The following is a 71,741-nucleotide window of genomic DNA, read 5'->3' as shown; positions in this document are numbered from 1 at the left end:
CCTTGGTTGCTGATTTATTATCAACCCCTGTCACCTGAATTTTCCCTTCTTGTCTCTTGCATCCTCCTCTAAAAGAAATCAGTAAATAAACTGAGAGAAAAATCAAAAACCAAAAAATAAAAAAGAAACAATCAGATATTACATATTCCTGACCACATGGAGAAGCTTGAAGTACCTGGGTCACTTAGGGGGCTGTTACACATTCACAGTTCAGCTCATATTACTGCCATCTAAACATGCAGGTCAGCCACGACAGTGCCCCGTGTTTAGAAGCAACACAGGTAGACTGAAGCATCCTTGTGTTTTTCTTAATGACTTGTCTGTCAGTAGGGGACAGGTGTTTTGGAACATTCTTTGGACAGAAAGTGGAATCTCGAGGAAAATTCAAATGATCTTAATTCTTTAGAAATGCATAAAATTATCCATTGCTTAATCAATTATTCACACACACATGCCTTCTCCCACCGAAGAGGCTGGATCAGACATCTACATTATTTGATGTAATTAAGTTGATTGTAAAAGAAATTGCAATTGATACGGAGTATCTCTGGGATTATTTGCCATATGTGGCACGCAGAAAAACAAACAGTACGTTATCTCTGAATTTTTATTTCAAGTATGTTACACACATTTACATGTAAAAATTGATTATAAGAAAGCAAATGTGATGTCAATTTACCATGGCCCAAGTAAATTCCATACCCCTTGCAACCATTCTTCTGGTCAGAAGCCCCTCAGATTTCATCAGTGTAGACATCTACCCCACTCAAGAGACACCGCTGAGTGATGCACGGTGCTTTCCTCCCATCATCACTTCAAAATTAGTCAAAGGATTATAGAAAGAGCCTCCTTGTCACTGCCTAAAATTCCAAACTGCATTGAATAATCCTAATGCTGCAGTGTTTAGCTTTCAAAGGGTTTTTGTTTGCTTGGCTGGCTTCTTTTTTAGGAGGTACTGATTGTATTCTCATGTGTTTGCAAATTCTCATTTCATGGCACAAATCTTCATATGGTGGCATAAACATCCACAGTCACTCTAGACTCTACTTGCTTCACCAGCAGCGCTGTAAAGGTAGTCACTTAATTTCAACCTCCAAAGTAATTCTTGCCTTCTTCAGCCCAAAATGACAGGTCTTCTCACCCTTGCATCATGAGCCTGAATTCGGCTTCTCTCAAAGCCTTGTTTCACATAAACTACACGCTGTAAAGCTGGTGTTTGTTTGCTTCATCTTCTGTTCCTGCTTCTCCACGACTGACTCAATACATCTGAAAGATGTAGATGGTCTGTTTCTCCCTTGGCCATTACTGCTGTAATTTGATCGATAGAGGCTTCATTTCGTATAGTTGGGTTTGTGTATTATAAACCACTAACAAAGTCATCTTTGCAAGTCCTTAAAATTGCATGCTGCTTCCCTCTTATTTTGCATGTGGCTGGGGGGTTGGAGATTCATGATCCTTGAGGTCCCTTCCAACCCTGGCCATTCTGTGATTCTGTGATTTTTCCTTCTTTAAAGTTAACAGTTGTATAGAAGCCTCTTATGGATGAACCTCTAGAAAATGTCTGATGGACCCACTATGCAAGTGCATCCCTACTTCTCTTGCAGAGATAGGATTCTTCTCAGTCCAGAAAGATTTTCAAAGTATTTTCTTCCTTCCTACACTTCAGCTTATCTGTCAGTCTAATATTTAAAAACGAATGTTGATGTGATTCATCCAGGACAACAGCAGGAAGCTGGCTCTTCATCATACTGGTTAGTTCACTGACAAGCCTAACCTCCAGCCTTTGCACTGCCATGGTGCCCCTACTACCCGATCTACACATCACAAGAATACTCTGTCTGAACAAGAGGGCTGCATGGCGGAGTGAAAAATGTTGATACCAGCTTAACAGCATTGTAACACAGTTGTGTAGCTGCAGCGGCATTTGTTAGCGACCTAGCACCAAGAAGTTACTGTTGTGCATAATGGTGCTTTTTGAAGGCTTGTCCAGAACAAGCACATCACTGACAGATTACCCATAAAGTCGGGCAGTCCTGAAGCAACCATATATCACCATTTCACCCTTCTTCATATCACTCCGCTATGTATCTCATGGCATGTGTTCACTGATGAGCCTACGGTGCCGTCAACAGTGCCAATTTAGACAGAACTTGAAGTAAGTCCACTTTTACACGTGCTGCCACCATTTAAAACCCGGAATGTTGTCATTTCACGTGTGCTGATGAGAGTGAGAGCGTGCTTTGAATCTCTTCTGTTTTTATCACTGGGAGACATGCTCTCTTTTCTTAGACACGTCTAGAATAGAAAGAAGAAAAGAAAAGAAGACTTAAAATTGGGAGTTTTAGTGAACAGAACATTTTTGAAGTTCAAAAGTTTTGCTTTTTCTCCTTAACTCGTTGAATCTTTTGCATTTATTTGTCAACAGAACCATCCAGTATAAAAGAAAGGTATTGTTTCTTGCCCAGTCAATGAGCATTGTAGGTCAAAAAGCCACAAAGAGAAATCTCTATTTGGTTCATATTTTCACGCAAGGATGTTTTGCATCAAATGCATTTGTACCTGTCCTCAACACAGGCCAGTCTACAAAATATTTTCATCATGTTGTCAAGGTGAAGCCCCAGAACTGCCACCAATCTTAAACCTAATGTCACTTTTGAATTTAGTGGAGATTAGGCACAGAGAGGACAAGGCAACCTGTTAGAACTTAACAGACGTTTTAAATAACAAAGCTCCTTTGTGAAAACGGGGCAATATTAAACGTTGATGAAAGCTATCTTGATACCTGAAACTGGACTCTCACCCAGGAATAAGATATGGGTTATCCCATCAAAATGGTTATCTTCTGATGTGGCTCTGCATTTTTTAACAGCACCAATAAAACTGGATTTTTTTTTTTATCTCTGGGAATAGGAAGTTTCTTTAGAGATCTGAAATTCTTTCAGGACACTGAGCAGAACAGAGGCATCTGTCTTTTCTGAGTGATATCCTTGCTTTCATACTTTCATGCTAACAAATTCCTACAAGATTTATCTTGTCAAACTTTAGTCTGAACAGCACAAATTACTGGCAAGATTGTCAATCTAAGAAAGAGACAGGCATAAATTTAATTGCTCCCTGAAGGTACATGAAAAGCTGCATTTAGCTGCAGCTAATTAGATATTCTCCAATCAACAGTTACGATTCATCTGCTGATGAACAAAACAATAAGGCAGATATGGAAATAGACAGCAAAAAGTTCGATTTGTCCTCCCAAAATGTTGGGGTTGTTTTCTCTTTGTTTTTAACAATGTTATCTGTAACTCTATCTCAAAGCATTCCCACAGGAAGGGGGAGGGAGGAACAAGCCCATTGTTTAGAGATGCTGCTGATCGAGGCTCACAATGACTCTTTAAGTCGAGAACGGCGAGTCGCCTGGGTTTTGTGCTTGGTTCACCACTATCACAAACGGGTAGTGAGTTTGCTTCTGTGAACGTGCTCTCTCCACTTTGTCCAGAGCTACCAGTCAGAATTGAGGGTAGAGATAAAACCTCTAGGAGAAGGAGTGGGTATTTGTGTTGCACTGCATTCTTGTAGTGTTTCTACACTGACTTTTCAGTACATTTGCCAAGCTGAGGCATTGCTGAACAATTAATGGTTGCCTTTGCTTATAACATTACTGTTTCAATTTCACATTAATTCTTTTCCAGAGATCTTAAACAGAAGTTTAAGAGCAAAGAGCTTGACAAAAATGCCCCTCAGGCATATGGCTATCACCACTTTTTTATGTTTTAGTGGCTTGTGGTAGCAAGGGTAATGGGAGGACGGTTGGACTAGATGATCTTGTAGGTCCTTTCCAACCTTGTGATTCTATGATTCTATGTTTCACTTTACAGGTATGAAAAATGAAGCAAAAAACAGGTAGACTTGAATTCACCTGTTGTTCTGTCCTGCAAAACAATGCCATAGGAGGGATCTGGAACCCAGAAGCCTGTGCCTCTCTGTCTGAGCACATTCTGCTTCCAACTACCAGACAAGGAGTACTGTTGCACTCTTAAATCTCAAACCAAAGAGCACTTGCACTTGGAGTAACTGGAAGCAGAAATGAGCAGCAGGGTGCAGGAAAATAACCGTCTGCTTTGAGTTAGCTCAGGATGGAGTGAAATGTTTTATCTCTTTGGGATTCCATCTGGTGTTCCTTGTGCACCTGAGTTTATGCCTGGCTTTGAAAAACACTATGTGGGTATTTAAAAGATTTGGTCATAAATTAAGTATATTGGCCAACTTCTGAACAGCTCTGTTAAGGTGGTGCAAGCAGAGAAAATGAACGGGGTATTTCTGGTAGTTTGGGTTGGTTGATTTCTTTATGACAAAGAGAATTACTCACACAAGTAAAGAAGATGAGCAACAAGTAAAAAATCCCAAGGCAAGTCAGCATGAAAAGCTCAGTTTTGTATTTTTTCAGTTTTTCATCTTCTATTCCAGGGCAACCTAAAATGTAAAATAAGGTGTTATGCTTTTCTGGTGCCCGTAAAATATTTTTAAACTGTTATCTTCATGAAATGCTAACAGAACATGATACCTGTTACTTTTAATGTGATGATGCCACTCAGGTTGTGGTCTCCCCTCTGTTCCCCCAAGGTGCACTTGTACGTGCCACTATCTTGGCTGGTGGCATTTCTGATCCTCAGCTGAAAGGTGTTGTTGGAGAGCTCCAGGGAGCCTCCCAGTCCTTTTGGATAATGAGATTCCACATCAAGGAATTTCCATGCTATTCTGTCACCAACTCCGGCCATCTGGAAAACACAAATACAAGCGTCATCCTAAATTCTAGAGGAGAGAGTTTGAAAGCTGGCTTATGGCTGAAAATAGAGGCTGAAAAGAGATGAGAAAGAAAAAAGCTCAAGGGTGAATAGTACATTCATGCTCACAATCAAAAAGGTTTTGACTATTTGTCTAAACAGACACAATATTGAAGAAAGTATAGCCTGCCCCTAGAAAGCACAGTGCCTCTCCGGGGGAGCAGCAGACCCCCCCCAACCTCCCCTCAACTCTCTGTTGAAAACAAAGAACACAAATTGCTTCGACTCATTTGGATTCACTTGCGTGAAGGTCACAAGCAGGTTTTTGGTGTGCTTTGGGAGCATTTGTATGTTGAATTTCTTAATTGTAACCAGAAGAGCTACATTCCTTGGCATTGCTGAGAGGCTACGGGAGGAATAAAGCGTATTCCCAGAACAGCTTGTATGGTGGAGCGATAAGATGCACTGAAAATGACAATTGGCTAGGAACCACAAAGAACAGAGGAACCCCTAACCTGATTTGAAAGATGGGAGAAGGGTTTGAATTAGTACATGTCCATTCCTATTCGTCGCTGTCTCCCTAGGATTCCAGGCACCGTGCCCTCTGTGAAGGTTTCCTGAGCAATCAAGGAATTTGGGCTTTCTGTGGACCAGCAGAGCCAGAGCTGGCACACACAGTCCAGGGCTTAATTTTTCAGCCAAATCTATCACTGATATAAGCCAAAGCTTTTTTAGTGTTATTTTATTCTAATAGACATATTTTTGGGCCGCGTGTCAGTGCTTACATTCTATCAGCATAGCTACTGCATCAGAATGCAATGGTTACGCTGGAAGTTATTAAAATTAACACAGCTGAGGATAGGAGAATCTGGTTTCTCTTTCCTGTGTTTGCATGAAGAAAGGATCTGGAGAGAAATACAGGCCTGACGCTCTGTTGTACTTCTGTGTAAAATGGTGTAAAATAAGCTGCAAGTTGGGGAACTTTTCAGGAACTGGGGAAAAGCACAACATTTTCATTATTGTTATTATCCTTTCTCAGAAAGTGGTTTTTTGCTTTTTTTTTTTTTTTTTAGGGGGGTTCTCTAAGCACATAACTAAAACACAGAGCAGTAATTCCCTGGGACTTTCCACACTTTACCCAGTAAGAGAGAACAAAATACCATCTTCCTCTTAATCCCCCCCGTAAATTTATCCTGGCTCCTCTTCCTTATTCCTAAGCAGTTCAGGGACAAGCAGTGCCTATGGTGGCTTTTAGGCTGTTGGGACTCACTTTATTACAGGGACGGTGATATCTACAGGCCCTGCATGCTGCCAGGACTGCAGCCAGAGCAATCTGAGTACATGGGATGGGTTCAGCTCTGGTTACACGTGGGTCAATAGCAGTTAAGTGGATAGAGTTGACCTCCCTCAAATCTCATTTTCACCACTTTCTCTTCCTTTGCCACCCCCTTTCTCAGTGAAATGCAAAACTACCCATAAGGCAATAAAGAGAATGAGCCTGTGTGCCCTATTTCATTTGTTTGTTGGCTGGGATTTGTTTGTTTGTTTGTTTGTTTTGTTTTCTTTGTTGTTGTTGTTGTTGTTTGCTTAAGAAAATAATAATTATCAATGATAGCATGAATAATTGTTGGCCAGGGTGGTAAATGGTACAGTGATACTTGTAGCTGTGGTCACACTTTGATCACTCTGTACGCGATTGTAATCACGGGAGAAGTCAACTAAGTCCATGTACCCTATGATTCAACTTTCTTATTTTAGAGGGGTCACTGAGCTTTCTTATTGCCTCCAGAGCTTATTGAGGTGCACAGTTTAAAGACAAATACTGTGACAGCATCCTGGGGACAGGCTGGCCAGAGGGACTCCTATGTAAAGCCAAGTAGAGCAAAGCCTGCAGAGCTGTATGAACTATGCCTTTGGTGCAGAATAAAAGACAGTTACGTGATGGCCTCATCAATTACCCGTGGACTCCCTCGCCAGGGCAGAAATCAGGAGAGCCCTGGATGAGGGGTCGCGACCCTTTGCCTTTGGGAAGGAGGAGAACGGTTCACGCGTGCGGCTGCAATTGTAAGATTGCGTGCTGCTCCTTCTCCGTCAAATCTCTCCTTCCCTTGGAGCAGAGGCAGGCGAGAGTGGTGCTGCTCAGCGCTCGCAGCCTCCCTGCATTTCTGAGGCTACAGAGACACCTGGTGGCATTTCCCCAGCCCCTACAAGCATCCCTGTTCAGAGGTCACTGCAAGCCCGCCGATACCTGAACCAATGCAATCTCGGCTCCTGCCATCTCATCAAAACACACCAAGCCCTCCCCGAGCAGTGAGGAAACACTTGAGCAAGTTACCACGGGAAAGCCCTATGCTCCATCATTTGAAAGGAAGCCCAAGAAGTGTTGTTCAACCTCTCACCAGATAGATAAGCGCACAGCTCAGGCACCTACAATCACCCAGCAGTAACCCATGCTGGCTCTCCTTCAGGTGATAGCACACCACAAGGTAAATGCCAGGGCTGCCACCTAATTAATTCCACACTAACGCTGTTAGTGTCAGCAATCCACTTGTGTAGGGTCTGTCTTTTTGAATCCATGACAAAATGCTTTCTGCATGTATTTCTCTTCCCTTCCAACTTGCTGGCTCCCCCTGCTTACACCTCTGGCAGGAGGAGAGGGAGTTGATCTTTTCCTGCTCCTATATTTGCTGTCAGTGCCTTTGCCAAAATGCAAGAGGGAAATCAAGAGTCATGCAGGGACCAATAGGAATGCTACTGATGGGCATTGAAAGGATCTCATCACCACGTTGGCTGCTAGAGACTACTGAAGTGCAGGTTTTGCTGGGAAGTGAGAACCTGCAGGCAGGCAGCATCACTCTGCTGCATAAAACCCCCCATCAAGAAAATTAAGCAGCAAAAGAAATGTAAGCCTGCTTGTTTGTTCTGTCAAGTGCATCATAGGCAGTGGCCACGTTTTCAGAAGTCAGCTAGGGAAGTTAAATCCGTTGTTCCTCATCACCTCCAAAGCAATGAGAAGAAATAGAGTGGATGTGGAGTCTTCATCCTTTGAGATGTTTAAAACCCTAACTGGGCACAACCCTGAGCAACTTTCTCTAGTCACCTTACTATGGTGAGTTTCAGTGAAAGTTATGCCAGTTCTCAAAAGCTTGGATACATTTGATGGAAAGAGGATATGATTTCCTCACATGTATTCTGTGGCTGATGCCCCATCCCTGGAGACTCTCAAGGTGAGGCTGGGCAACCTGATCTAACTGTCCCTGTAAATTGCAGAGGAGTTGGACTGGATGGCCTTCAAAGGTCCCATCCAAATGTAAGGATTCTCTGGTCAGTTGACTGATTGTTGTAAATTTCTCCTAGCCTGGAACTTACTGATAAGAGTAGTGAAAGTATAGATATTATGGGATATAAATATTTTCAGATTTGATTGAAAGTAATACTGAGCTGATAAATTTCTGGTTTCTGACTGGATGAACTACGACAAATAGGTAGAATAGCACCTCCAAAATTTCAGAGCTCTTTAGCAAATATTTCTTCTTCAGGGAGCTTAAAAATAAGGTGGGAGAGGGAGGAAGAGCCCTTCTCCTGTTCTGAGCAGGCTGTCTCTTAGCTGTAGTTTTGAAAACTGCTATAGCATTACACAGTTGTGTCACTAAACAGAAGCAGTTCACCCGTGCTGTAGTGCTTGCACCTAACTAATCAATTAAAGCTTAATTTTATCACGTATATGTGAGAGAAACCTGGTTTCAAGTCAACTCATATTCTCTGCTCTCATTAAATACCTTTTCTCATCACACCCTTCCCAGACTAAGGCGATACTTTGGCTCTTAGGTAAATCAAACTGCCAATACAATCCACTTTTCCCATAAAAGCGAATTTTTATTTGAAACAAAATGGTTCAGGTCCAAAACTGATGCCAGCTTAAAGGCGGAATGCGTTAACATAAATCTATTTTCTTTTTCTGAGGGTGGGATGATTGTAAAAATAGTTTTGTGTAAAATTTTACCACGAATGAAGACCGAGCTTAAACGTTTGACTGCTAAAGAAATCTAAATACTCTATATCCAGCCAGAAGGAATTTATTTTCTGAAGTAAAATATCTAGAATCCTGGCAATGCCTGACAGCCAGCATATAATGAATCACAACTGAGCTGAAACCACTTAATAGGTGCATTTTGCAGCACTAAAGCACTTTCACATTTGATTAGTGCTGAAGGTGCATTCATATGGTTCCTATATGGTGTTATATGGAGATACCACTGTTAAATTTGAGGAATAACACACACACACAAAAACCCTTACATAAATTGTGAGCAAATGTGACTGAACTCTGAGTGTGCTTTAGAAGAAAAACAAGCACCAAAGAAAAAAACAACACAAACCACCAAGAACCCAAAGCAACAGCAAAGGAATCACACGTGTCACGTCACATTATCTGGGCCTGGTCAGAAAATTCCCTGACTCAGCCACAGAGCCTTTCTATATGTTAAGCTAAGGGCACAAAGCAGTAGCTCATGTCAAGCAAAATAATTGTTTTGGTCATGATCACAGCTCCCTTTCCATCTCAGTCATGAATGCGTTGGAGCCACTTGGAGCTAGATAGATGTCTGAGCTTGACTGTGTTTCTTTGGGTATGTTACCAATCGGGCCGGAGTAATGTAGAAAATATTTCTGTATCTATGCTAATAGATAATAACTATGCACATTTAGCAGAAGCTATTTCCTTTGAAAGAAGGTGAAATTAATGTGATATATCTATATGATCTACTTTTATTTTACAATACAACTTCCTCCTCTAATTTTGCCACAGTTTTATATTTTTCGGGGAAGTGTTATGAAGTGTTATTTCTCCACTGAGGTGCAGCCTTCCCTCTTCTTCCTCAAAATCTGTTTTAAATTAAGACTGTTCTGCTTGTCACTTGAACAACATAACTAAATAACCACTGGGACTTCATCTGGGTATGTTTTAACTTGATTTTCAGGCCGGATATAAAGTGATAGTTATGTGTTTTTAAGAAGTGGTTCTCATTTTCAGTGTACAAAGACAAACTGTTCAGTATTCAGTAGCAGTGTGAGGCAGAAAGGTAAGTGAAGTTTCATTACCCAGATTCTTATTTCATAGATGGGCCACAGAAACTCAAACCAGTCTTTCCATGGGCAATTGCCAGTGCCTGTGTGCTTATGCCCTGGTTATCAGTCTTCAGTTGGAAAGCATCTGCGTTGCCCATGGTTTTATAGCACATGAGTTGCCCTGTGTCCCTAGGAGGGACCACCCTTAATGGGTACCATTGTTATGAATGCACAGAATTATTCCCGCACTCGATCCCATGTCTGCAAACAATCCAGAAGGAGATAAGGATACTTCTGGGCGTTGGACAGATGAAACACACATGCCTATTTGCAATCTGAGACATTAGCAAAAGCGTAGAAACTGATGAGTGCAGTGCTTCCTTTTTACTTTCAGTTGCACTTTGACACCAGAATATTAACTCCTTCAAGCTATTACTGCTTCACACACTACTGTAAAAGCAGGTACTTTTAAATAGCATAGCACTTCTTTTTTAAGCAGGTCATAGAAAACTACATAAAAGTATCCCTCATTTGGTCGAAGCATGCAGAAATGCCAGTGGGAAGAGGGGGGTTTTCACCATGAGTTCACCCTGTGCAAGCAGCTGCACGTGCAGCACTGTAACGCTGTCGCCATAATTTTTGAAAGCAGCAGAAGCAAAGGTTAATTGCTTGCATTTATTGCACAGTTCAAAGTGACCTCGCACAAAAGATCTAGCCTAACAGCTGCTTAAACTTTACAGTCTGAAATTTCATACCATTGGTCGGAATTACCTTTTAATTAGCCCTTTGAGGGTATATGTGGTGTTTATTGATTAATCCTTCAGCAGTTGTTTTTTAAATAACAGCTTAATTCTGCATTGGGCAGCCTAGTTACACCCCGCTGTTCCCCTGAGATCCTGAAGTTTAGGGTGGGGACTGCTGCACACAGACAGTGAAGGGACACAAGCAGAGAGGACTGCAGAGCAGAGGGGCCCGGGAGGCACATTCCAAGGCTGGGTTTTGCCAGCTGGTAACTCTCCTTCTCTTCAAGATGAGACCCACTCAGCTAGCTCCAAAAGTGGAATAAGCATCATTTCCCCAGCACAAAATGGAGAGCAAATCACTTTCTCCTGTTGAGAGGCTTTTTTAGATTTGATGCTGTGCTTTCCTATTATGGCTAGGGCTGTGGCTTGGGTTAGCATCTCCAGGAGTGGCATTAAATTCCCATTCCTACTTTCCATCTCACTCCTGGGTGAATAACCAGAAGGACATAATAACGGTTGTATCAACCCCTATGGATGGCAGCCATTGCTGATTATTTGATTTTAACACTTGTAGTTCTTATGCCAGTGCCAGCAGAGCAAAAAAGCATGAGGTCCTATCATGTTTGACACTGAAAGGACTGCACTTCCTGAGCAAAACAGTTGAAACAAGATGAGGAGACCATAAGGGAGAGGAGATTGGTGGGGCAGGGCAGTGCCAGTGCCAGAGTGCTGCAAAGAGGTGGAACGCAGGTAAGGGCTGCCAAGAAGGAGGTATACACAGCAGGCATCATCAAATATCACCCCCCCTTGAACGTGCAATCTGTTTGTGCCCAGGTGGAGCTAAAAAAGCTATGTGACAACACAGAATTGGGCTTACAGGGTTTCACAGTGCTTTTGGCTTTTAGCTTCTGTTTGCTGTCTGTCCCTTCTAGCTGCCACTGGGCCCTGAAGGATGTGCTCAGTGTTGTGCTGCAATTCAGACATGTTGGCAGGTTCAGCTGCAGAAGTCTGATTACACGATTTATTCATTTACTGTGGGGGAATAATTTTAAAACTATATCTGACCAAACTGCTGGGGAAGCCAAGGCTGTGGCTTTATGTTCTGGCAGAGATAAACAAACAGTTCTTGTCCATCAAAAACAGGGGCACAGCATGACAAAACCCTCCTTTTGCCTGTTAAGCAGCACACAATATGAACTCAGTCTGTGTGCTAATATGTGAATACACAGCCCCTATAGAGCAAGTCAGTGGACACTTCTTCAAACAGAGGACAACTCTGTCTCTTTTTCTATGAGAAATAAAATTCACCACTGAAAGTGGTGAATAGTACCTTCTGCTCTTTAGCCAATGGATTCTTGTAGCGCTGCCACAGACAGGCAACAAGCAGGGTACTCCTGCTTTGGAGATGGCAAGTAAGTCAGGGCAGCCAAGATGTGACTTAGTTTTCCTCTACAAACAGATGACTCAGAATTTCTTGCTGTCTGTCTGTATTCTGCATATCCTTCCCTTATGTTCACCTTAACTAGACAAGCCTTTCAAAGTAGTTGTGTCTGTTTGTTTAGCTCTTCTATTGCAAACTAAAAATCAGCTCCTTTCTGAGGAGAATTAACCAAGAGACAGCATCATGATGTTGTAAGGTTTTCTAAAGAAAATCCTGGAAAGTCTCCTCTTTGAAATGGTGTTTTGCAGCCTGCACAATCCCTAAATTCTGGTCCCTGCAGGCTAGGAATGGTTACATAGAAAAGCAGGCCAAGAGCAATGCAAGGGTCACGTTCAAACAGTCTGTCTACAATGACACAGAAACCATCTGTTCCCCATGATCAGCTCAAATGCTGCCTTATCTCTGCTGCACTGACAGAAGGATGCCTTGTCACAAAAAAGCCCATTCTGTTCAAGAGAAGCCAGCATCAAGTAAGAAGGCAAAGCAGACTACTCAAGTTACTTAGGCTTTTTTTTCTTACTTTGTACCAAGACACTGCCTGGTAGGTGATCAAGGAATCTTGAAGAACTTTACAGGGCAGCAGAGCTTCTTCAGAGCATGTCACAGCAACATCTGGGACAGCCACAGCAGCTCCATCGATCAAGCTCCAAACTGCAAAGCACAGATATAAATTGCTTTTACAAGTGATCACCTACGTAATCCTTTCTGTTTTCCCAAAACACATCCCCACAAAATAAGTATTAAAAATAAATCAATTAATAAATAAATAAAATAAAAATAAAATAAAACAAAATAATGAAAAATGTAAGGCTCTCTACATACCATTGCACAGGGTGATGAGCAGAGTACAGGCTGCTGAAGCCATGAGTATTGCTGCTTGAAATCACAGAGCAGCAGCACAGTGCCTCTTTGCTGGATGGACTGTGAGAGCAAAGTGAAACTGCTTCTGCTTCTAGAGTGATATTTCTGGACACAGACTGGGGAAACCCCCGGAGGTCTTACCTTGTGGTGCCCCACGTCACAGCGAAAATTCCTGCGTGTAGGAGCCTGTGCTCCTCCCATCAGATAGTTAGGTCACTCCCATTTCTCAACTGCCTGCACTGGTAGTGTCTCTCCTCCTTTATTCTTCTCCCCCTCTGCATCGATCTGAATAGAAATAAGGTTGACTGTGGGGTGCTGGGGTCAGCGAGAAGGGCATCAAGAATTGGCACTAAAAGAACCTCCTTTGTGACTGATGAAAGGATGGGGAAAAGGGTTTTCCAGCCTCCTGAAATCCCCTCTCAACATTTTTTCTGCAAATTTAAAAGAGCAGTGGCTGTGTAAAGGCTGACCACAGGCGGTGGCATTTCCAAAACCACACCTGACATCTCAAGTCACAGCACTTGTAGAGCTCTGTGCCTCAGCTCAGCTAACCAGGAGCTTACAACACAGCTGAGCCTTACAAACAATACGCATGTATCTCCTCCCAGCATAGACACTCATGTTTTAGAAGCAGCATCACTTCCAGTGCATTCTGTCATCTTCAAAACAAGCAGGGGACAGCTCAAGTGACAGAATTCTACCAAATTACATACTGGAAAATTTCCTTATGAAAACAAATCAAGTCAACTCTCCTAGCAGAGGAACTGTTTGGACATCCCCTTTAGATAGCTGGAAAAAAAAAAAAAAAGGAAAAAAAAAAACCGAAGTCCTCTCCTCATGATCTGCAAGAGCTCTTTCCCCTTGGAGAATTTTTGAGGAAGTCTGAGGTTGATCACAGAAGCACTTACAAATCATGAAACTCTGAAAGCTGATGACACATTATTTTTGGAAACAAGTTCTGGCTGCTCTCTTTAGGCTACTGAGACCCAGATGGTGAGAAGTCGTTTAGGAGGCTTTTGGTTAAATTTCTTGGGTGGAGAGAGTATGGTCAGCCCTTTTTGAAGCCAGGTTCCAGGGAACCCTAAAGCCAAATCCCCTATAGAAAGCTTCATGAGGACAAGTCTGTTTGAAAAGTCCTCAGCCTGATAAAAGTCCATCTTATGCCAGTAAGCTCTGTGGGTGAGTAATGCTTTCAGAAACTCCAACATGATCTAAGACTGAAGTTAAGACAGCAGCTTCACAGGGGCCTCATTGTTGAAATAGCCTACTTATTTTTAAAGCTTCTGTCTTCATTGACCAACATGATAAATGTAACAGGCTCTGAGCTTTATTCTTCTGTGAGTGTTTTCCTGTTTGAAGGACTTCAATCCATTTCTTAGAAGACAAGTGAAAGTGAAATTTAAATTCCAGTGGGACTCTGTGGAGGGAGAGAAAATCCTGACCTGCCACTGCTTTCTCCTTCTTGAAGTAATGGAGTCGTTGAGAAGAAGACAGAAGTGAGGGTTGGGATGGTTTTGCTGAAGGAAATCTTAGAGAGAAAAGAGTTCCAGTTAATATGTTTCCCATCTGTTCTTCATGAGAATGATGGCTCTCCTGTCCACACGAGCCATTCACATCAACCTACCTCCAAGCAGGGCACTCAGCTTTCACCCAAGTGCCTCATTCCACGAGTCCTTCAGAGCTACGTATTCACCCTTCATAAATCAGTCAAAAGGCAAAAACTTTCTCTACCTTTCCTCCTATCACAGGAAAACCCATTCTGAGTAAACTAGAGCAAGCTGCCACACCTGCTGTAGATCAGCCCACAGTAATCCTTCCCGAAATGACCTGACCAGATGCAGTTTAGAGGGGCTGTGGCATGCTTAAAGTCTGAGGTCATGGGTTTGCCCACACAGAAGTGCAGTAACAGGTAAGCATAAAAGGACAAGCTTTAGTTTGGTCTGGGAAATGTACATGCCATGCACATTTGCCAAGGGGAAGTTAAATTACATTCTTCCTGTTATTTAAAATATAGGAGTAAGATCTCTTAAAACACTGTTTTTCACTCCAGGACAGGCACAGCTTCAAGTGAAACAGCCCTTTTCCTCCAAAAGTATTTGCATGCTCAGCTGCCATTCCACAGAAAAGTATGCGAAGCTTGAGAGCGACACATGGAAAACAAAAACTGAAACTCCCTTTGCAGGGAGGAAGAGAAATCATTTAGATTCTAAACTTTCCCTGACTGGGATTTTTCTTTAGGGAAATTTTGAACTGGGCTGTACTTTCCATTCTAACTTTTAATAACTCACATGCTTTCAAAGAGCAAGCCCATGCTCTCCAGAGCCCTGGAAGAGCTCTGAGTTTCTGTCTTCTTGTGCTCAGTGGAAATGATGGGAGCTCAGCAGGACTGGTCTGGTTGCAGGAGTGAGGAGCAAAGTTTGTCCGTAGGGCTACTCTGTGAGAAACAAACACACATCTTTGCAGGGCCCCGAGGAGCAGCATGGTTGTGTAAGTGGAAGCTTACCGTAAAATATGTTCTCCTGGGGAACTAATGAGATCTGCATTCCTACAGAGGTGCCCTATTGCTTCTTTCTCTCCTTCCCATGCCATGTCACCTGCTACACCAACAGTAAACCCTCAGCCTCACCGAGCAAGGAGCACCATTCACTTTGGTGAGCCCAGAGCCATGCACGTGATGACTGACATTAGCAAGCAGCATGAAAAGAGGCTGCATCCTGCCTACCTTTCCTTCAGCAGGGGCACTCCTCTGGGTCTCTGACCCAGCTGCTGATTTTCATGATTTTCATAGGCACTTAGTTCTCTTTGAGCCCTGATCCCTCTGTCAGTTTGATAGAAAGCAGGTTCAGAACATACTGGCTGACAGACAGCCAGATGGCATGATCACAGAGATTTCATTCTCTGCGGGAAATGAGGCTAGAAGCTCAAGGATGTGGGATGGATTCGTGGGATAAGGTTAAAAAGTTAAGATTCAATATTTTTTTCAGTTTTGAGTCTTGGGAGTGCTGTTTGCAGAATCAGATCCCTTTTCCTCAAATCAGATAGGCACTGGCACCCTCGGATAATTGGTCATGGGTTGATGTTATTTTTTATTCCAGTGTGTGGCTACAAAAGATATCTCAGATTCTTTCATATTTCATGCATTTACCCTTCAGTGCTAGTGTTTACCAGGAAGAGTGAAAGTTAAGTACGCTGGATATTCCCTTCCTTCTTAAAGAAACAGTTTAAGTCTCCTCAAGGTGCCCAGAGTGCCATAATGAAGCACCAGAGGTTGAGATCCAGGTGTCAAAACAGCATTTAGCATTTCTGGCAAGGCACAGGTTGATCTGTATAAGATTTGATAATCAAAAACCCGTTGTTCCTCTGCATTTAGGTTCCCATTTTGAATACTTTTCGTCCATGTGCCTCACCTCTGTTTGCATAGCTACCGAATGAGGGGGGCAATTTATTTTATTATTATTGATCTACAGGACAGAAATTTAAAAAATGTTGTTATCAATTCAACAGACAAAAACAGGAAGGCTTTGATTTTATGTTTCAGCAGACAACTGTTTATTTTAATAATACAGTGCATGTAATGTGAGATCCTAGGCACTGTCAGTCACAGGAACAATGACAGAAGAATCCAGAGCAACAAGTAAAGAACAGCAATGAACTCCGAGGGGCCCAGCAGAGCTGCAGTCACAGCGTTTACTTTTCTGTCATCCTGGGATCTTGACGCTCACCATGCCAACAATTAAAAGCAACTGAGGGTTTCCAGATTGAAGTTAATGAGAGGTACATAAATTACTCATAAACTGGAGTCAGAAAGGTTTAAGGACAAAGTTCTCTTCTCTGCCCGTTCATGGCAGGTGTTGATTCAGGCTTCGCTTTGCTGTTTAAAATTGGCAGTCCAACAATACTGAGAAACTAAACATTGAACCTGTGACCTGCTGTGTGTCTCAGGGCTTTGCACTGCAGGCTGTCCTCTGCTGCCAGTTGAATAAATAAGCCCAAATTAGTTATAAACAAATGGTCTGTCTTCTGAAATGCCCGGGCTTCGGAGTGCACAGTTTGAGGTATGTCAGCCTTGTTCATCAAAGAAGTGATTAAGCATACTCAGGTAGAAATTGAAATGTGCTACAGAATGCAGACACAAAATTGAAATATTCAAAATCAGAAGCCTCTTCAGAAGCTATTAGCCTAAGAGTTTAGGAATTGCCTTTAACAAAATGAGGGCAAAAACTTACCCTGTGTCTATATATGGAGCAAGGCTGTACTGAAGCTTCACCAAGTCCAGCATCTCATCTCCAACAGCCAGCAGAGAGCTACTGCATGGCCAAGCAGGCCAAGGTGCTGCATTCAGATTGCAGTGTCCACTGGAAGTGTACACTGAGATTTCTTCTTTGACAGATTCCTGGCTCTCTTTTATCATCAGTTTGCCAGATAGAGTCTCTGTCACCGGGACTAAGAACACTTTGGATGGAAGGTTTACAAATTTTAGTGAACCTTCCACTGCTCAGCTTCCACATGGGGTCATCCTTGCTGCCTGCTCCAGGAGGAAAGGAGCAGATTATCACCTACTGTCTCTAGTGAACCTCACAAGATGTTGTGGTGCAGTTCCCCCAGGCCCTCTGTGATTTCAGCCAAAGCCACTATTTCACTTTTGCCTTTGTTCAAATGCAGTGAGTTGGGATGACCAGGTACTCCCCCATCTTACCTAAAACTCCTCCATGAATCACGGCCTGATCTGAGTGGTACCAGAATTGTTGTAGGCAGAAAATTCCAGGATTGCCTCACCTGAATTGTGGCTAGAATTCAAAGTTTTCTGCCTAACATCAATTATCTTGATGTCCTATAAATAAGGGTTCTAAGTGAAGAGCTCCTTGAGCTCCCAATGACCACAGCAGGCTGTGACCCTTAATCTCTCCCTGACCTGTAATACCTCTCAGACTTCTTGAGGTTCACTGCTGATAGATGTCAAAGAAGAGGAGCCCTTTTGGGACAGATCCCGTCCTCTGATGAGAGCTCACGAAAGGGATGGTGAGTAATTCACTGGGGGAGAAGGTCCTCAAGTACACGACTGAATTTAGAAGCCTTCCTTCCGATTTCTGTGTATAGATTTTCAAGCAACCTTGCTGTTCTCAAAAATTGAACTAAGTCGCTATATTTAATTGTAGTAAATATCATGGAATCTATGTGTTAAATTGGCTAATGATTAAGTGCTGATTAAGTGCTACTAAGAGTCATACCATCTAACCTTGTGATTTATCATAAAAATTTTAATAAACACTAAATTGCTTCTAAAACTACAGTTGTGTAAAAATCAGTCTATGTCACAAGAGTAGTCCCCACAATGTCCCAGCCTTGCAGAGCTCCTTCTTGGGCTCTGCTTCTCTTGGCCATGACCATTTTAGCAGAATTCTATTATTCATCTGATCTGCCCCCAAATCATGTTACAGAAATATTTACTCCTACTGGTTCTCCCAACTTGTTTCCTTTTCGTGTATGGCTCTATTGGTCACCCATGCTATAGGACCTACTGAAGGAGAATGAAGGATCTTTGTGAGTCACTATGTACCCCTAGCCAATCTCACAGCCCAGCAGGTATGCAGGCCTGGAAATGCTGCTCCAGCAGGTATATAGGTCAGGAAATTTTTCTCAGATCAGGGGTATGAGTGAACCACAGGGAGCTTTGACCACTGGGCAGCAGCCAGGGACCTGATCATGCACACAGTTTGTGTCAGGCTGCAGGCCTTCTCCTGGTGCCTCCAGAAATCTGCGTGAGTTTGTTTTTTGTAATGCCTTCCCCATCTGAGGTCTCAATATGTCATGGGATTTCCTGATAAACTTCCCCCACCATCCCCAGTAGCAGAAAGAGGAAGCCTGGCGGTGGAGATCCTGGTGACAGAAGTTCTATATCCATTTCCTTTTCCCTTCATGTCTCCCAATACGACATCACTGAGCAGGTTCACTGACCTCTCAGATACCCCCACAGAGGCATGCCCCACATCCCTCTCTGGTTCCCTATACATACATTTCTGACCATTTAACCTTGATCTTCCTATCTTTTTCCCTCTGTTGTCTCTGTTTGGCTTTCCTCAGGTCTTTCAGTGAAAGATCAGTGCAAGCATATACTGACATTTCAACAGAATGCTGGCCTAGACTGAACACATGTAAGGCATCTCACCCCTGCTATGTGTAATGCCTTCACAAAGTTGCCTTCCAACTGTATGCCCCCCTTTTCCAGCTCATTTATGAATAAGTTCAACAGCAGGAGCCCGGGAACAAAACTCTGTGGAACATCATTGGAGACCTCCCTCAGACGTGAAAACTGCCCACTTATCCTCTCTTTTAATAGATTATACACATGAAAACTTTTCTTCTTATCCCATGGTGTCTTAATTTCTTTCAGTGCTGCCTGTGATGGACCTTTTGTTGCTGCAATTGTACATGGCTGACTGTGTTGTGGTTTTCCTTTAGCTTGCACAAGTTTATGATCCTTTCTATTTTCCATTCTTGGATACTTTTCTGCAGAAAGTCTCTTGATTCTAATAAAATCCTTTATCCTGCTGTTGGTCATGTCAGCTTTGCTTTTGGTCTTTCCCAAGTCTTTTTCCTTAGACAAAGGCTTAGAGTAAATGTTTATTTATGTTTAAATAGTCACCATGCAAACATTCTAGCCCTCAGGTATCCATTTTAGCTTCTTTTTAACAAGCTTGTCTGTTACTGTGTAATTCTGTTGTAGTTGTTTGTTTGTTTGTTTGTTTGTTTTTGCTTGTGTTCCTTAGGCAACCTAAGTATGGTCACTGTTACAAGGAGTCTCTTGAGCAGAGTCATTTGGAACCAGTTTCTGCATGTTGATCAGGGCTGATATAAATGCTTTATCTTCATGCAGCAACTCTGGTTTTTAATTTTTCTCTTTTTCTGTTTTGTCTTCTCTTTCAGCTGCATCAATCCCTGATGTGATGTTCGCCTTGTACTCACTTGGAGAAATGGTACTGTTACATTTCTTGCCCTTCCAGGAACTCTGATCTCCCTCAGAACATAATTGGTGCAGACATTTGATCTAACTTTGATAAAGCACATTTATGAGAGCTGGAATGTCAGGCTATACAGATTCTGTGCTGTTTGTAAACACAACTAGTTAGCTACTGTGACACAATGCTTTCTCTAATATGTGGTGTTCTTTCTCTACTGCTGTTGTCTCCTATGTTTCACAAAATTATTGTTATTCACTGGAAGATAAAGCTTTCCTGAATTCTTGCACTGAGTATCTGCCATCCTGAATCATATTTTAGCAGTTGTCAGATTCTCTCTACCTTCAATTTAAAAGTTTTGCTAACACCTTTTTGTCATTTCTGGTATCATTTTAGTTTGCCTGAATCCAACTACGTATGTTTTCCCATTTTCTAACAAGTTCAGCTCCCTTGTCTTCAACTGTATCCTAATCAATCATTGAGAATTTGTCTCCTTCATTTGCTCTGCTCATCATACTGGTGGCATTCCAGCTGATGCTACTGTGGAGCTCCTGGCCTCCAGCTTACTGTCTGGTTGCATGCATTTTACCTTCAGAAACCCTCTCTTCTCTTCCCTTCCCTATGTCATTGGTCTGTCCAAAGCTCCCTCAAGCCTTCTCCAAGAGACTGCCCAGATATTCCATACCATCCAGTAAGCAGATACTGCATCCAGTGGTCTAAACCACTATGCAGCCCTTTCTGGTATCACAAACCTACATGGATATATCCTTATACAGCATGTGTTCTGTTACTGTATTTTCCTGAAAATTGGGATCTGAAGAGGAATCTCAGTGCAAAAGCACATGCAGTATCTAGCTATGGGATCATCTGTGCCCTCCATTGGGCAAGAATTCTATCCACAAAGCCTTCCTCTACCTCAGTAGCAAGAGGGCTATAAGTCTGTAGGAAGGACTGCCCAGTGGTGCTCCTAAAGGGATTGTCAGACCGTACGTCTGTTACCCATAAAGATTTTAGTCCAGATGTCATGGCCCCAAGGACTAGAAATTTGGGCTCATAACACTGGATATGCATATTTATTACCTATGTACTGCATAAATAATAATTTACGGTGCTCAGTGGAGCAAATTGAGAACTCATTTCCTGCTCACTACTTAAATACCCATCTGGTGCCTTAGTTTGCCTATCTATCTCCTCGTTTTAGGTATTGATATCACTCTTTTTTGATCATCTGTGCCAGGAGCTACGGATAGTGCACATGAGACTGTTCCTAATCACAATCCACCTCTCCTCTAGCAGAACAGCATTCACATCACCCAGTTCTGGGCACTTCCCAGCACCACTTGTTTGGACCAGCTGTGGCTGTACAGTGATTTCTTGGATTATTTTTCACTCACAGCTGAAGAGGAAAAGGTGAGAGCCAATACCACAGTATAAGAGATGTTGAAATAAATGGCCATTTGTAAATATATAGTGTTGCATTGCTTTGCACTCCGGTATGCTTTAGATCTTCCTTTTCTTAGATTGGAAGGACATTTTACTGATGCCTCAGTTCAACTGCTTTCAACAGAGACATTCCACAGGAGACAGAAATTAGGTCTTGAAAACACAAGACCTTATGCTGTAGGACCATAAGAGATTAAAATATGTTTAGTCTTTTTATTACACTTCTTCTCCATGCTAACAGTTGATCCTTTATTCCCCTTTAGTTTTTACATCAACAATCTGCTCCCTGAGGCCTGAGGGCTCCACACTCACAGCAGACAACAAGATGGAGAAGACAACAGCAGAACAGCAACATCCCACAAGGATGGTGAACCACCAGACATGTAGTTGCCAGTGGAACAGCAGCTTAATTGAAGGTGTACTAGGATGTACCAGCCTACCTGGGACTGAGGGACCAGAAAAATGAAGCAAGGGAGCACACTCATCTGCATTTCCATCAAGTTTCTGGAATCCCCTTAGCCCAAGACAGAAGGACACAGGGCTCTCCCAGACCTTGGATCACATAGCCTCTCTCATTTCTTCAGCCTAAGTCTCTGCACAAGAGCAAATTTTATAATTTTGTTGTCAGCAAAATTATAAGTAACCGTGCTGATGCGTGTAAGAGATGGAAAGGGGAAGCACTGTTTTGTGAGGGGGAGGCTAAGGAAAAAGGTGACGTGTGGTGGGAGGATGAGCAGTGAGAAATGGAGAAATGAAAAATAGAAAGTTTTCGTTAGAGCTATGACAAATATGGGCTCAGCTAAGTGTAATGGAACAAGACAGCAGAGTGGGTAGAGACAATTTTGTGGTCTTCTGGGAGAGGAAGTAGTGACAAATATGTGAAGATAGTAAAATAACCTACGTCCTGACAGCCCCAAAAGTAAAGCTCTGGGGGTTTATGCTCTGGGGGTTATGCTGAGGGCATTTGATGATGCTACTGGTCCAAGCTGCCTACACAGTCCCACGGTGCCAGATTACTACTCCAGTACTGTCTCATCAGAAATGGAGATGTGCCCACACTGTAGGCACCAGATTGATATATTGACATAAGCTGGTGACTGTGGCTCATTCGGTTCACTAGGAAGAGGACTGTGTGACCAAGGATTCTTGTTTTTATCCCTGTCAGATTTAGTGCAGTTGGTCAATAGCTGAGGTCCTGAATATCTTGAGACATCTACCCTAAGCAAACAAGTGCCAGGGTTACCAAGAGAGCACTAGAAGAGTCTGGACACTATTTTAGCCAGTTTACTTGTATTTAGGCCTCCTTTCTGTTACTTGTACAAGCTTATCTGTCACTCTAGCTTGCAGAAGTTACTGGAGAAGAATCTAGTGTTCAAGAAGAGCCGTCAGGAGTCTGAGGTTGGCCCTGCTGTGATATTCTGGAGCAAGTGCTGCCGGACTCAGGGTCTAAAACTGGGTCCAGGGCCATTGGCAGGTTCAGGGGAGCCCATGGGAGTATGCAGGGACACTGTGGCTGGTGATGCTCTCAGGAACATGACAATCCTTGTGCCTCCCTCCCAACTCAGGATATTCTATGGTTCTGTGGTTCTCTGGCATTGATCAAGGTTGGCATTTTTCATCATCTCTGCTTGCATTAAGGAATTATAGAGAAAAACCTGCTCCAGCGAACAGGTGAGTAGCAAAACAAAGCTGAATCCATTCTCAGCAAAACTCATGACTGCTTCCTTGCTGAGTGCAAATTCCCACTAAGAAGACAAAAAGATGCCAACTCAGTGTGATGCCAGCTTTGCATCTGGAGATTTGCTTTAGCTCTGACTACATCTACTTCAGCATGTGGTAGGACAAGCTGCTACTAAATGGCAAGTGGTCCCATGAGAGTGATGACTAATGGCTCCTGCTTAGCTAGATAATCAACCATTTAATAAAGGGTGAGCTTCTATATCTTTCCTTCCATGGGGAGCATTATTGCATTATTTTTCCTCTCCTTAGCCACTTATTTCTACAAAACTGATAGAAATTTAAGATTTTTAAAACTTTTCTTCCTTTCTTAATGCTACCTGGAATTGCCCAATGGATTAAAAAATAATTAGGAACAGTTAAATGGTTGTACAGATGTTGACAGAGAGAGATAAAAAGCATTAATGTATTAGGAAAGCACTCATCTTATAGCAACATAGATTTTTAAACTGTGTAAACAACCAGCATGTAATTACCAGTTTGAGGATTATACTGCATTTCTACACAAGTCTGCTTCTAACAGCTTGAGAGATAAAGGAGATGAGAAAGAAGTGGCCTTGCTCCATTGCTTAGACTTCATGCTTTGATGGCTTCTCTGGGTAGGAGCGATTGTAGGGCCAGGGCTCAGCAGGAGAACTTGCATAAATATTTTTTAGGGAAAAAAAGTTTTGGCTTCACACATTTGAATGCAGATATTTCAAAGCTGCAGCAATCATCTTCCTTCCCCTCAATTTTTTTTTTTTAATTAAGCCCCCACTCAGCCTCCACACTTTCCATATTAGCCTTTCCCTTCTTGTACCTTGAGACTTGAAGGAACACAGGTTGCTACTTTTACTGATGCTGAATTTCTCTTTAGCTAAAAAGTAGTACTGCTTCTATGTGCTATCTGATTCTCAGAGAAGTTCAAGTTTTAGATACAAAGTTTTGTGAATAATTGCTCCTTAGGACTCCTTAAAATACAATAACATCTACATTTGATATTGATTTGAACTTTTACTTGTTTTTGAAAAGGAACAGATGCTGCTTGTGTGTGTGTTTTTCATGAGGCAGATTAAACACACTCTAGAGAGCACACACCTGAGCCAAAGGTTAAGCTTTCTCAGCATGCCAGCCAGCTACAAGCTGCTCTGTGGTTTTCAATTTTGGTAATGAAGGCTTATAAAGAGGATTGTAAAAAAAATTACATTTTATTTATTCCTACGTAAAGTTTTATAAAGTACTGAAATATATGTTTGGATTTTTTTTTCTTCTTTTTCTCTTTGGTGGCCTGCAAAGGATAACATCTGTTTTTCTACCTATGCAACTATTTAATTTGGAAAATTCCAAGTCTTCCAATAAATTGGTCTGGCAGCTTTCACTGCAGGTTTACAAGTTCAGTGGTTTCCAGTACCAGTCATGCCTGCAATTCTGCCCTTCTGAGAAACCTATTTCTCTCAAGACTTGAGCTTCTGTCCAATTAAAGTCTGAAATGGCTTTGCCATGTCTTTGGGTCACCATACTCTTATTGAGAAACACCTCATTTGATTAATCTCATTGCCATTGGATTTTAAAATGATGGTGTTTGTGCCCAGGACAAGCACTCCATTTATTCCATAGAAGGCTTTGTTAATCCAGAGAGTCGTGCCAATTATGTCAGGGTAAATCGTCTCTTCAAAATGGTCCATGCTCACCTAAGCAGTGTAGTAAAAACAGGTTGGTGAAATAAAAACAGTGATCTGTCACCACGTATGTCTTGGAGGAATTACTGAAAAGCTCACTGCGTTCCTTTCTCAGCCTCTGAATCCATCTGGGTATTACAATTTAGTCTGCGTATTTCAAAAGCAGAAGAGGAATCAATGTTGCATGAGTGCTTAAAATGTCAGAGCCACCCAAACAAGCAGAGGATGTGTCATTTGTTGATGATTTTTACTTAGAGATTATTCTAAACTGTTTCTTAAGCTAAAAATCTAGTTTGCTCATCTTCAGGGAGGGCTTGGGCAGTTTTTCTGAGGGATGAAAGAAGATAAGATAGTATATTTTTCTTTTGGAGGAGCTTTTCATTGCCCTTTATCCAAAGACAGAGCAACTGCTACCTGGTCAGTACGAGTGGTTTTTTTTAAAGAAGGTTGGGGCACAAGAATTCATGAGAATCTTGGCTGTCCATGTTTTCAGGAGAGGGCATTGCATTGGTCTCCTAGTTATCTGAAGTGGCCACACAAAAAGGCAGCTTCCCTAGGCAAAAAAAAAAAAAAAAAAAAAAAAAAAAAAAAAGAGTTATATGGGTTTTAAAATACCACAATAATTTCAGTACCAAGCTACGTGTGTCATGCAGACTGAGATATTTCCTACTTACAGTCAAAGCAGGATGTTTGGATTAGAAATTATTCTTGATGGCTCTGAATGATGAATGCTAAAAACAAGAGGTCCTAAAAGGAAATCTGTTCTACCAGAATTCTAAACCCACTCTGAAAAGCATATTCAGCCTGAAGAAACTGGTATTTTTCAGATGCCCTTGGTACATTTTCTAAACACGGATCTGTAATATATTTCTGATGCATTTGAAAGATCCAATTTTCTCCTGAGATGACTTCCTAACTTTTTCAACCACCACTTCACCCTCTCTACCTGCTTGTCCAGATATATTGCCTTTCTAAGGTTTTGAATCAAGTAAGTTATCTCTGCAAAATGTCTGGTTGAGCAGTTACAGATTTCAAAAGTTCATGTTTGGGGCTCTTTATCTGATAGAGCTAGGAGAAGAGAGAAGGACCAGGCAGTCAGTGAAAAGGGCCCAAGTATCTCTAATCTCCCTTTATTCTCTTATTTTCTGCCTTTCTGCACCTGAAAATGAATATAACTGAGATTTTTTTATTTTTCATTTCTGACTTTCTTTTCTGAAGATCTCTGCAGTTATGGAATTCCCCAGGATGATTTTTGAGTTTTTCTCTGTTTTTATTAGCAAACAAATGATGTGAAAAAACAGTGAGAACAGTGCTGGGGTATCAGTCTAAATTTTGTTCAGTTATTGTTTTCCAATTACTCTGGGTAGAAAATGTGAAAAAATATAGAAGCGGCCAAACTGATTTTGTTTCAATTTATTGCCCAGCGTGGAAGTGTTGCACCTACAGAAAAGAGAGGTTGTGAATTTGCACTGTTTTTTGAGACTTCACTGGCATTTTGTCTTCCACCAGCTTTCATTTTCACATGAGTCAACTCAGTGGCCAGCCTTCCTAGTGCTGTCTGTATCACAGAATCACCGAGGTTGGAAAAGACCTCCAAGATCATCCAATCCAGCCATCCACCAACCACCAATATTTCCCCACTAAGCCATGTCCCTCGGTACGACATCTAAATGTTTCTTGAACACCTCCAGGGATGGTGACTCCACCACCTCCCTGGATGGCCCGTTCCAGTACCTGACCACGCTTTTCAGAGAAGAAACTTTTCCTAATATTCAGCTTGAACCTCCACTGGCACAACTTGAGACCATTCCCTCTTGTCCTATTGCTAGTTACACAGGAGAAGAGGTTGACCCTCTCCTGTCTACAGCCTCCTTTCAGGTAGTTGCAGAGAGCATCACAGTCTCTATGTGTAGTGCACCACAATCTCTGTGGGACCAAATGCAGCAATATGTGGACCATGTATTTCAAAGGATGAAAAGGGAGATGGGGTGGAGGGCTGAAGGGGTGGAATTCTGGCAGGAGCACACAGGGGCAGAGGTCCCAGTTGTCCATTTCAGAACAGGGCAATGCCAGACATGTTCATGTTTCAGCTGCCCACTTTTTTTGCCCACTTTTGACATGGCCCTTGGTTCAGCTTTACCCACCAACAAAACGCCCAGCAGCCACAAGCCAACCTTGGCACTATGCTGCACACACATAGTGTGTGCCACTCCTAGTGAGTTGGTTACCTTGAGAAGGACAAAGGTTTTGCTTCCACCAACAAAAAATGGTCAAAACCACTGACAGGGACAAGTGGTCCACCTGCAGACCAGAAACCAGGTTTTGGGCTGCCTTGCTCTCTCCACGAATTCACTTGTAGGCAATTACTCTTTTAGAAACCCATCTCTGTTTTTTCTAATGGAAAAACTGACGCTAAGGGACAGGATGAGAACTGTTTGGGTTATGTGGAAGATTCATTTTTCTTTTAAGTGGAGGAGGAAAAAAAAGCCATGCAGAATTTCTATTTGGGTGAGCGGACTCTAGGTGGCAACAACACTCTGCATACCCTTCCCAGAGGTTAGTCAGAGACTGTTAATGCTGCTTATATAGAGACAGAAAGGACAGCATTTTCAGTAATGCTTCTAGAAGATTTTCCAGCTGATTACATCAGCTGCACATTGCTAGAAACATTTCCAGATTCCGTCAGTTTTCATTGTAATAGAGGACCTGGTTTTCAAAACACATTATGAAAAACACGCTGCATGTTTCATTTTGCAGGCATAATACTGCAGGCGTACAGAAGAAATTTAGCAAAACTACTCTCTCTTTTGGTTATCCTGCTTGGATGGGCAATCTCAGGAAGTGTGTGGATAATCCTAATTCGTAATGATGTCTGTGAAAGTGCACAGATGGCCATACACAACTGCAGTTCTGTGGCACTCACCAGCGATGCTCTTGAAATGCCACTTCATCACCTTGTCAAAACAGCCATACACATACCTACAGAAATGCTTGCCACATCCTCTGTGTAAAACACTGCATTATCTGCCAAGAGACTCATAACGCCCTATTTCATCCCCTCCTCACTGCATGCTCATCTTCCTGGGCTTACCAGTAGATAAGCAAACACACACTAAATGTGTAAGCATGATAAACTGCAGTGTTTCGTTATTTTCTTCAAAAGTCAGCTTAACTATTAACTCCATTGACCCTTAAAATATTTAAATCTGTTACTGGTTTGTTCATGGGCACAGGGAGAAAGCAGAGAAGAGAAATATTCATTTTGATTACACTTTGATGCAAAGAATTGTGAATGTAATCACACTATATGCTGATAATGACCACAGAAAATCTTCCAAGCATGATAATATCATGTTTGTAGTAAGGCCAAAATGTCTGGTGGGATCTACAGGATATGATAAACTTCTGTGTCACAGTGATAAAGCTGTGATTAGAAGAGCTTTGTATAATTGAACCATTCACCTGCATGTTGTCAACTAATCTCCTCTGGGGCTATTCCCAGTATTTCATACCTCTAAGCTGCTTTCAGAGAGACATTTTCTTCCTTTCTTACCGAAGCATGGAATTTCCCTTTAAATGAGAATGAATCAGCTTTCCAGATATACAGAATTCTAAGCCAATATGTTATTACTCTCCATAAATGTTGGTAGATCGATATTTAAAATAAATACGTATAAATGAGTTGGGATTCATTCCTACTTTGTTTAAAAATCTTCACTTTAACGGAGGTTCGTTTTGTTAAATCCATCCAGTGACTTCATAGTCTTTGGAAAATCCATCATCTGCATGAATACTTAGCAGGTGTAATACATTTTACATTTATAACAAATAAATACATAGCAGGGGGGCTGAAACTAGATGATCATTATGGTCCTTTACAACCATATAATTTCTATGATCCTATGATAAATACTGCTTTCCCTGTAATAAACAATAATAGAGATGTAATAGAATCTTCTATTTCCTTTTTTTTTTTTTTTTTCATTTGGGAAAATATCACACTGCTAATCTTACTTAGTGTTCTGCTTTGTGTAATGCTTATTGGTATTAGCTTTTCTTTCTTTCAATCAGGCAGTAATTTTACTATACTTTTTCAAAAAGTGGGAATGTGATGGCAAATGTGATGAAAACACAGTTGGAAAATCTGCTCATATCTGGGCACTCTGTCCAAATGCATATCTTAATACAGTGGTTTGGGGTTGGTTGTTTTTTTATGAGTTTTCTTGTGTTAAAAATACCTATCTGTGTAAAAACAACCCTGCAAATTATCGCAGGTATTTTCAGCTGTAATCTGAGGAATCCATACCTTGTAACAAGGTCCTGGGACAATTACTTGAAGGCACAGATACCACCCCAAGAGCTGAGGCTTGTTAAGTGCTGAAGCATTGAGTCCAACAGCATTGAAGAGTTATTTTGGACAGACCCTGAGATGTGTCTCATCTTGCTTGAGAAGGCTCTTGATGAGTTAACGTTAGGTACAGCTATCACAGCACCCATCTCACACTAATCCACACTAAATGCAAAAGGTGGCACTGCAGAACTTCATACTAGATATAAATGTTACTTCCACGACAGAAGTTTTGTAAGACCCCTTTTAATGCTGTCCCTCTTCCTAAATGTTACTCCTATCTCTTCATTCTCTTTCAGGTATTGAGACTTACATGCTTTTTTGCCATCAACTTGTCCTTTGATCCATGAGGATTTAACAAAAGTATTGAAAGTGCTAGCTGCATCTGCTGCAAATATGGGGAAATGTGTTGTCAGCTGAGAGCCAAAAGGTTTCCAGATACTGCTGGGCAAGATGTGTGTTAGCAGCTTACCATGATTCTATCAAGTACTGACACGGGCAAAATCAATGTGATTTCATGCAGTGAGAATTAAAGTCCTGGGGACTGATGGCTGCTAAATCATGTATTCTTTAACTCTTCAGTATAAAACTCCATGGGGTCTGTATCACCACCATTTACCCTTCAGAAATCCCTCCATCCTAGCTTTCACCTATATCATGAGCTTTTTCTACTAATAATTACAACATTCCCTGAAGCTTTTGAATAGGTCAAGTAAGCAAAAGCCACCTCATCACACCTAAGCCAAAGGTGCCATAAAGTTGTAAAAAATAGCCTTGTTTTTTCAACCAGACATTGAAACATGAAGACCGTAAGTGATATGTTGAATGCCAAGTTATGTTCTAAGATGAGGCATCATGTTATAAGAATAATTTTTACCACATTGTTATCAGTATTTTTTTATTCTTAAATAGTCAGAAATCACACAGTACAGATTAAGGCACATTATTTTCTAGATAAAGCTGACTCCTGTTTGCCATGGAACAGTTTGCCACTGTTTTGGTACAGTATGAAACGTCCTTCTCTAAAGTTCCAGGAGCTCCTGATAATGAACAAGTGAAACAATAAGACATTCAAAATAAAACCAAGTATCTATGTGTCCCTCAAATGCATAGTTTAGTTTTTTAACACACCGAAAGGAAACCACTCCATTCTCTATTTATACTCAAGAGCTGTATCCCTTTCAAAAGGCATTTTGTTCAGCAAAGTAGTTCTCACATTTCCAGGAGCCCTTGTTCTTCTACCAAAATTTTATTTGGTAGAGTACCACCGTCATGGAAAACAGTAGCCCTTGGGAGGAATGGCACAAGCTCCAGAAAGAAGTGTTTGTCTGTTTGTACATCACTTTTTTTCAAATAGATATTCCATATTTCTTTTGACATTACAAGTTTCCAGTGTGATTTACAACTCTAAATATCACCCTAGTTATCAGTAGAAGAGGAAATCCTCTTTCAGTCTAGAAGTGAATCTATAGGATATTCTCTTCACAAGCCGTAGAAAAGGAAGAACAGGAGATAAATACCAAAGAAACCTTTAGTAAACTTATATTGATTATGCTTCTTTTTTTTTTAAAAAAAAAGGAAAAATAAAATCACTGATTTTGCTTATCAAGTAAATCTTGAAATGAAAAAGTGAAGCAAAAGAAGGCTTCAAAATAAATTTAGAGTGTTCTTTCATAGTATTGCAAAAATGTACGCTCTCCTAACCAAAGCCTAACTTTCTGAAGTTCTTCCACTGTCCTAAAATTCACTTCAAATAATGGAATTGCAGCCTGTCTTCAAAAATTCTGTCTTCACTTTCCACTTTTTCTCTCCAATTACCGTAACGATTCTTTTTCACAAGGTAAGCAATATTTAACATGAGTTAACTGTATTATATTGCAAAACCAGTTAAAGAAAAGTAGTAATTAATGACAAATCACTGAGGCTTACAGATCTTAGTGATGCAGGAATATTTACTCAAGATTATTCTGCCTGCAGCAGCTTTCTTACTGTAGGTATACATCACTACCTCTTTGATCTGCAGTTAACAAATGAACAAGAAAAGAATGAGTTCAAAGTAAAACAGAAGTTGACAGGAAAAGAGAAAGTGCCTTTGTTTGGTTTCTTGAATTTAATCTTTTAAACCCAAAAGGTGCAGTGTTTGGTTTTCCTCTTTTTGCTTTTTCAAACCTTAAAATGCTGCAAACCACGCTTCAGGCAGGTTGTAGGCACTAGGGTTCTTGTTACTTTTTCATAATGCAATTAACAGTATTCTGCCATCTCCTCTGTATAACAGAATATGTTCTTCCTGCCCTAGCTACTATAACTGAAGAAAACGGAGATGCTACTCATAATGTGAAATCTGCAAATTTCATGGCACTGGTATAGAATCACAACTCAGGGAAAACTGAGCTCCCATTAGACAGGTACTTTTTCCTCTCTTTTATTGGGGTGTGGGAGGACATAATGTCTCATAATGAACATTTTTATGGAAACTTATTCTAGTTGAGTGGAAATCAGAACAAAACTTTCCTTAGTGTTGATGGCAAATGACTACTGAAATGCAATTGCCAGAGTTTTCTGCAGTTGTTTTAGTAAGACATCATCTTTCATGATGTGGATGGGAAATGCAAAGAGAAACAGCCATTGTTGGTACCAAATTACTGCACAGGCTCCAGCTGTGAGCCACTAATTGGTTTTCAGTCTGTTTGTTCTGTTGTTTTTTAGGGTTTTTTTTTAATGTGAGTCAAGAAAAGATGGGCACATTTTGAACCTAGTGCAGTACAGGTTGGTCAATGTACTTGAACAATTTTGGACTGGTTTATTACACAAATAGCATGGAAAAAGATGTAACTCCTGTGTATTGAGAAGGTGGGTTCAGTATGAGGACTTATTTGGGTGATGTAGCTTATAAATATGAGGGCAATAGGCATCGTAATGTTCTGCAGCACTGACATCATTAATTCACCATCAAATTTAAGCATCATTCAAGTTAATGCATGTCTGTGTGAGGTGTAAGTAGTTTTCAGCTGTCTGAAAATCTTGGGATACGTGTGGTTTTCTCACACGATCACCTTTCCCTGCTTTGTTTTGCCAGAAAGTCGGTGTGTTGTTGTACGAAACTCTCGTATGAAAAATGTCTGTCTAAAATGGGTTCATCTAATTTGTTCTGGTAAAACAAATCTCCTAACACCTCCAGTAAGACTTAGGGGTTCTGTTGGACTAATGACTGCAAAATCTGAGATGAAAATTTTTGAAGTTGACTCATTGACTGGGGATAGTAACAAAGTAAAATAATAGGAAAATATCTGTTTTCAATGTAACTAGCTTCTGTTGGTTTTACAGCTATTAAGTTTGCATCTATTTGAGGAAACATTGAAGATCAGGTATTCAATCCACTCCAGCTCTGAGGTGGGTTAAGTGTGAACCGCTTAGCAGGTCACAAGTTCTGGCACACTACCATATTTGAATGATTCTCAGACTGGAATCAGCTGGTGCTTGGCAGCACTGGACCAAATACAGGGCCATATCTGTCAGCTGGATGTGTCTTTAGATATCTAAGCTCCCAGAAGCCAGATATGCAAATGAGTTTAAAATGCAGGCTTTGCCTTTTCCCAGTAGTGCAGCCCTTTGGTGATCTGTGGGAAGATAAACTTCCAGTGCTGTTCAACTGGATAGGGAGGATACACACATAGATACAGATGTGTGCCCGTGGCTGAGGGGAATGCTAATCCTTCCTGGATGAGAAAGCGAATCTGCATATCAGCTGAAAGCCAATATCTAATGCATATCCTCCCACTAATGATCACAAGTCAGAAGAATTCTCAGGAAATTCAGTAATTTGCCCAAGAGGAGTTTCTCTTAATGTTCTTTTCCCTGACCCTCCTTCTCTGCCTTCTTAACTCCAGGCTTCTGCATTGAAATGGGAAGGTTTCTATTGCTTTACGCATTTTATATAATCAAATCCTTTCTTTAAATTCTATCTCAAGTAACTAAATGCTTCCACTTCAGTGGCTAATATTTCCTTTCAGCACTTTAAAGTTTCTATCATTTTAATGATACAGTGGGTGAATACTTGTTCTTAAAGTGTATATATATATTAAAAATGTGACTAGAAATGCAGGTTTTATCTTCTCCCTGCCATTCATTATTTTTTATAAAGTTCTATCATGTCTTCTTTTATTCATGCCATCCTTAAACAAGTTTAATCTTTTCAGTTTCTCCATATAGAACATTCTCAGCCTCTAATAATTTCTCTCTCTAGATAGTTTCAATATTTGCTGTATCTGTTTTGAAGTCCAGTTCCCAGAACTGAACAAAGTATTCAAGATAACTTGAAGCAGTTGACTGAACTGTGGGAATTACAACATTTCCAGTCTGATCTTTCTTTACATTTTGCTCACTTTCTAAACACTGCTTCCATTGAGCTTTCCACAGTAACACCAGGATTTTCCGAGCAGTTGCACTCAATTCAGATCCCAGTAGGTTGTGTGAATTACACAGAATATTCCATCCAGATTTAAGTTTTCCTAGCATGAATCCATTTAGTCTCTGTTGTGTTTATTGATCTCCTTAGGATAAGTTTCTGTTCACTATTTCTGAGACTTTTACAGCAAGCAAAAACAAATAACAGTGTGCGTTCTGTATGCTGTCACATCCTTTTACCCCTTTCCAGATCAGTGAGATTTTTAACATACTCTGCTAACTCATATGTTTCCTAGAGATGCCAGGTTGTCACAGGAGGCCTGAGTGTGCATACCCTTGGGATATATCTGTGCTGCCCCCCACAGCGAGTGCAAACACTGCCAAGCATGTCTGTAACTTACAGCACTGCGTTTCGACTCATCTATTGCCTGTCTCTCAGCAGGTGACTTGGCTGCCTTGTTTACAGTAGCTTGGGTCTCTCAGCACGGCAATACACAGTGAAGGGCAGACATGAGCCTAGTCACGTTGAAAGTCAACCAGATAGTAGCAGTATTTGCTTTCCAGCAGTTTTGAATGCTCAGCAGTACCTTCTCTCCCACCACAAGTTGACTTTATAAACATCCGATAATTACTGTGTTAAGGAATCAGCTGAAAGTCTGAACACATTTACACATACTGTTCCTTCAAGGCAGTGTTTCCTCAATACAATCAAAAACCATACAGTAGCTCCATGAAAGGGAAATTTTTCCTTAACAAGCTGGAGCCCAGGGGCTCATCTCCTATCTTAGCATACTCACATTTTATTACTTCCTTCAGTTATCACCCCAACTCATTTTCCAGGTACAAAAGTCCCTAGTTTCCAGAAGGACAGCTAACCCCTAGACACAGGATAAAGGCTTTACACTGCATCCTGACAGAAATACCACTGCAATTATTACATTGATTAAAATGTACATTATGCACATCTAAAAGGCTGCAATTAAACTAGGCCCCACTCTGCTAGCCACTACACAAATGCGTAACAAATTCCAGCCCTCAAGAAAAACACTTAATTCTAATGTAAACTCCTTGGGGCAGAAATTATCTTCATTTTTGTTCTGTGGGAATACAGTGCCTGGCACCACAATGCTAATAATAATACTGGTAATGATAATTAATATTAGTATCAAATAATGTTATTTCAATTTTACCACGTCTTACCTCTCCCCTTCTGTTTATTTATTTGTTTGGTTTTGATAGTGTCCTAAGTATATATTTCATTTAGACTGAAGAATCCTTTCTTTAATGTTCTAGTGGTGTGCTAAGGATACTTTGCTCTGCTTAAGAGAACAAACAGTCCAATGGAATAAGTGTTTGGTGGGACAAGCGGCGTTCCGAGTAAGGACAAGTGCCAAGAGAGAGGGGACACCATCAAAAGCTGCTCTTCTGCTCCATGTGAATATTAATACTTGTTCAGTGTTCCACGATGAACTCCCTCGGTACACTGTGTTACTGGAAAAAATCCTCCACACTGAGAAAGAGGCTCATGTCACTGCTGAGTCAGAAGCTGGCAGTGGTCATATCAGCATGCTCTTTAATTTTTTCAAATGTCCTTTTTTTTCCTTTTTCTTTTTTTCCTCACCCTCTCCCAAGGAAGTATACATTTCCTAAATAGTTTTGCCAGAAGGCATTCCAGTTGATTTGAAAGTATCGTTCTTAACCCAGACTGGGAGAACTGGGGACAAAATGTCACAAAGAAGCAGGATAGCTTAGTGTTAACATGTTACAAAATGTGATGCTGATTACTCCGTGGGAATACAATAGTGATTAATCACTGAAATGCAAGAATTTACTATTTTTTGTGCTTCATTACCCCCATGATGTCTATAGAAATACCATTAATCAGTCTCAATATCAAACTGGCCTATTTGCAGTCAGTGTCCTACTTTCAAATGTATTTGAACAGTTAGGTTTTAAATGACATTAAGCCAGGTAAAACCAGATATATTTCAAGTGGAGTTTAAAAAAAGAAAAAAAAACACAACAAAACAAGAACTAGAATGGTAAACTGGCAAAGGATCTGTCCTCAAGATACAGATTATATCATCTATAAAAACATCTGATCTCTTTCAGCAAAATATCATTATGATATTGATAAGAAAAGTAACCTATATCTGCACAATATTAAGACACACCTAATCGTGCCTGTCTGCAAATCTTTTAGATATCACCCAACTGTCTCAATTGCACCTTCTGGAAATATTATTTACCTTCAGCCTAGAGTGGGAAATACATTTAGAAGTGTGTGCATGTAAAGTTGCATCAATGATTAAAAGCCCCAAAACCATGCAAAATAATAACAATACTCGAGTGCTTTATTTCAGTGAGACTAGAGATCAAATAAGTCTTTCAATAATTTTTCTGGGCTTACACCTGGAAGAAAGTGCTGTGAAAATCTTTTGTAAGAAAAATGAGGCATCCTACCAATGACATTGTTTCTTGCTGTTGAAACAATGACCATTTCCTGCAGCAACATTAGTGTCACCAAACACTTCTCAAAACACGTTAACTAGCACACTTACTTTTCCAAAAGGTTTTAGGACACCACTTGCTTTCCAGCTTCCAGGCTTTTTGAAGAACAAAATTAAATAACAATACTGTTCCTCCATGTGATTGAAAAGATGAAAATATTATTTTATATATAGGAAACAGGAGAAGAATGTCTCGGCTGCTATAGAAGTTGGCACATGGCACGTCATTCACTTCTCTAATACTACTCCTTCCACCTCAGAGCAAGTGAATTTGCTAAGGTAAAATATTCCATTTAACTGTGCTAGGCTCTGGCTGGACTCACATTTTTTTAACTCTACAATTAGTATTTAGCATGCAAATAAGACAGACAAATATGCGGCGACCCATCTTTCATATCCAACCTTCTATCTCTCTCCCTTGTGCCATCATTGTGTTTGGCTGTGATAGGATCTGCCAGCAGTTCTGCTGTGAGCTGCACTGCTTTGTGAAGAGTTCCTGGGGGGCAGCCTTTCTTGTCTTTGGCAAATTCTTCCTAAAGAGTATTTTCTGCAGAGTGCCAGCAGCTCTTGGCACAGATTCATCAGCTCACAGTGACTTGCAGTGCTGATACTTAACAGTCATCCCCTGTAGCTTAGCAGAAGCAGGAGCTGAGATGGATAATGCAGCCTCTAAGCTGCATCTTGCTTGTTGGGTTTCTTTGGTTTGGCAAACTTGAAAGACAAGCCAGGGAAAGGAAGACACTTGTCTCGCGCTTTGAGTGATTTTGTCTCTACTATTATTGAGGGAATAAGAATGTTTCAGAGAGTTTCAACAAATTGATACCACTGAGCCCTTAGTGGATGAAGAAAGAAAGAAGACTGGAGGAAGAGGAACTGACTCAGCTTTTGCCTGCCATGCAAAGCAGGAAGAAGGACGTGCAGGTGAGTGTCTGTGACATGCAGTTGGCTGTTGCTGTGGGAAAGCATGCCATCCTCAGGGTAACTCAAGAGAGACTCTGATACTCAAAGCGTCACGGCCTGATGGCACTTCCCATCCACTTGGCTGTGGGAGAAGCATAAGATCTCTGCCAGAAGGGCAGCCACAGATTCTGCCAAGCTTGTCTTTTCCAGGCAGTGATGGCCAGGTAGGTGAACATTATCCGCTTTAACCTGCTTCACTGTTGTCCTCTCCCTCCATTCTTTCATCCATCATCACCCTTTTTACCACCCTCACTTCCCTTCCTGTCAGCTGCCTGCACAGCACTCAGAATAACAGACTTTGTTCTTCCTTTGCTGCTGAACAGGGGGAAATGGTTTCAAAATAAAAGAGGGGACCTTATATAAGGAAAAAGTTTTTTGCAGTAAAGGTGGTGAGGCACTGGAATAGGTTGCCCAGAGATGCGATGGATGCTCTCCGTCCCTGGAGACATTCAAGGTCAGGCTGGAGCAGGCTCTGAGCAACCTGATCTAGCTGTAGGTGTCCATGTTCATCGCGGAGGAGTTGGACTAGACGGCCTTTAAACGTCCATCCAACTCAAACGATTCTATGACTCCTCGCCCCTCAGGCCCTGCTGCCATCAAATGAACGAGTGAACAAAACCCCCTCCACTTCAGAGCGCTCATTTTAAGGTTCCCAGCAGCAAGCTCCGGCCTGAGAGCAGCTCCTCACCAACGGTCACGGAGCTTATTCACATTGACAAAATGAAACGTGAAGAAGTTCGAGAGGCTACAGACCGAACGGGGCAGCAGCCCAGGCTAACCGCCGCCATTTCGCGGAGCGGACACCCGCCACCCGGTGACCTCGCCGCCCTGGGGCGGCCGAGAAGGTGCGGAAAGCACCACCCCAGGGTCGGGCGGCGGGGAGCGGAGCACGCTGAGGTGAGGGCGGCGCCGGGGGCCGGCTGCAGAGCGGCGGGGGAGGCCGGGATCTTCCTGAATGAACGGCTCCTTCCCCGCCTCGCCTCGCCTCGCCTCGCCCCGCACCCCCGCCCGCCACTCGCCGCCGCCGCTCCGAGGCGCAGCCAGTTTCTATAGCGACGGCGCCGATCCTCCGAGTAGTAACAAAGCCGGCTGCCCGCGGCCGCGCCGGGCCGGCGGGAGAAGCTGCTCCCTCTCCCCAGGGCACCGGGCGGTTAGCGCACTGCCAGGTACGGGGCAGCAGGGAGCCGCCGCGCGGCGGGGCTGGGCTGGGCTGGGCGGCGGGGAGAAGGGATCCGGGGAGCGCGAGGCTGGCAGAGCCGAGCGAGGTGCTGCTCCTGATTGCTTGCGCGGGCTCGCAGGGAAGCGGTATGGCGGACCGGGCTCTGCAACCGGTGGGCTGCGCCGGGGCAGCGCTTACCGCCCGCCCGCCTGTCGGGGCCGCCCGGCGCTGCTGTACGCTGCTATTGAGATACGCCGTGCCCCGTCTGGGAGTCGTGGGGTTACGAAGTTTAATTCGCTCGGCTCGGTGAAGTAATGCCGAGCGGGGTGATAGTTTTTTTGAATGCGTTGTTGTTTGAAGGGGAGTCGATGCGAGAGCATTGGTATTGAGGAATAATCGGGAAATCGCTGCTTGTTTTTAGGAGTAAGCGTGCCGAAGGGCTGTAGGTGAGATGAGTTCGTCGCTTTCAGATCCGGATCCGGACTGAGGCGAGGTGTTAGGGGTGCTAAAACGCCTTCCCTTGGGAAAGCAGGGCTAGCAGACTTCCTAGCCTCGACACGAGGCCCTCAGCCAGCAGGCGGGCGGCGAGCGGTGCTGGCAGTGCCCACACGGGTGCAATGGCCACAAACACCTCAGCAAAGTTGCAAGTCCAGAGCAACTTCCAGTGATACCAGCACGGCTGACCTTGTGTGGGAAGGTCCTGAGGAGCAGCCCTTGGTCGTGGCCGAGTGACAGAGGAGGCGAAGTGCTGGGTGTGCTAAGGGAATGGCCTGCAGAGCCCTACAGCAGGGATGTTGGGAGGTGTGAGCGAGAGAAAACGAGGAGCGGTGTGTGAGCGTGGGTTATTGGCGGGTGGACGAGAGCGGAGATGGTTAGTATCATATAACTTCAGTAGCGGAGACACTGAGGTTTAAAACGCGGTACGTAGAGTGATATCGGGCTGTTGGAACCCCAGAGCTAAGTATTGACCTGAGGAAGTTGGAGAGAAGCCTGAAGATAGCGGGTGTTAAATGAAAGGTGGAGTTACCCATAGCCGTTGATAGTAAACCAGGTGGAAATATGTCACTGGGTGGAAAGGGGAGGTGTGCGGCTCTTAAGCAATTGTGAGCGCAAGTAGCATGTGAAATTGGGGTGTTTTCTTCTTGCAAGAAACGTGTCACTGAATTTAAGTTTCAAATGAGGGTTAATCAAGGTTAAATGTGTCAACTCCATCTGTTTGCTGTGGGATCTCCTGTTTAAATTTCATATTGAGAATTCAGATCTCTTTGGAAAAGGAAAATTACTTATTTAGAATTTCTTATTTACATGGGTTGCTATGATTTGCCTTGTGTTTATTGGCTTTTGTCCTTCGTTCCTTGCAGAGAAGTGTCACAACAGTTATTTTGTTCAAAAAAGTTATAACCTTCTGAATGACCTCTGTTTTTCATGCAACACTGAAAAGCTAGCTCTCAAGTTTATTAAATGTGTAAAAACGGAGACCTCCTATTAGTTTACCATGATGGAAAACAACATCTCAAGACCTTACCCGTGGCCATCTGAAATTGAATGCACGTAGCAGAAAATAAAAGGTCAGCTGTGTGTAATAAGGACCTATATTCCCTTAGCTGCATGGCAGAGGATGAGAGAAACACCAGAACTCTGCCTTGAAAGCTAAAGGGATGGGCAAAATGTTTATGGTTATGCAGCTAGGTGACATTTCAGTCCTGAAATTGTTTCATGTAGAACAACTGCAAACTGTACTTGATGAAGTTTATCAGTGGAAGGAAAAAAAATGTTGTAGCTGAGGCAATGCCAGGAAGGCACAAGGCAGCTCGCTGTGGATAATATATCCTGTAGCATAGACTGACATGTATAAGGGCTTCTAGTGGGCCGAGCAATTCAAGCACTTAAATCACTGTCTCTCACACTGTTATTTCACACCTTCCTGATGCCCCTACATCCAAAGCAGGCTTACATGAAGCCTATTATCAAACTGTCATGAAAACACCCTCTAAAGCTGTGTGCTCTCTGCAGTGATACAAGGCAACTGCAGGAGTCAGCGCTCATGACTGTTTCTCCTGCTTCCATCAGTCTCAGCTGAACGTGTCTTTGTCTATGTGCTAGGTTTGATGACTCTGTGCTAAATGATTTGCTGGAGATGTCTGTGTGCTTGCTTGCTGCCAGCAGCTATTTCAGGTATACAGACACACCACCTGCTACCTCGAGGCTGCGGTTTCAGTCCGTTAGCAAGGTTGCTAAGGAGTTCCAGACATCCTCAGAGAGCAAAGCTCAGGAAATTCTCCTGTGGCCTTTGCAAGCACCGTGTGCTGAAACGCTTATATCCAATATAAACTACTGTTCTGACAGTAATGTAATACAGGCAGATGTGTACTTTAGGATAGTGTAACGTACAATAGTTGTGACTTTCCAATAGAAAGAAAACACTTGCAAGTTTGATAGTGCTGTAGTAAGCTACAAAAAGCTCAGGCCTCCTGGAAATGTACCCGAGGTTTCAGATTTATTTGAAAGACACTTAAAGAAGTACAAGGTTTTTTTCCTGGTCAGAGACGTGTAGCTTTTAACCTACTACAACTCTGCAAGTTTTTACACCCCAGTTTTCTGTGGTTTCACTCAGCTTGGTTTTCTTGCAGATATGACACATCACAGCAGTCTAGGCACAATAAGCTGCAATTAAGCTTAACTTTTTCTTTTTCTGTTTTATCTTTTTTCACTACAGACAGATGAAGTCAATTTTTCAGGTTGGATGGGGCTTAAAGCTAGATTAATTTGCTGTGAGTTAGTAGATTTTCATGTGAGGGTTTAACCTTGGTGAATTACCAAAGGGAAGTAAAGACCCAGGTCAGTGCTCAGTGAAAGTTTCAGTTGAAAACAGCAGTGTAAGTTTTGTCCAGGTAGTGTGAAACCTGTGATATTCCAACAACTGCAAAATGCTGAGCAGAGCATTATAGGTTTTTCTAATGTCTTTTGCAATTTCTGGGAAATTAAGCTGGAGCGTGGCAAAGTCATGGCTCTCTGAAAATCTGGGATTCATAACTGTTCTGTAGGTATGTGTTGTTAAGATCACAGTGTCTATGAAGATTGCTGTCACCAGTGCTGCTATGTTCAGAAGCAGGGACTGGAAGGGGAATGCTTGGATCTCCCAGCTTCCTGCCTCTACTGGGAGCTGCTTGGGTTGTTAGGAGAAATGGCAGCCTGGTAGAAAGAAAGGGGTGCAGTAATCTGGGCTTAAGGACAGCTGTGGGGAAATGTGAAAAAAGGCTGTAGTGAGGAGCAGGGTAAGGTTTGATGTGCAGCCGGCAATGAAGATGTAGCTGTGGACTCAAGGGATACGGTGGGAGAAAGTTCACTGGGACTGCTCTGAAACGGGCTGAGATGGAACTGGATATAGGGCATGCTATTAGAGCTATGGCCAGGAAAATCCATGGGTATGCTCCATTTCCTCCCAGTACACGGCCAAATTAGGGGGTGAAGGCTTATGGTTTCTATCTGATTTGTTTATGTCACTGTTTGTAAGGCTTCAAGGAACATCTGTAGCAAAATGTTGATCAGGAAACCCCAAACATTCTATGTTAGCACAAGGACAGTGCTGCTCCGGGCAGAGGAACTCATCTTGGCAGGCAGTTCACAGCAGAGACAAAAATCCCATTGCAGATGATGGATAGCCAATCTGTAAATCACAGCAGCAGATGTGCTCCTGTGAACAGAAAGGAAACATTCTATCCTTGGTGACTCACAAGCAGTGACCTGATCAGAGTCTGCTTGAAAAAGCATCTGACCTTGGAGCTTCTGTTGTGTAGAACAGTTGCACGTAGAAGTATGGATAAATGCTGCAGCAACTACATTACAGGTATTGATAAAGGAAGGGTTTACCAGGAACTTGCAGAAGCCATTCGGTTTCTGACATGTTATGGCAGATCTGGAATATCTGCACAAGGTTGTTCTGTAGCAGAGATAAACCCACTCAAACCTAGAGCTGATTCTGGCCATTTGTTCTTACAGCAGTTTCTAAAGTAACTTTGAAAACAGCACGAAAAGGCTTGTTGATGCTTCTACCACTAGTGAAAATACTTAGCTTGGTTAATCAGAAGTTTATGAACAACTTAAGAAATTTAGGGTAGTGTTTGAATCACCCTTTGTCCAGGTGAAGTGTTGTGTAACACACGTTATGAGGGCTTTTATCTTCCTGTATCTCTTTCAGTTCATTGAATTACATTCATATGCTGTTAAAGTGACAGCCAAATGAAAGTCAATGCTGAAAGAAGCAGAGCTGTGTTTGGTGCTAGGTTTAAATGGCGTACAATGAGTCATGGGGCCATGGATTAAGCTAGGAATAAAAACATTCCAAATAACCACCAGCTATCCTGCACACTCAGTGAGGCTTCTTGTAGAGGAAAATACTTCATGATTTTATGACTAAAACTGTAATGTACTGCGTATACTCAATAGAAAGCTGATGTTTTGTAACTCGCTAGGACTTGCTTTCAGTACATTATAGCTATTTTACTGTGTCCTCTAAATCAAAGAATGCTTTTGTACCTGATGCTATATTCCTTTAATCAAGTTTCTCTCATTGGCTCATAAGCTAAACAGATTGAGCTCTTTAACACCTCCACGGGAAGGAATTCTTTTCATCTCCTGAATAATTTTGAGTGATCTCACTATTTCTGTCCAAATCATTCTGCGTCCTTTTAAGTGTGTGAACATCAGAACTGTGCAAAATACCATAGTGTGACCCTCACAAAAGTATGAATGGTACTGTATCCAGGGGAAAATAGCAATTTTTTCCCTCCTCACCCATCCCACGTTGCTGAGTCCAAGTTGCTAAGCTCTCGTATCCAGTCATTTGTCCTCTGATTTCTGTATACTTGCAAATTATTTGCTTTCCAGTTGACAGTCCCCCTCTCTCAAGGACTGGTTTGATAATTCCAGACTTTGTATCTGGTTGTACTCGAGTGCAGCAGTGAGCAAAGTTGTTATAAAGTTAGATGGAAACTCTGTGTTTTTCAGTATTCTGATGTAACTCTTTCCAGTTCCTTTCATGACAGACACAAAGTTGTCCCATCCTTCCTGTATCTAAGTCCTTGACATTTGTGCTGTTAACAGTGACACCTTGAACAGTATTTTTAAGTAAGTGGAAAGGAAATAGGTCTGACTAGTAAGAACATATCTAAAAAGACATAAAGAGAAAGCATCTTCCAGCTCTGCAGTTTATGTTCTTCGTTGGCCATAAGACACTATTTCACACTTGAGAAGATAAGCAAAGGTGCCTGCTCACTTAAAGATCAGCTAATGATGAAAAATTTAATTTCTGGCCATCTCTGCCTTTTAAAAATGAGGAACAAACATCTATTCAGTAAGACAAAAACTGCTCCCGTGGGTTTCTCATAGCCTGAAATATTAACACCTTCATCATGAGCTACCATGTCTCCCAAAGGACAGAGAGAACAGAGAACATGAATCATCTGTTTTCATTATCAGTCATTCAGGCAACGTGGTGATGGATGGATAAACAGAGGCCAGATCTGTGAGCCAGCTCGGCAGCTGGCAGGTAAGTCCTGGGAAGCTCACCAGAATGTGTCCTCAAGAATCTCTATCTAATATGCTATATTTTGCCAATACATTTCTATCCTAGAATACAAAGCATGTTCTTTAGACAGTAAGATCATACTTAAGCATACGTAATTCCATCATTTCACTGAAACTTGAGCACGTGCATATTTGTACGTGTGCTCAAGAATCTGAAGAAGGATGTTTTCCTGGGTCAGGAGACAGGAAAGGAGCTCTTCCAGGACTTAGATAGAATGAAACAAAGTGGAAAATTAAAGGCATAGAGGTGATGTAAAAGCAAAACAATGATATTGGTTATCGATGGATCCCACAAAATTCCCAGATGAACAGGTTTCCAACGAATCTTTTGTCATCCGTCTTTTATAAATAAATGAAACTCTTGTGTGACTGCTTTGCATGTCTCTGTCACCCTGACAGGCAAGTTAATGCATTTCAGTAATGCAGAAATACTCATAAAAAGAATTGTCAGTGGTGCAAGTTTGGAAATATGTTTTTCAGCTTTAATAATGTTAATATGATTATGTTTGACTCACTGCGTGTGTATATGAAATTCCATAGGGCACTTGAGAGGGCAGTGTAACCTGTCTGTAGTTCTAGTCTAAACATGTGCATACCTTTATATATGCTACCCTCTCAAGAGAGCTTTAATATTTTAAATTGTTCAAGTACACATGCGTTTGTATTTGTCAGATAGGGCAATGGTGTCAGTTGAGATCACAGATAGACTTGTTGAAGTTGCATATGTACAGTGCTATAAATTTCTGTACAAATGGCTCATCCCTGTCAGCTGTTGTTTCTCTGCCTTAAGCAACAGGCAAACAACCTTATGCAATGTGATCAGTGATGGGCAGCTTTGGACACGGTGCTGTGCAGAGCTTTGAAACACTAAGGTCTACCTGCTTACCATAAAATAATTCCTTGTATCAGGCAGTAATCCAATCATACTGTGTATTTCCCACCTCCTCCTTTACTGCTTTGCTGAACCTGTCTTTCAATGGTAGTTTTGTGTCTTAAGCTTATTTTTATCACACCTTCTTTTCATTTATGGTTATCCAAATATGAACCAAAACACTGACAAAAAGCAAAACGATGCAAAATAATGCTATGACAAATAGTAACTCCCTAGAAACAAAAAAGGATATAGTGATCATTCTGTGACTGCCTGTATTGTTAAGTAAGGTGAACATCACCCCATTACTTGTGCCCCAGAGCTCTTTTGATTGCGTTTGAACAGTTTGCCCCAGGGGCCCTGGAGGATTAGGGCTGGGGGGAAAGCTTCAATGAATCATTGCTTTGATGTTTGTATATGCATAAAATTAAAAATTGAATGTGTGCGTACACACAGCCCTTGATGTGCAGAATTTAGTCTAAAATAGAACAAATAGGTGAAAAATTCCAGAGAATAACATTACTATTATTTGGCATCACCATTTGGTTGAAAGTGATTTGTATGGTTTTCTCTGTTTTGTGTGGTTTTCTTTGTTCTTGATGGTGTTTTTGTTTTGTTTGCTTGCTTGTTTGTGGTTGTTTGTTTGTTTCGTAGGAAAGATGGAAGAAATGGGTCTGTGAGGAAAGGGATGGCTGGACCAGTGCATGAATGAGAATGAATTGCCCTCCTGTGTCTATTAAAATATCTGGCTTTGGACTACACACTGCAGTCTTTGTAACAAATTTAGTAGAAAATACACTGAAGCTCTCATGTGGAGCTCTCACATAATAGGCAAAGCCTGGAAGACTGAAGGAAAAATTCAAAGTGAATCCGTAGATTGCAAGATCATACTGTTCTGAGAGAAGAAACATGTCTTAGGAGAGCAATTTCATCAGCATTCATAGCACTGAATGGTGGCACAGTTCCTGTAAAGCCTGCTCCAGGAATGACGTCATTTGTCCACAGTGACATACAAGGCCACTGAGACAGGTTTGCAAATACCGAGCAGCTGCCCTGCACAAACCCAGTGGCGTATCTCTTGCAAAAGAAAGGCTCCAGTCAGACATGTGAACGGTTATTCACCCATCTAGGGACTCGTAGGGAACTGTATTGGTAGGAAATGGGCAGAAACTGGGGGCCTGTTCAGCTGAACCCTCTGGTTTCTGCACTGGCTGAGCTCGCTTCCTGCCTGCTGCTCCAGATTTCTGCAGAGCTGCACGTTTCGGCCCAGCTTTTCTTTCACAGGGATGAAGAATGGTACCAAAGATGGTCTGTGGGGTGCTGGAAGCTTGAGGGGAAGGGAACTGCAGTGACGTAGTGCTGCTCTGCAGTGCCAGGTGCCCTAGGAAGACTGGGTTGAAAGTTGTATCCGTTGCATTCCTGCAGCTGGTGTTTAGGCTCTGGGGTACGGTTGGCAGATTTGAGCTACTCAGGGCCAGCGTTAAGAGTTTCTTTTACTTAATCTTTGAGCCTAAAAGGGCAGTTGCTGAAGGGTAGAGCATAGAGGCATCTTTGATCCCCTGCCTAGACCCAGTGAGTTAGCTTAGTGGTGACTGTCTCCTTGTGCAATCATTGTTCATACTGTTCATCACTCTGACAGGCCAGAAAGAGCAAACATCATCATTAACATGAGACATTGTGCTAATGGCATTGTGCTCCAGCTTTGAATTGTTTACAACAAGCTTCTCTTTTAAGTAATTCCCTGATAATTCTGTTAAATCTTTTCTTTCCTTCAGTCTTGAATCAGTATTTAAGTAGAGGCATCTGTTTAAATGTCCTCTGCCTGAAGTGTGTGTGTGGGGGGCTGTCTATGTTTGTGTGTGTGTGTTGAGCTTTCCCTCTCAGTCAGTGCTCCTTTAAAGCACTGCTTGTAGTGCACAGCTATGATTGAGTATTTTCCATAAAATGTCAGATAAAATTCTCTAGCTAAATATCACTGTGTGTGTGTATACTTCTTGAAGATGGAAGCATTTATTTGTCAAGGTAATATTTAAAGAAATATATTGAGTTACTTTTCTTTGGCATTTTCAAAAATGCTGTGTACTGTACCACTTGAACAACAGTCATTAGCAACAATGTTCTACCTGATATGATTTTCTTTATGAGGAGATGGTGCTCATTTTTAATGAGAAAATAGCCATCTCAGCTTTTATCCTGAAGTTTTATATACCTCTGCTTTCCTCAATATACAATATTGTATTCAGAAACATGGAAGTGTAGTTTGTGAGGTAACGTGTTCCCTCCATAACCCTTCCTGGGAAATGCACTGTATGTTAGACCTGCTTTTGCAATATCAGAATCATCACAGGCATCACATATTACAAAGAAAATTATCTGAAAATGTGAACATTCATGTAAGAAATACACTTATCTTCAACTGATAGTGCAGTTCATACGTGATTCAAACAAAAGTAATAATGGTCAGGCTCCTGTTTGTATGCTTCTTTTAATATTCTCTCATAGCGCTGTGAATACGTAACAAATAAAGCCAACAGATGAAGACAGGCATACAAATATTTCATTTAGGTGCCTTTGCTAAAAGTGAGGATGCTCCCTTAATGCCCAGCCTCATCTTAGAGGTAGAAAGGAGACATCTCTGCTCAGGGATGATGAGACCCCAAGCAGTGACCCAGCTGGCAACTCCATAGAGGCATGGGATAAAATGTCATCTGCTGAATAGACTCAGCGTGTATTTGACAAATCTAATAGCAGTAGCCAATGGTTTCAAGCAGATACACTCTTAGGGATTTGGAAGATGAAGTACGGGTAATAAAACAGCTTTATTTCTGCAAAGCAGCGCTGTGATCCGTACCAGCCGTGGGATCTCAATGCCTGTCTAACTTCTTTTCATATGCTCTGTTCACCGTATTGTCTTGAAGCTTGCGTGGCTGTTAAGACTTTGCTCATCATCTTGTTTGCTTTGTGTGAGGAAGACCAGCTGTGTGGGTGTGAGTGGTTGCCTTGTGTCTGCCCCAAGATCACTGAAAGAGCCAAGGAGGGCATGACTTCTTCTCTGTGAGTCAGGCTTTGAAATGCATCCAGTGGGAATGTGGATGAGGTTGTGGACCTTATCACCAGAGACTTTCAAAATTAAAGTGGGCAAGTACAGCTTCAGAACTGATTCCTGTAAAGAACTGCAGTGGAAACCTTGGTTGTTATGAATGGAGTGTGGAAGTACTGGACAAACAGCAGAAGCTGTAAGAATAGCTGTTGATGATTCCCACATTAGCAGGTCATCAAGATGCAGAGCACATCCCAGTGGGTGTGGTTTTTCCAGACACCCACATCAAAAGAGAGGTCAGTGGGTAAATCCTGATGAATGCAGAGATGTGATCAGGACAAGAGTGTATGTTCATTGTTGGTGCACAGAGGCAATAAAAGGCACATCCAGGATCTGCAAGTGGTTGCAGGGAGTAAGAATGAGGCCTGGATAGCCGGCATGCCTGCTTCAACATGTAATTGTAAGGATTGCGTCTCCATTGCTGAAAGTTGGGCAGACTGTCTATAGTTATGAACATCTTGGTGCTTGTGGGTAAGTGGCTTGGAGTGAGGGAGATGGGCATTTTCCTGTTGTTTACCATCTCCCATGGAGCTCTGCTAAAACATCTCTTCACAGTGTTGCAATAGTGTTTTCTAGATTTTCCAGGGAGAGATGACCTCCAGAGCTTTCTTCCAGCATAACTTGTTCTGTTATTTCATGATTTAACTGCAGGAATTAGTGGAGTATGTTCCATGAGCTTCACTGCACGGGAGGTAATATTAGTGTAGCTTTATGGCTCTTTCTTAAATTTCTGTTCCAACTACCCACGTCCACTGGTAGCTCTTAAAAGTTTTTGGTTTTCTTTTTTAAATATGGATTTGTGTCAGCCAGATGTCAGAAAAATCCTGAAGCATTTTCAGAGCGTAACGTGTGCAGTTTCATATTCCCACAAAGGTTTGTTTTAACCACCTGTTAAATGCACAGGTTTCCCAGGGAAGCGGTCACTGCACAGAACTTGCCAAAGTTCAAGGCAGTGCTCTCAGTCATATGGTCTGATTGTTGGGTGGTTCTATGTGAAGCCAGGAGTTGGACTAGGTGATACTTATGGATCAAGTCCAACTTGGGATATTCTATAATTCTATGATAATAATCTTAGACTTGAAAAAATTCTCTTCAGTGGGTCTTTTTAATCAGAAATCTGTAAACCTCTGAAGGTTAGGGAGCTGGGTCTGAAAAGTCATCAGACTTCTGTGTCATTGCCCGTCACAGACAACAAAGATGATGTAGCATCTTCAACAAATATGTATTTAGTGCCCAAACTGAACTAACCCCATTTTGCAGACTTTATCTCATCATTTTGTTTTGTGGAGCTGATTATGAGGCCGGGGCTCCTGTTGATCCCTGCAGTAATGCTGTTGTATATGAAGGCATAAAGGTTACTCTGAATCATGCGTGTTTCTGTCAGCACGATTGCAGACCAGGTGTTGCGCTTGTTAGTTTGCATATTGTCTGAGAAAATACAGTTTCACGACCAGCACTAAAAGACCTGCTGTGAAACCCATCATCCACTCCTTGCCCTGTCTTTATCCTTAATAGAATTTCCTGTGAAGAGAAGCAAGCTGTTTGTCATGTTGGTCTGACAACTCAGGGAGTAAATGCTGTAAATGTGTCTCTCCCCTGCATCACTACTCCCCTTCCTCCTCTAGTCCCTCTTGGTCTGTTCTTTTTTATTTTTTATAGCTACCATTATGTGACTGATCTTGGTAGTGAGAGAATTTGGTTACACAACAAAGTATAAACAGCTTTCTCCTAAATTTTACTTTGGTTGCTTTTGTAATAAGTCACTAGCTTTTTTTTTCTTTTTTTTTTTTTTTAAGAAATATTTCCTGTATCAAAATGAGTTCTAAGTTTTATTCCTATGTCCTCTCCTGCTCTTTCATTTTGTTGATTTAATGACATTCATTCTCATCAGCATGGCAGGCAACGGAAACCATATCATTTCTCCATTTGTTTTCATGTTTAGGTTAGTACCAAATTTTTCTATTACTTATTTCTGTATAACACATCTACTTTTGCATGTTTGTTTAACACAAAATTTTCATCATCTCCCACCTCTGCTGTCTATAACTTCATATCTTCTTTCTTACATTTCTTTAACTGGTGGCACAGAACCTATAACCTTCTCTTTACTAGCTGGCTTGACGCATTTACTGCTTCCACATACCTAAATCAGTCTTTCTATCTTGTTTGGCCATCTTCCTACTAACCCCTGCCATTCTGCATCTTTGAAACTCCCCACAAATTCACCTTGTGCATCAACTCAAACTTTATTACATTCAAGTCTCCTTTCTATGCATGGGCTTCCTCCTCCTCACTGTGTCAATTTAGAAGCTGCTTATGGTACAGTTTCAATTACATTACCTCCCTTTGTCCACTCTATACATAAAAATTTCAGATTCATCATGCCACTACTATCTCCTTTCTCTGATTTAAGATTCCCTTCTCTAAAGAGTCCAAGAATCTGAGATACTGATCTTGCAAGCTGTGTTTTGTGCAGTGTTACACTAGCGCAATGTCAGTAATTCAGTGGGAATGAGTCCTGTGATTTTGTAATGGCATAAGCAAAAATAAGATTTATTGCTGAGTGCTAGGATAGTGGACATCTACTTTGAAGCTCCTTTTTAGTTCCTTCACGTGTGGTGCTTAATGACATTGTTACTAAGGTGTCCTTGCAAGATGTCTTCCGATCTTTGAAGTCAACTATAACGCATAGTACTTAGTTTTCTTTTATGAGTTAAAACTTAGCAAGGGAAATGGCTAAGGACTGCTATTGCTGGTGAGTAGGATCTCTCAAGATCCAACAGTGTAATGCTCCATTGTTTCTGTTACTGTAGTAGCCTCTAGTTAGAATACAAAATACACCTGAGACTGTAATGTTTCATTTGGACATGATACCATGTCTGCTGTGAGCGTATCAAATACTTACATAATGTTTGATCAGTAAGTCCTTCAGACTTGATATCCTGCCAGTGGGCTGCCACAATTTGTGTATTCATAAACACCGGCACTGAGATCTTGTCTGCTCCTTTTTTTTTTTTTTGCACATCCCACTGTATTAAATGAGGTTTATCTAGAGAACAGTGGCCCGTGGTTTTTATGAATTACTAGATGACATCACAATTCTTTACTGATGATGTTCCCTGCTGGGATTTAGATATTACAAAGCACAGTTGATTACAAGATTTAATAATGCAACAATTTAAAAAAGATATATTTGCATGCAGAGAACTCTCAGAATACATGAGCCTCATTTAGAGCAAGAGACCAGATCTCTCCTCAGCAATCAATCTCTTAAGATGTGTATGTGGAAGATTTTTGTTGTTTAGAGATGTAACTGTGTTTGCATTCTCAACTAACATATGATCTAGAAACTTCTGTTTGAATTCATAGAATCACAATGATTTGAATTGGAAGGGACCCATAAAGCTCTTTTAATTCCAGCTCCCCTGCAATAAACAGGTACATCTACAGCTGGATCAGGCTGCTCAGAGCCCAGACCACCCTTCCAATGGAAAGCTCCTCTAGAGATAACCTTGTCAAAGGAAAGTTACTCCTGTGAAGCTCTAACTACAATGGATTGGTTATTTGTCTTGATCTGATCTATAGAGCTGTGCTCATTGCTGTGTGATGTGTGACTGACTTTTTACAGCAGACTTTTGCTCTGGTGAATCCACTTAGCATAACGTTCCCTCTCTGAGCAACTGCTTTTCCCCCAGTCCACCTTTATGTTTTCATCCGTCTGTATAACAGCATTCTGAGAAGGCCTGCAGAAATAGGTGCCTGTTTGGGGAAAAAAACTATGATAGTTAAAATTTCTCAAACCTTCAACTGCAAGCCTTGTCACTTCAAATTTTCAAGACATTAATTATCGTGACAAAGCTTTAGAAGGCATTTGAATAAAGGAACACACCCAGACACGATGTGAATAGCAGCATTTGTATAAAGTTTTGAGAAAGTGCAGATGAAAGTTTCTGTTTTCTGTGGTTATGGATCCTGTGAGTTGCCCAGTTCAGACTGAGGCATGTCCAAGTTTGGACGTTTGGAGAATGGAAGGTAAAACACTTTTTTTTAGGAAGTTACCACTTACTTTCCAAAACAGTCTTCAGTCCCTTAATGTAGTGCAGTGATTGTAGATAAGTAAGATACACTGGCTGTAGATGGATGTTAGCATATTAACATCTGCCAGTGACCTGGGTAATGGCACCTAAGTTAGTCTGACTGTCCTACACACCAAGTTGGCTTGTGCAGAACCATGTTGTTATACCTAGGTTGCTTCTAGTACCAGATCTGACTCTGTTATGTCAACTCTGTGCTGCATTTTGAAGTGTTGGTGTATATGCTGTTGCAAAATACATCCACCTCGAGAAGCATCTTTCAAAGTATGCTTTCTGAGTGTACACTTTGTTTCTGCCCTCCAGAAACAAAGAACAAATAGGAGCTGAAAAGTTCTTATGGAATAATCATTTGACTCTGGGGAAGAGATCAGAAGTGGATTTCACTCAATTTCACTGTGTTCTGTCAAGAAGCCTAGCTGAAAGAAAAAGGTATTTTAACTTACTGCACATTGTGGTCTGTGTTTGCAGAGATTTGAGAAAGTCATAGGGTCACAGTGGGTGCTGTACTGCTTCTTGCACTGATTATTAGTGCAGTGCTTGTAACCTTAGTGAACCACGGTCTAGAAGTAAAACCAACAGCAGTATGCTATGTTGGTGCTTTGATTATGAAGCTTTCCATAGAAAAAAAATAATAGCATAAATAATAATTAAAAAAAAAACGCTTCTTACCTTCTAAATAGACACTACACTTTGTTGTTGTTCTTTTTTTTTTTTAAACTAAATGTTCAGTTCTTTGCAAGTGTTATCCTGTAGTGTCTAGTAAATAAGATCACTTACTAATTCATCTCTCTGTTATCCTTTCTTGGAAAATTGACTTATGTAGTGGAGCATCCATAAGCCTCTTGTTCACTTGGTTATGTAAAAGAAGAGCAGAAGAGCTTCATTATTACAATTGTTTTAGCAAAAGATTGTAATTTAAGACAACTGGTGCTTTAAGATGCTCTTGGTAATGTTTCTGTTCTACCAAAATTTCTTGCCATCTACTAAGAAAAGAAATGTTTTTCATATCCTGCTTTATTCCATAAACCTCAGCCAAGCTGCTCATTTGTGCTGTAGTACTAAATAAACCAATATCCTTGGGAACCCTGACTAAAAAGTTGCTTTGGTGATGCAGATGGGATGATGGGGTTTTTATTATGTTAAGTGAAATCCGGAGTTTGTCTTCTATTTTCTAGTTTTATGTTAAACTAAAAATCCCATTCATCAGGTCCAGTTAAGAAAATACCAAGATCTGATCTTAGTCATTAATTTATCCTAAACCAGGTTAAGAGCCAAATGCAGTGACTGTGGGCTTTCTCATTTTCACTTTTTAAACCTTTAGAATTTCCTTTTATTTCCTTCCTATTTGGTTTAGTAGACAAGGTATCTTTCTGAATATGTCTTGATTACTTCCAAAATTTCTGAAGCAATATTTTTCATTCGTGGATTTTGTATTTTAACAATGCTTAATGGACACTGTTGAAACATTTTGATGAAATGACAGTTGCAAATTTCAACTTATATAGTTACAAATGATATCCAAGTGTTGTAACTCTGCTCAAAGCAAAGGTAACGTCATATCTGCCACTGAGCTAGCCAGGTCAACTGCTGGTGACCATGGTGCCTTCAGAAATATGCAGAGGGTATCACGTATTTGATGGGAGGATGGTTGGACAAGGTGATCTTGTAGGTCCTTTCCAACCTTGTGATTCTATGATTCTGTGATTCTATGTTTCAGTTTATCCTCAGCAAATTCCTTCGTACTTTCAGATCAGTGTAGGGTGGGATGATGTATAGGTAGTAAGTAGGGCCATTTTTAATTTTTTCCATTTGAAAATACTTGATCCAAAGTCTTAGTTCTGGTGGAGGCTACTTCTGCATAGCTAATCCTCGAGGAGACATCGAGACTACGAATGGGAGGATTTTTCTTGAGAAAGCAGTTATGCCAATTTGTTCCTTGCAGAGTTTAGTCTGTGTTTTATTACAGCATATGGAGTTTCAGCCCATGAGGACTCTGCTCTTTGCTTGAAATATTCTATCCTGTCACTCTAAAACTCTTCCACTGATGGTTTAGCACAGGTTTAAAAAAAATAATAATATTTCACTGCTAAATAACATGTTAAAAGCAGAGCAATGCACATAAATCTCCCTGAAGTTTAAATCTTTTATGGTATGAATCTGAGCTAAGCAAATCTTGGCAGCAGAATACTCCACAGTGACCCTGAGACTGGTTATGTAGCACTTAGATCTCTGTTGGTCTCAGATCATCCACAGTAGTTAGAAAGATGTTTTCAGACTAGTTCTTAAAGCTGCCTTTCTTTAAGAGGAATTTTGTATTTCTTATTAGCAAAAAAGTGAAAGCTGTGCCTATCACTGGATACAAATTAATTCAACTTTTTTAATACATGGATTTGTTTTTCTCATGTAAAACCAACAGCAATATAAACAATAACACCATGAAAAAATTACCAAAACCTGTTAACAGTAAATTTTCTTCTGCAGTTTCTTAGGACCATGGGGATCATAGATTATAATTCGCTTGCTGGTAGTATAAAAATGTAACAGCATTTTTCCTCTTTATTGTTTGAGGGAATTTTCATTACTAAAGAGAAATATTTCTTAAAACTAGCTGAAAACAAGGCTGGTGCAGGTTAATAATATAAAGTGTTTGGAAAAACAGCGCAGATTACACTTGTAATATTGTTTTCCTTGTACAGACCAAATGGCCCTTTTCCTGCAAGTACTTTGTAAGAGGGCTTTACATATTATAGTCAAATTCACTTAATAGACACATCATTCAGTTGGGTTCATTCCATTCACGTAAACGCAGATGAAGACATACAACTTAGCTTTACCATGCATCCATCAGATCTCCTAATATGCTATTTTTCATAACATCTGGATTTCTTTTGTGTACTTAGTCTTAAAAATATCTTAATAAGATTTTCAAACAGTTTTTTTCTTAGTTGTATCACTGTGATTCAAGTCATATTGTGGAGAGGGTCCAGAGCAGAGCCACAAAGATGATCAGAGCACCTGGAGCTGGAGCACCTCCCCTACAAAGACAGGCTGAGGGAGCTGGGCTTGTTCAGCATGGAGAAAAGAAGGCTGCAGGGTGACCTCATGGCAGCCCTTCAGTATTTAGAAGAGGATTATAAAAAGGAGGGTAATCAACTTTTTACAAGGGTAGACAGCGATAGGACAAGGAGGAATGGTTTCAAGCTCAAGGAGGAAAGGTTTAGATTGAATGTTAGGGGGAAGTTCTTCACAGAGAGAGTGGTGAGATGCTGGAACAGGCTGCCCAGAGAGGCTGTAGATGCTCTGTCTCTGGAGATGTTCAAGACCAGGTTGGATGGGGCCCTGGTTTAGTTCCAGATCTGGAGATTGGTAACATTGCCTGTGGCAGGGGAGTTGGAACGTGATGATTCTTGAGGTCCATTCCAACTGAAGCCATTCTATGATTCTATCTATAATAACATCAAGTGAAAAGGGAATACATGCCAACTTTTGCTATATTAAATTAAATACCAAAATGACGCTTTAGTATATGCAAGTTAAAATGTTGTTTCCCAAGACTTCTCCCTTTTCTTTTCAACACAGTGGGACTCTGCAGCGTCAGCCAGATTTGATTTTGATTGCCAGCTTTTCAAAAAGGCTGTGCTGGTGGAAGACCAAGCCTGGAGAATTTGTTGTGAAGTGGAAACCTCCACTGGGTATGGGTTATTTTGACATGTGTTTCTCCAACGTTCTGTGACTTGATGTGATTGCAGTTGTTTTAACTGTTTCTTACTGTTTTCCTTTCATCACAGCATAATGCTCAATTTCTGAGCAGTAACTGAAGCAGAAGAATATATTACCAATTAGATGCAACTGATCTGTAAACTTCACTGTCTGTATTGTCCTGTATCATCAATCCCACGCCATTTTTATTTTCTCTTTGTAATAACCTATCTGGGAAAAATACACAGTATAGTAAAATGCTTATTTATAGTCAGATTCTCAGAAACATCTGAAACAGAATGAACCCAGTTCTACACACCTCAGCATTGAACAGGTTGTTCTCAATAGCAACAAAAAAAGAAAGAAGTACAGCTTTATTCTGCTCTGCAATTTCTTTCAGCTCCATCAGGACAAAGCTAATTTGACACTTTCTATTTAAAACTTATTTTGAAGATTAATTTGAACTTTTGTAATGTGTTAAAATGCTTTCCCTTTGTGCAGAGGGAACACATTCTCACAGAATGTTGTAATCAAGATCAATTTTCTGAAGTTTTTTCTCACCTGGTCCCTCTCAAATTACACACCATAGAAAATATGTCCAAAGAAAAACAGTTCTATCCTATTTTGAGGATCTGTCATTTTGTGTGTGTCACTTAGCATCCTCCAGGACAACAGTTATTTTTTATTTAAAAAAGAAGAAAAGATGTTCTTTGCATGTATCTTACATTCAGCTGTATCTTAGCAAGCAAAACAGGGAGCTAAACTTCCAGAAAGTCTGAAACTTAATACAAAATTATACTAGCTTTTAATAGTGCCTAATTTAAAGATAAATTAGAGACATGTCTGTCAATCATAAATAAAAAGTACTGGTAAGCTTCTTATTTGTTCATTTTGTGCTTTTTCCAGTTGTATTTTAGAATCAGTGTCCTACAGTCTTTTCAATTCTCAGAGGAGCTCCTAAGGAACACAAAAGCTAAGGCAAAGAAACAGTATTTCACCTTGTTTGAGAAAGCTGCTCCAAATGCCTCCTACTAACAAATAAGAGAATGTCCAACACTTCTGTAAATTAATGATTTTAAGGTCAGGAGTTCTGTCGTGAAATATATTCTTACTGGAGCAGTTGGTTTCTTGGTTTCAGAGTCATAAAGGAAAAACCACTGGCAGTAAGAAAATAGTACAAGAAGAAATTCTGGAGCAGCCTAAGCAAGTAGGTTGTGAGCCAATTAAAAGGAAGTTGTTCTTTTCAACAAGTGTTTCCAGAATTAGACTTGTCACCATTTTAGATACAGTTCTTTCTGCTTATTGATAATAGTGTAATTAGCAGCCTGTTTAATTAAGACAGCTATTAAAAGAGCAGATCCTTTGTCCTTTATTAGTTTTATTCTTGAAACAACCACAAAGCAACCCGCAGCTGTATGTCACATTAAGAAGTCATTCGATGTATTGCTTTATAAATTGCTTGTGAATTATATATGAGAAAAAAAAATCATTCTCAAGAAATATCAGAAGAGGTCTTACTTGTGTCTACAAGCCTAACTAATGAAACATTTTTTTTCCTACATCATAGTCAGTTTTAAGATTCATATCATTACCATAGTAGCCTCTAGCTAGACTGAAAGTCATTCAGGATAATGTGGTTTCAGGAAGGCGTTCACTGTTTATTCACACCATTTTCCACTACTATCTGACACATAATGCAAGTTATTAGAATAACAAAAACGTATTGTGACTTAACATTGTTAAGAGGAAATTGAGTCTGGTGATATTGAGCATGCACATGTAAAGGATGTAAGAAGTGCCCTAGGAGCAAATAGCACTGTGCTGAGTAAAGGGAACTCTGTGTTAGCTGAAAATCTCTCTTACTTATCAGAGGGGAGGCGGAAGAAAACAAAATTTAACTGTTGATTTTATTTTCATCAGTATTATTTAAGATGACACACATATGTCAGAGATCCATGGACTCTACTTTGAATGTGAAAAGCTCTGTTGCCATGAATTCTGTATTTTTGTGTTATTATAATATGGTAGTGGATTGAGAGAGCTTGGGCAAGGACTGCGAATGTTATGACAATACCTTCTCATAAAAAATACATATATATTTTGTATTAATTACTTGTGAAGCTGCCAGTAATGCAGAACCAGCTGTTGTGGATTTTGCAGTGTTTCTATTCTATTCACAGCATTCACAGATTAGCTCATTGCTTATCCCATCAAAAACTGTGTTTTTATGAAAAGGCATTTTATACAGATGACCATAACCCAAGTATGGCTCAATATGCCACATTCTGTAACTCTTTACAAAGTTACACATCGACGAGAGTTGACAGGAAAATGCTCATTGTTAAAAGCCATCCAATTCTAGCAGAACTGTGGCATGAAGCAGGCTGAATGTGTGATAGCTGATGGTGCTTTGAATGTACTCTATTGAAATGGGAGATTAGTATACTAAAGCAATTTGATGTTTTTTTGGGCTGGGGTTTGTTTTGTTTTGCATTGTGCTCAGCACAGGCTGGACAAATCTAGTGCAATGGTCATTTCCTGCTGAGTCAGAATGCAGCAAAGCTGTTGGAATGTGAATGCAGTGCAGTGGTCCATGGGAGATGGTTGTTTTCTGGTCTATGCTCAAGAAGTGGCTGCAGTTTGGGAAAGCTAGAAGTGATCAGAGAACTTCTATGAGAAGTTGGAAGGAAAGTATTTTGATATGTTTTTAAAACCCTACTTTCAAAGCACGATTTTTTTCTCTATCTACTTTGCTGTATTTTTGTTCCCGAGTGAATTGCTAACATTTGTGAATATGTGGATGCTAGAAGAGATAATGCTTCAGAGCATTTTAGTATATAACATTGGAAGAGGCTTCAAATCAACAACAGATCTGTTAAGATAACTCTGCATTACCTAACAGAAGTTATTTTAATAACTGGGATTTACACAATATATTTCTCTAAATAGAAATCTCAGCGTGTGAATATTTCCATCCAAACCAGAGGAGTTGGACTAGTTTCTCTCTTTTAACAGAATTGACTGTAAGGTCTCTCAGCTGTATTGCTGCTCTACTGATTTTGTTTCTCTCCCTTCCACCAGTTGTTTCCTGTGTGGAGGAGAATAGGCATTTCCTGTGCTCCCTACAAGTGAATCTTTGCAAGAACTTCTTTTTCTTGGAAAGTAAGTTTCTCCTCATTAATTTCTCTTTCTGTGCTTTTTTTTCCTTCTCCTATTCCATAAATACACTTGGGTTGCATTTAGAAGAAACTCTTTGAAAGCCTTTGAAAATATCGTGCTGGGTAGGTCCCTGGGTGATGATATCTGAAATAAGTTAATTACTGACCTCCTGTATTCATGTACCAGTATTCCACATATAACCCAAAATTCCATTCACTGAAAAAGTGTTAGAGATAAGTAATAAATGTTGGCTTCATAATCTGGATGAGGATCATTTTTCATTGGAGAAAAAAAGCAAAAATTTCCCATCTATTTGCCCTGCCAGCATACTGAGCTCTGACATTGAGATCTCAGTCTACATCTAATTGTTTCTGGACCCTTAGAAGCACGCTTCACCTGTGGAGTGTTTGATAAACAGAGCTTCTCATACAGACTACATGAAGTGAGTTATGGATACCAAAACACAAAATCATGGAATAATTCAGGTTGGAAGCCATCTCAGAGGCTTAATCCCCTCACTCAAAGAAGGATCAAGTTCCAAGAGAGAGCAGCCTGTATGGGGTTGTATCCAGTCACGCTTCCATATCTGCAAGGCTGGAGACTTCATTCTCACCTCCCTCAGCAATTGGTGTATTAACTATGATTTTTTTATTATTATTATTTGTCCTAATATACCTAATTGGAATTCCTCATTGAAGTCAAATTTTATTTAAAATTTTCAATTTTCCAATATTTTGCTAGGTTTGTGATCTGAGAGCTTCTTAGGATACGTGGTGTATATTAAGCTCAAAAAGGTGTCAGTTTTCAGCATAGAAAGAGCTAGCAGGAAAGTGGGTATTGGGAAAGAAAAAGGGAAAATTCCCTAAGAAATGAGGAAAGTAGAAAAAGACAGAGCTCTTATGTTTTCGGATATTTCTTCTGAGAAGGTTAAAAAGGGAGGGGAGTCTGAATGGTATTAATAGAAATTACATTTTTGTTTTCAAAGGAAAGAATGTCTAACTGTAAAGCAGAAGTGAGCACTAATCACACCAGAACACATAAGGAGAAATGCAACATCTGAACTTAGCCAAAGAAAAAAGATACCAAAGATGTTTGAATATATATTAATATATTTTGAAGAGGCTGTGAGAAGAATATGCTGAAAGTAGCTCTATCTTGCATGGTGCATACAGTAAAAGAAGCATGAAAATAGTTTGTAGAATACTTCATGAATGAAACTGCAAAAAGAGGATTGAGCATGGTGGGTGTGTTCTGGAAATGAAGTTAATGTTCCCAGTTTACTATATGGGACTTGCAATGGAATCGTTACTTCTTTTATTAATGCTGAATTTGGCTACCTAAAAATGTTAGAATCAGGAAAAGACTTTCAGTTTGAGAACTGATTCAGGCTGAAGTGATACATGTATGAATGTAATTGGTTGAGAAGTGGGTTGCTTTTTGTGAAAACTAGAAATATTCATTAGAAAAATAGACTTTGAAATGTAAAGAGTTTTCTAGTTGGGGGTTTTCAGAGGACATTTACAGTTTTCTATGGGAAGCAGGCAGATTTTCAGGAAGTTTTTTGGTTGATCAGAAATCTAGTTTTAAATCATGGGATGATATTTGGCAGTCTTAGTTGTGAGGCACTGACACACTTTCTCTCCATTCTCCAAGTTACTTTCAATGATTTACCAGCTGTTCTGGCTATCTGAGGAGGTCTCTGTTGACTTGGAGGATGGTAAATGTGAAACTCATCTACAGGAAGCACAGGAAAGGGGACTTGTGGAATGGCAGGTCAAGTTAGTTTGACATCAGTGCCAGGGAAAGTCACAGAGCAGGCCATCACAACAAGCACATCACACAGCACGTACAGGATAACCAAGTGATCAGGCAAGCCAGCATGGGTTCAGGAGAGGCAGATCCTACTTAATTAACCTGATCTCCTTCTATGTCACCCACATAAGGTTGAAGCTGAAGAACCTGCGTTTCCACAAGCTCTGATCAGCAGTGTGTTCAGCAGCTATACGAAGAAACAGAAAAATGAGTTATTCTACAGGCAAAATTAAGAAATCCTGATATTTTCCAAATTTGTTGCATGTCCCCACTTGCCATTTTTCAGTAACACCACTCCTCTTCAGTGTTCCCTCCTCCCTCCTCTTCGTTGCTTTAGAGTACCACCACCTTCCTCCTGTGATGCTCTCTCTGTTGAATGTCAGGCAGCATGTGTCTTGTTCAGAGCAGATCTGACTGCCTGCTGATTGACCATTGCCCTGCAGCAAGAGTGATAGTTATTACAAATCTCTCTCCCCCTCCTCTATCCTAACTGCCAGTCTTCACACTTTTTTAGAAACTTAATTATCTTCACTACTGCTCTGCACCTCTGTCAATTTGTTTGAAATTGGAAAGCAGGTTCAAAAGTTACCAAGAAAGACAGAAAGACCACAGGTTAGGTCTCACTGCTTTAGGAAACAAAGCTTTAAACAAGGATTCACAGGTTGACTTGTATCTAATCAATCAGTCACTACTTAGGCTTGCATCTTCTACTGAGAATTTCATAGGCTGGGGGGAATTGCAGTGACTCACAAAGTAGTTTTATCAGCATAACTGTTGTATAGGTCTCATATGCCACGTGAAAAATGAAACTACCATGGAGGTATATTTGGCAAAGGAAGCTAAGGCTGTAAAAAGTAGAACTTCCTTGTTTCAGCTGTAACAGCTTTTCCCCTTCTTTGTTTTCCACTGAAATTCCACATTATCTTTTTCAGATGGACACCTGGCTTGGAGGAGATGCAGCACAGAGTCCCTAGCGGAAGCTCAAAATGGATGACTTCTACTGATGCTTTGTGACAATTTCATCTCCTCTTTTCCTGTTTGAGATGGCTGATAAGATCATCAGGAAAAATTTCTAAAATAAGCCTGCGTGACAACGTCTCTTTCCCTTAACTCTTCTTTTCACAAATCTGCAAACCATCAGACAAAATGAGCAGCCCTCTACAAGAGGAGTCAGCAGAGCCCCAGAGCTCAGATGAGCTCGAGTGCAAGATCTGTTACAATCGCTACAACCTGCGACAGAGAAAACCAAAAGTGCTGGAGTGTTGTCACCGAGTTTGTGCCAAATGCCTCTGCAAGATCATAGACTTCGGCGATTCTCCTCAAGGAGTCATAGTTTGCCCATTTTGCAGGTTTGAAACATGCCTGCCAGACGATGAGGTTAGTAGTCTTCCTGATGACAATAACATCCTTCTGAATTTAGCTTGTGGGGGAAAGGGAAAGAAGTGCCTACCAGACAACCCAACGGAACTGCTGCTGACTCCCAAAAGGTTGGCGTCTCTGGTTAGCCCTTCTCACACCTCTTCGAATTGCCTGGTTATAACAATTATGGAAGTACAAAGAGAGAGTCCCCAGACTCTGAACTCGACACCCGTGGTGGAATTTTACAGGCCTACGAGTTTTGACTCTGTTGCAACTGTGTCCCACAACTGGACAGTGTGGAACTGCACATCTTTGCTCTTCCAGACCTCAATTCGGGTGCTAGTTTGGTTGCTAGGGTTGCTGTACTTCAGTTCCTTGCCTTTAGGGATTTACTTACTGGTATCTAAGAAAGTCACCCTTGGGGTTGTCTTTGTAAGCCTTGTTCCCTCGAGCCTTGTTATTCTCATGGTTTATGGCTTTTGCCAGTGTGTTTGCCATGAATTTCTAGACTGCATGTCTTCTTGACAACAAATGCAGTGAAATAAGGTACATTGCCACATGTGTAGCATAGTTGATTTAGCCTGTCTTTATATTCTTATTTATTTTTATTTTTGACCATCCCACTGAGTGAAAGCAGAGACCCATGTTATACAGTCCTTTTTACAACCTCTTTATTGTTTTCTCTTTATTTTCTTTTCCTTTTAGCTAAGTAATGACATAAAATTTCCATGTTCATTTTAAAGGGCTGGGATGTAGAAAGGGGTAATGGAAAATTGCCAAACTTGGTGTCTGCTGCTGTTATTCAAATAAGTAGCCCCTTGCTTTTTGTTGGCTAGATCGTGCAATATGAGGGTGCAGGATCTGCCTTAGGAGAAGTTAGTATAACAGGCACCTTCCAGTTCAATGTGTAGCATCTCTTAATGCAGAGAATCTCATGCTCTGGGATATCTGTTATTTCTGGTAGCTAATGAAATCACTTAGTTAATAAGAAGAAGACAAGTTAATGTTTGCTCTTTCCAGTTCTTGTTACAGCAAAAATATTTGTGGGGTGCCCAGTGGTCACAGATGTTTTTGGTATTTTATGGCATGAGGAACTTTTTCCTCATGCTAACAACACTTTCCCCATGCAGAAGCCCACTTTGCTTGTCCAGTAGTTGCAGCTTCATCTCCTGCAATGGATTACTTCTATTAGCCACACTTGTTCTCATCTAGGTGCACTAAATAAGTGTGTGTAACTCTTAGCTTCCTTTGAGAGTTCAGAGATCTGCAAACTTCTCTGGCTGTGTTCCATTACATTTACCCTCACTCCAAGCGTTTCCACCACCACACCACCTTTCCAACTTTTTTGTTCTTGTAACAAAAGCACGCCTACATTTAGGTTGCTGCACTGGAAAATTTCCCCTATGTGACTTTAGCTGTAATAGTAGATCTTTTTGTCTGATCATGAAGATGTGGACTTTCACTACCTAACACACGTTTCAGAAAAATTCTGAAATGATTAATACGTGGGGGGTTTCTTCTGCTTTTTTGAGTGTTTTTTTGTTTGTTTGTTTTCCAATTCCACAGGATAAGCACTGTGATAAGTTACTATTACTCTGGGAAGGATTCTGTTTTGTGCATGGTCCTTCAAAATATTTAATACTCTGAACTCCCTCTGTCACCATTGTGAGTTGATGGCACCCCAGCTGTGGCAATTAGTGCAACTTGACTACGTTGAATTCAGAGGAATTAGTGGCGATTTACTACTCCATAAATACAGTCAGGCCCTACGAGGTTTGCTTGTACGTTGTGTGGTTGAGGTTAAATTTTCAACTACTGGAAGAGCACAAAAATAAGAAATGTTTAATATTTGTGTTTATAACTAAGTCTGGTCCACGCCACAGCTGCAACCTGGTTTTCCTGTGCACAGCGGAGTAAAAAATGAGAAGCAGCAGATGATCAGTGCAAGCACAGCTTTTGGATCAGGCACGAAATGGAGTGACCTCAAGGTGCAGTGTAAGGGGAAGATGGGTTGGTTGCAGGAAGACTGACTAGGTGGCCTAACAGTACGTTCTTAGAACAAAATGACTTGGCAAGAGTGAAAAATGTTGAAGGGGAAAAGGAGAGCTTAAGTGGCTGTTGTGTCTATCAAGAGGATCTGAAGTCAAATCAGTCCAATCTGTAGCTGGTACAGATAATACCTATGGTTTCATTCCTACTGAAATCATAGGAGAAATGTGAAATGTGAAGGTCCCGCTTTTCTTGACACTCAAGTTTATAATAGTGCATATATGTGTGTGTATGTATATATAGACACATATGTAAGAAGAAAACCTATAGCAAAATTATAGTTTTCAAGTGTGTGGAGTTGCAGAGCTTTGTATTGAATGATTAAAGGAAATGTTTCAAACTTCTCTGTAATCACTGGATAACAATTAGAACTAAAACATTTTCAGAGTTCCTAGAAATGACTATTCCTAAGTAATTGTTTTGGTGTTTGTGGTAAAGCATATAGAGTTAGAAGAGCTGTATTCCCCAATCCCCATATACTGCAAGGTTTGACTCATCTATGAATTCATAAATTTTCAATCTCCAACAGTCATCATGTCAAAAAAGCAAGAAAGATAGAAATCTATGTGGTTTAATGGTACTTCATAACTTTGGGAGAAGATGTATTTGTAGTGTTAGGGATTTATGTGTTTTAGGGTATGTTCAATTTGTCTGAATATAATATCTTTAATAAAGGGCTGGCTAATACAGGATGTAGGTTTTGCAAATGTGTGATGTATCTGTGTTCCTTCTGCACAACATGTCTGCAGTGCTACCCATTGTCTCTTCCTTTTTTTAATTCCCAGTTCATTATGATCATTTTAGCTCCAGCATCAGATATTTTGTACTCTGTTTTACAACAGAGCCTCATCTTGGCAGGATTGCAAGGTACCAGTTACATATCACAGCACAAACAAATACACTTGTTGTGTTATACTTCTCTATTTTTTAAGACTGCCGCGCAGTTAAATTCTCACTGTTATTTTAGACTCTGCTGCAATACTAATCCACTCAAAAATACGAGTGCAGAAAAACACTGATCGCATAGCTACTCTGCTGCTTAGCCAGAGCACGTTATTACAGCTTTGTTCTCATAAAATTCCTATGTGACTTAAAATGTGGCAACTGAGAATTGCCAAGGGGTCTGAATCTCGATTTTTTGTAAAAGAAACAGGAGAAGATATTTACTGTGTGACTGAGGCTGGAAGAATTTCAAGTAGTACTCTGCCATTATTTTTATTCTTCACCACCCTTAAGATTGAGAACTGAAAACTCATGACTCTCACATCCTCTACAGTGGAATAATTCTGCTGGCCTGCATAAATGGGGCTGGAATCAAGTCCTGCACACCCTCATGCCAGTGTTTCCCTCTCTTTCTATGACTTCTTTTTTTTGTCTCCTGTGGTCATAGAATACTACATTCATGCCAAGAGAATTGTATGGGTAGGATTTTGTTCCTGCTTTGCCCAAACGTGTGAGTCAACAAGGTACAAAGTGTTATAAATTCATTACCACATGATTATTTTACCCCAAATGATGTGTTTTTTGTTTTTTAATTCCTGCTTATCTTGTGAGTACAGAGCGTATCCTCATCAGCTGCTAGTTTGCAGTACAACGCGGGGCTGTTCCCTGAGGGCTGAATCATGCAGTAGCATCGTGGAGCACAGTGTTGGAAGGATGCTGAGGTGGACCTTCCTCTGAGCAGGACCTCATGCAGAATGGAGCTCTTCTGCAAGCATGGCCCGAGCCCAGAGCCCGAAGAGCAGCTGGTGGGTTACACGAGGAGCTGCAAGGGAGGCAATGGGCCTTCAGGGCTGTGATGTATTGGGCAGCGGGCTGTGGGGCCAGCTGTGGAGCTGAGGGACAGCTGTGGAGATTAAGGGGAGCTGAACAGAATGTTGGACCTTCGGGCAGAGCTGTGCAAAGCAGAAAGTGATCTGTTCCTGGAGCAAAGCAGTGGTGTTCAAGTGAGATGGGAGCAGAGCTGCCAGTAAAGCTTTTCAGGCTGATCCTTCTAATTTTTCAAGTTTGTTTGGTAATTAAAAGTCACTTGGCAATGCTACTACAGTTGAGTATTTTCACTTTCTACACGCCAAGTTATTGGCCTTCATAGCTTAAAAAAAAAAAAAAGATCCTTAGATTTGGATGCAGTTCCTCTATGACATAAGCTATTTAAAGCTTTGCTCTGGTAAGTGGGATTGACTAAATCCCATTTGCTTTAGCTGCACAGTGAGCTTTGTCCTGCTATATTGACCATCTGCCTGCAAAACTCTATATGCCAATATAGAATGCAATTAAATAGGTGAAATTTTTGTTAAGACTGTTCTAATATCAAAGCAGGCCAAACACATGGCTACGTCCTGCCTTGTCCTGGCTCATCCCAAACATGTGAAGGGCTGCCCCAAGCCTGAGGAGCACCAAGACCTGACTCTGTGCCCTATGCCACCTCTGAGGCTGCTCACTCCAGCTATGGATCTTGCTTTCTGGTAAAGCAGGTGTGGGTCATCGTTTCGTCTTCCTGTAGGGAAGGTGCACAGTATTCCACTCTCAACCAAACTCATTGTAACCACCTTAAGTTTTCTCAGATTTTGTTGCAGCACTTGTTTTTTTTTTTTAACAAAAGCAAGGCAGTGCAATTTATTTAAATGGAGCAGTGCTGTCAAGCAGAAAAAAATGGGGGAAGAAGAAGAACTGAAAATCATGAAACCATTTCAATACCTACAAAGTGATGGAAAGAGACTGTTCTGAGTGTCAACATTTTCTTTCATGCTGGCAGATTAGATGTTATCCTTTAAGTGACATCAGTAAACATTCAGTGCAGGAGAGTCTTCAGGGAGTTTATATGTCAGCACAAAACCTCTGTTCCAGTGGTTTTCTGTACATCATTCTGCCTCCTGCATCAGCTCTCCTAGTTGGAGCCTTACAGTTTCAGAAGCACTGGTTCAGAAAATAGATCCCCCATATGGGGATGCTAAATTACCTTTCCAGAGACGTGTGTGGCAGTAACAAAGCTTTCAGTGCTAGACCTTAAACAAAGGGAAGTCATCTCACAGTTTGAATTGGTAGCATAAATTTCAGTTTAAATCAAATTTCATTGTGTTTGGCAATGCTACAGCTAAAATCATTTTATTGTGTTTCTGCCTCCTGCTTGTGTTATGTGAATGTGGTTTGCATTTAAAAAAAAATGTATTAAATCATAAAAACCAGAGATGGTTGGAAAAAATCCGAAGAAGTCATTCTATCTGTTTCCTCTGTCCCTGTAGAGATGAATGCTTTGTCTGGCCTGGGTTTAAATACCTCAGGTGATGAGGCCTCTACCTCTTCTCTTCAGACTTTTCAGCCATTTAATAGACATCTTTGTTAGAAAATGTTTTCTTTGTATTGAGCTTGATTTTTTTTTTTTCCTTCTGCATAATGCAAGTCCTTTATTCTGCTCCCACTGTTTTTAACTTTTATGAAATCTGTGAATGTATTGTATCACATTACGAAGACAGACTGAGAGCTGGGCCTCTTCAGCCTGTAGAAGAGAAGGCTCTGAGGGGACCCTATTGCGGCTCCAGTACCTGAAGGGGGCCTACAGGAAAGCTGGGAAGGGACTTTTTATAAGGGCAGGTAGCAACAGGATAAAAGGAAATTGTTTTAAAGTGGAAGAGGGTAGATTTAGACTAGATATTAGGAAGAAATTCTTGACTGTGAGAGTGGTGAGACACTGAACAGGTTGCCCAGCAAGGCTGTGGATGCCCCCTTCCTGAAAGCATTGAAGGCCAGGCTGGATGGGGCTTTGAGCAACCTGCTCTAGAGGGAGGTGTCCCTGCACATAGCAGGGGATTGGAACTGTATAATCTTAAAGGTCCCCTCCAACCCAAACTGTTCTATGATTCTATGTTTGATTCTATGATAAGCTCTTCCATACCATAGTTGAATAATTCATAATCCTTGTTCTAGACAAGCAACCAGTTGCTGAACAGTGACGCTTTGCTGGGACAGCATGCCATGTATCAGAAAACATATTTCCTGGCAACTCCGGGCTGACATTTCTTTTTAGAATAGGGAGTGAAAAATGTCAAGAAAAATTTGAAGAAGTGCATCCTCCCAGGGGCATCCATGGCAATATTACTGACATTTCCTGAGGTGTTGAGGCAAGCAGCCTACTTCCTTAGATAGAGCTTTTCTGTACAAAAGCAGATGATTTTAATAAAAACAGTTGCTTTTAAAAAGCATCTAGAAGCCTTTTTCAAAAGGAAACCTCTGTGTGAGAGCCCCGCTATGTCAAAACTCTTATCTTATTCAGAGACAAGACTGTATTGATTGCCACTCACTGCAGAGCAGTTTTTGCTGACAGCTTAGCTCAGATGAAAAATTGAATTGGGTGTTAAGGAGAACAGTTTGAAAAGATGCTTTTGCAACTGTGTCTCTGGAATCAGATCTGTGTATGAAAATGTGACTCATATCTTGACAACAGAAACATTGCGTTGCCAATTGAATTACAATGTCCTAGATAATCCTCAGCCCATCTGAAATGATAAGGAGTAGTGTGGCCAAGGAAACTCAAGGTGGGCAGATGTAAAAGAAGTGGTACTGAGCTTTGTAAGCTGTGCTGATCCTGGGTCAGGTGAACAGGCTGCTGATTCAAGAAAGGTCTCTGACAGTGACTGGTGGTGGATGTAGGCAAAAAAACAAATGGGCAGCCCACACGGACAGGGAGCTTCCAATGTATTTCCTCATTTATGGCAGCTTTCAACCTGGAGACCTCTTGAAATGGGGCTTATGCCTGTGTTTGTGGTTTTGATTCTTGCCTTTGGATTTTCATTTTGACATTCACAAAATCCTACAGCAGTAAGTTCCTTAATTTAATTACACACTTTATCGAAAAGGTCTACTTTGTCTTAAATGTTTCTAAGATACCAGTGATGTATCCTCAACTTTTCTTGCTGTGAAAAGCAGTTCCAAGGTGTGAATCTTGGTCAGAATCACAGAACTGTAGGGACTGGAAGGGACCTCCAGAGATCATCGAGTCCAATCCCTCTGCCAAAGCAGGTTCCCTGCAGCAGATCACACAGGTAGGTGTCCAGATGGGTCTTGAATATCTCCAGAGAAGGAGACTCCACAGCTTCTCTGTGCAGCCTGTTGCAGTGCTCTGTCACCATGAGAGTAAAGAAGTTCTTCCTCGTGTTTGTATTGTTCACTTCCTCCGCACTACTTGATCTCTATAGATATGAATGTTATGATTTTATCCTTTATGCTTCTCCTTAGCTGTCTCTTGTCCAAACTGGAGGTGCTACCCAGTTTGACCTCTTCTCCTATAAAAGTCTCTCCATACTTGATACAGCCATTGCAGTGGCCTGAACCTTTTCTGCTGCTTTCTTCTTTGCTTCAAGGTAGAGAGAAGCCCTCAGAGACAGGTTCTAAAGGCAGTTAGTGTCATTTGTTAGCAAGTCAAGTAAAAGTGTGAGACATCTGTATCACATTCTAGTCAGCCTGTTCGTACCAATGGATGCAGGAGCTGGTAGGCTCCAGTATAACACTTAATTTAAACTTGACACAGACTGTGCAGATTTACTCAATTAAATATGTGGCTTGATACTGCTGGACTGAGTGGCTGCTGATGGGTGAGCACTGTGAGATGCCTTTTCCTCTCTGCTATGAATATACACCTACCTCACTCCTTTGCTGCTGCCATTCCAAGTTACCTTCTAGAGCTTTCCATTGCATCCATTGCAAAAATGCCTCTTCTTTTTTTTTTTTTTAATCTTAATCTTTATGTCCAAAAGGCTTTTGGCCTGCTCTCCTATGTTCAAAGGAGATGTTGACAGGTCTGATTAGAGAGTAAGCCCTTAGTGTTTGTCCTTTCTATTGCCAGTTAGGGCCAAAGTTAGCGCCTTCAGCTCTGAGGGCTGCAAAAGACTGGCTTAGCAAACTCCAGTGAAATATCACTGGAGGAAGTTTTTCACCCTGAGGGTGGTGAGGCACTGGAACAGGTTGCCCAAGGAGGTTGTGGATGCCGCATCCCTGGAGGCATTCAAGGCCAGGTTGGATGTGGCTCTGGGCAGCCTGGTCTGCTGGTTGGCGACCCTGCACATAGCAGGGAGGATGAAACTAAATTATTATTGTGGTCCTTTTCAACCATCCTGTGATTCTGTGATTGTATGATCAACACACTGCAGTGTGTAACTTGTGATCCAACTCCTGAAAACTAAGTAAAGAATGTACTCTGCTTTAATGTGTACTGTGGCTCCTAAAACCCACTGTTGTAAATTACTGATCAGCTTGAGGTTTACCAAATGTAGTGCATAACATGCATTTTACTGGCAGACTTTGGCTGCTGTAAAGCTGCCTTCTGCACTTGTGTTTTTAAGTAGAAGTCAGTGTAGGGATGTCTCTTTGTTCGTTTTCAGGAGCAAAACAATGAAATACAAGGTAATCTTTCAGACACAGAAAGGATAACTTGGTAGTAAAAGACAAAGCTATAACTTGCCATCCAAAATAATGAAGTGCTAATGTAAAACCAATTGTTTCACTCAATAAAAAAATAATTTTTCAGAAAAGATTTGTCATGACAAGCATATTTCTTAACGCCTTGATTTGGACATCCTTCAGATTTAATTCCTGCTATTCACTGGATCAGTTTAAAAAATAGATTAAGGGTATCACACAGCTGTGATAGGCAGTCCTTTAGTAGCGAGTACAATAAGGAGATTTATTGGTATTAGCCCCTGGTGTAATTTTCGTTTTGAATGGATGAGACTTCAGTACAATGATGGCTGGATACTGTGCTCATGCAGGGGCTTTCTTGTTTTTTGAAGAGAAACTGCTGTGCTTTTCTTCCTTTTTCTTTATTCTTATCCCTTCTCAGTTTGCAGATATCTGAACCCCAGGCTGTGGGCTAAGGCAGTTCTTAGCTGCAAACAAAGCATCCTTGGGCAAAGATGCAGGTATACTGTCTTCTCTTTCTAGAGCTGAAATAGAGACTAACCTAAATCTCCCATCTAAATTTAAAACCATTCCCCCTTGTCCTATCACAATCCAGCATTGTAAACAGCCATTTCTCCTCCTGTTTATACTTTTAAATACTGGAAGGCCACAATGAGGTCTCCCCAGAGCCTTCCCTTCTCCAAGCTAAACAAGCCCAGTTCCCTCAGCCTTTCCTCACAGGAGAGGTGCTCCAGCCCTCTGATCATCTTAGTGGCATTCATCTGGACCCATTCCTAGAACTCCACATCTTTCTCGTGCTGAGAGTCCCAGGCCTGGATGCAGCACTGCAGATGGGGCCTCACAAGAGCCGAATAGAGGGGGACGATCACCTCCCTCTCCCTGCTGGCCATTCCTCTTTTAATGCAGCCCAGCACACAGTTGGCCTTCCAGGCTGCAAGCGCACACTGCTGGCTCATGGCCAGCTTCTCATCCACCAGGACCAGCAAGTCCTTCTCCAGACAGGGCTGCTCTCATGGGGATCTTCTCCCTCTCTATATAAATACCTGGTACTGCCCCAATCCAAGTGCAGTACCTTGTACTTGGCCTTGTTGAACCTCATTAGGTTTACGTGGGCCCACTTTTCCAGCCTATCCAGGTCCCTCTGGATGGCTTCCCTTCCTTCCAATGACTGCACCTCTCAGCTTGGGGTCATCTGCAAACTTGCTGAGGGTGCACTCGATGTCACTGTCTGTGTCACTGATGAAGATGTTGAAGAGCACCGGTCCCAGGGCTGACCCTTGATGGTCACTGCTTGTAACTGGCCTCCACCCTGACACAAAACCATTGATCACAACCCTTTGGCTGCGACCAGCCAGCCAGTTCTTAATCCACGGAACAGTCCATCCTTCAAATCCATACCTCTCCAATTTAGAGAGAAAGATATAGAGAGGGACCATGTCAAAGGCCTTGCAGAAGTCCAGGAAGATGACATCCATCAACCGATGCTGTCACTCCATCAGACTGGCAGGCCTATGGTTCTCCAGAATTTGTATTGAA

The 71,741-nt window shown here is 41.2% G+C and overlaps 2 protein-coding genes across 8 annotated transcripts in view; one reads left to right on the top strand and one right to left on the bottom strand.

Moving 5' to 3' along the window:
* The window catches only part of CD83 (CD83 molecule), a 12,959-nt gene extending 50 nt beyond the window's left edge, over window positions 1-12,909 (bottom strand). The window contains exons 1-5 of the mRNA XM_031589399.2: window positions 12,852-12,909; window positions 12,550-12,680; window positions 4,559-4,772; window positions 4,364-4,467; window positions 1-2,295 (exon numbers count right to left, since the gene is read on the bottom strand). The exon at window positions 1-2,295 is cut by the window's left edge and continues 50 nt beyond it. Coding sequence (XP_031445259.2) covers window positions 2,140-2,295; window positions 4,364-4,467; window positions 4,559-4,772; window positions 12,550-12,680; window positions 12,852-12,894 — 648 coding nt within the window. The 5' untranslated portion in view covers window positions 12,895-12,909 and the 3' untranslated portion in view covers window positions 1-2,139. The remainder of the gene's footprint in view (window positions 2,296-4,363; window positions 4,468-4,558; window positions 4,773-12,549; window positions 12,681-12,851) is intronic.
* A 22,641-nt stretch (window positions 12,910-35,550) lies between these two features.
* On the top strand, window positions 35,551-64,620 carry RNF182 (ring finger protein 182). 7 transcript variants are annotated; one of them, XM_090136886.1, is made up of 5 exons: window positions 35,551-36,867; window positions 36,955-37,070; window positions 55,296-55,408; window positions 58,497-58,577; window positions 61,319-64,620. In XM_090136886.1, the coding sequence occupies exon 5, from the start codon at window positions 61,533-61,535 to the stop codon at window positions 62,268-62,270; it is 738 nt and encodes a 245-aa protein (XP_089993012.1). In that variant the 5' UTR covers window positions 35,551-36,867; window positions 36,955-37,070; window positions 55,296-55,408; window positions 58,497-58,577; window positions 61,319-61,532; the 3' UTR covers window positions 62,271-64,620. The 7 variants fall into 7 exon arrangements, with proteins under 7 accessions (XP_089993012.1, XP_089993013.1, XP_089993011.1 ...); XM_090136887.1 differs by lacking the exon at window positions 36,955-37,070; XM_090136885.1 differs by having other exon boundaries at window positions 35,551-37,070.
* The last annotated feature ends 7,121 nt before the right edge of the window (window positions 64,621-71,741 follow it).

Source organism: Phasianus colchicus, chromosome 3, assembly GCF_987193195.1.
Source record: "Phasianus colchicus chromosome 3, bPhaCol1.hap1.1, whole genome shotgun sequence".
NCBI classification, from domain to species: Eukaryota; Metazoa; Chordata; class Aves; order Galliformes; family Phasianidae; genus Phasianus; species Phasianus colchicus.
This window is presented reverse-complemented; position numbering and strand designations above follow the sequence as displayed.

Coding starts and splice junctions, on each gene's coding strand:
- RNF182 (XM_090136890.1), top strand. CDS start 61,533: ATGAGCAGCCCTCTACAAGAGGAGTCAGCAGAGCCCCAGAGCTCAGAT.